The 72089-nt window shown below is 39.8% G+C and overlaps 1 protein-coding gene across 1 annotated transcript; it reads right to left on the bottom strand.

Moving 5' to 3' along the window:
• Positions 1-9409: 9409 nt before the first annotated feature.
• On the bottom strand, positions 9410-54438 carry ITGB1 (integrin subunit beta 1). Its single transcript, XM_050311480.1, has 16 exons — positions 54318-54438; positions 34218-34287; positions 33895-33980; positions 32152-32374; positions 30163-30333; positions 29605-29843; positions 28122-28277; positions 27054-27149; positions 26160-26249; positions 25333-25473; positions 25008-25210; positions 22845-23083; positions 21159-21381; positions 20124-20356; positions 17918-18084; positions 9410-10624 (listed from the first exon to the last, which is right to left on the bottom strand). The coding sequence occupies exons 1-16, from the start codon at positions 54324-54326 to the stop codon at positions 10559-10561; spliced, it is 2412 nt and encodes an 803-aa protein (XP_050167437.1). The 5' UTR covers positions 54327-54438; the 3' UTR covers positions 9410-10558.
• Between the last annotated feature and the right edge of the window lie 17651 nt (positions 54439-72089).

Consider the following 72089-nt stretch of genomic DNA (forward strand, 5'->3'; position numbering starts at 1 on the left):
GTTAAAGCTGATAAAACCTTGAAGTTACATAATTTGAGAGAAGGACAGATGGAGAATATTGCTAGAACAATTAATGATGCTGAGCTTGATTTGTTAGTCATCAGCATGGAGATGATAACTGAAGATGTGTCAGCTGATGAAATTGCTTGGAGAGAGAACGTAATGTAAGATGAGCAAAAGGCTACAGACACTGCCCTGGGGAATAATGAGAGAGTGGGGAAAGAGCAAAAAGGCTCATCAAAAGATGAACTGAAAGAACAGTCTTGAAAAGAACTGGAGCTAAAAAACCACAATCTTCAAGTCTAGTGGGTGTAGAATGCCAGGAAGGCCAGAATGATCGATGGTATCAAAAATAGGAAGGAGGCAAAAGAGAGAGAAAAGATGGGAGATGAAGGACAGGGAGATTACGTGTGTCAAGGAGCAGCAGGAGTAGGCTTTTCCACAATGGAAGGACATCTGGGAGACGACAGTGGCAGCATGAAAGTCAAGGGCAGTGACTTCACTGGCAAGGACACAATCCCACAGTAGCTGGGCAAGGCAAGCAGAGCTGGTCAGGTTATGGTAATTAGGGTCATCAAACAGTCCAGATCACAAGGCAAGGCCAAAATGATGAGACATAATCTGAAGCCAAGTCAGCATGTCAGAGGTAGAATCAGGACTGGTGACAGCAATCAGGTTCAGCCAACAGCCCAGTGACTGTCAGGCAGAAATATAATGACAAGGCAACTCCAAAGTCAAGCCAGGAAAACAACTCAGCAGGTAAAGATCAGTGAGGCCAAAGCCCACAGCATAACCCAGGCAAGGGCCCCCATCCGAGGAGAAAAGACCCTCCTCTTACCACTGATTGTGGCACAGCTCTTTTCTCAGCAGCCTCCCCAGGCTGCAGAGCTGCACCATTCCAGAGCTGGCCGTGACCACAGGCAGCTCAGCCCCTGGGAGGGGCAACAGGCTGCACTCAGAGCCCACTGCATTTAATGACTCAGTTGCAGTTAATGAGAATGTTGTGATGGGCTTAATTAGGGTCAGGAACTCATCCCCAGGCCTGTGTCTGACCATAATTCCTTCTTGCTATTGCAATGTGTAAGATGAGAGAATAAGATGTTATGACCTAGAGGCTGGAATGAGAATCACAGCTACGTTGTGATACAAACGGGAAGATGCTCTGTGTTTTGAAAGGTTTAAATATAAAATACAACACATTCAAGAGGGAAGGGTTAGCAAGGTAATAGAAATGTTATTGTTTTCCATTCCCTGTGCACTTTTAAATTTTGGTATTTTTGAAACGTGAGCTTTCTTTTCAAGGCTTAGAAATTTCTTTTAAACATTACTCGCAGTATAGGCCGATAATTTATCATTGATGAAGTAAACTTTAAGCTCAAGATCCGTCTGCCAGGATTCAATTTTTAAAGGAAAATATAAACGTAGTTTTCTAACGAAAGGAGCTAAAAACCAGTGGAAGCTTCTTGCAGCTTTGGAATGAAATCTGAAAGACCTGCAGGAAATGCTGCTTCTGGCAGGCAGCCAAGCAGGCAGCACAAATGGTAACACACAGCTGCAGTCTGATGCCTTATTATTTATTCATGTTGTCCATAGAGTAGAATCATGGAAACATTCATATCTTCCAGGCGTAAGAGTACAGGACTGGCTTTTTATAAACATGGAAATTATTTTTAGCAAGTTTTAATGTTTAGAATTCCTTTGCTTGAGACGTGAACAGAATAAAGAAGTTGAAGGGAATATCTCTTTTCATGTAAAGGTCTGACATGGGGAATGATAGCTTAGCTTAACTGAGTGCTACTTGAGCATTTTTAAAGAAAATTCATTTTAAAATACTGATAACATAGGAGAATATTAGCTGAAGATGCATAAAAATATACTTCTGATCTATGTCTTCAGTACTAGATTGTCACTATAAATGTAAAATGTTATGAAAGGTGTACATTTCAGCAGGTATGAATTACTTGCTCTTATTCTTTAATCTGTACAGAGTGTGTTACAAACCTGCATTGTATCTTTGCATAGTACATAACGGTTTATAGATACTGTTTTATTCTTCAATTTAAACATTTTAAAACCATCTTTGAGTAATTACTGTGTCTAATGTTTAGTATACTGTATTTATTATGAGAATGCAAGGGCAACTTTTCAACAAATAAACATTCAGTCTTACATTACAAGAGCCTGTAAAACTTTGAATTGAATAATATATCTGTCATTTCCTATAGGGAAGAAAGGATATGAGCTGAAAAGAATTTTAGCTGCAAGTCTGGAAGCAAAATGGAAAGACCTGCAGCAAGGGGAGACTTCTGTAGCAGATTTGCTAAGTGTACATGGGCCAGAGGGTGAGACCCTGTATGTACATTTATCTATATGTACAGTCAGTAAAAATTCTGGCTTTGGTAGAGTCCTAGGATGGATGCTTAAAGTATCTTTTTTTTTTTAATTTTTTTTTTTTTCTTTTTAACTGAAAATACACATTTGTGTCTGATTTGGAATATGTTAGATGAAATGTGAACAAATACTCTAAACTGACCTGTGCCCTATAAAAGACATTTAGCCTATCAAGATAGGAAAACAACTCAGGGGATTGTAAATTCTTTTTTGATAGTTACCATTTTGGTATAAAGACAGGCTATAAATTATGAGAATCTATATGTGGAAATTATGTAAATTTTGATAGATTTTCCAAGAGCAGGAAAAACTTGGTTCAGAAAAGTTTTTTGTACTAATTCCTGTCAGATTTTTTGGTTTTATTAAACTGTAATGGAACTGATGGGATGTTTCAGAAAATGGGAGAGAAACATAAAACCAGTGCTATAGGAAACTGAATTCAGTGCAAAGGTCAGACCTTACCTGCTTTGGACCTTCAGATAGGATGTTTCATAAAAAATTGAGGTGCCCCAGTAAAAAAGAGCCAGCAGTTCAGCAAAAGTTGTATGTGCTAAATCACCTTGTTACAGAGTAACATGCCTTCCTGGCTCTCAACTGTCCAAAAGATTTCTGTTTCTGATTGCAAACAGTGATCAAGTTTCATCAAGGAATGGATGTCCAGTAAAACTCTGTTATTTATTGGTGTACTCCAACCACAAATGTATGATACTTGCCCACAGCCAGGGAGGGCTCAGTGCTCTGGACCTGTGTGGTTGAAGGTGCCAGTGAAAGGAAACAATTGACATAAAATTTCGTTTTTAATATTTCCTATTTGCTGACTGCAGATAATACTTAAATTTGACAGTGTTTTCTGTTTTGCCTTTCACTCTTTCTTCTAGTAATTCCTGGTTATTCAGTAAGTTTTATCGATTGTTACTGAGCATTAAACTGGTGGTTTGTATCTTATTTCCTGAGTAGGCAACAGATAGTTCAGAGACTGTCACTGAATATGTGCAGATAACGATTGATTTTTACCACTTCCCTTGGTTTAAATGTCTGAATCTGGCTTTCTAAGGGGACAGCAGTGGGTGTTATCTCCACTTTAGCGAGGTTTTTGACACTGTTTCCCATAACATCATTAGTAGACATGGTGATGAAGGGTATATTAGATAAGTGGACAGTGAGGTGCACTGAAAACTGACCGAATGTCTGGGCTGAGAGGCTGTGGCTGGAGGCACAACATCGAGCTGGAGGCCAGTCACTAGTGGTGCATCCCAGGTTTGACACTGGGCCCTTTACAAACATCCTCTATAATGTTGGGGTTTTTTCAATCTTCTATTTTTAAACAGCTATTTATTATTTTGAAGACTTTCTTCACATCCCCTGGAAGTTTCTGCAATGGTCCTTAATGGAAAGCATTGTTGAAAGGCTTTGGAAATCCAGTTGGATGAAGTGATCTCTTTGATGTCAGATTTGTGACATGTGACTTCCCTCTTTCATGTGCCCACTTATAATTTCTACCAGATAGTGGTGGAAACACCTGGGTAACTTTTTTATATATTTTTTTTTAACTCCTCAGAAAACCTCCTAAAAACTGTATGTTAGCCATTTTCCATTCATATGGCAATGAGATCTGGCACTCAGCCTTGAGTTCCTTAAGCCTTCTTAAATGATTAACATTGGCTTTTGGCAGTTTGCTGCTATTCCTTCGCTGATTCCTCTCCAGAATATTTTGTTGACACTTCATTTTGAATAATTTCTCTGGTATTTGCCCTCTGATGGAGAATATATAAGCAAAGAATGAGTTTACATATTCTGTTATTTCTTATTCCAACTGTCCTTCCTAATCTCAGTGTCAGGCTTCTTCTTCCAGTGTATTTATTAGTTTTTGTGCCTTCCATGAGGCACTAAATCCTTTTTAGCATACTTTTAATGTTTAAATTTCTGATCTTTTTTATATTCTTCATTTAAATGCAATTCAGCTATTTCAAGGACATCTTCTTACTTTGATCAGATGGTTTTGCTGTCTGATTAATCCATCCTTCTTCTGTCTGTGTGATCTTTCTAAAGTCATCTTAGAACAGGTTCTCTGGTGCCCAAGAATAATTTGGGGGCTTCATCCAAACATAGCTGTAGCTACCCCCTTGAGTCAATTTTTTTATATTTTCCCATTTTGCAATTTGGCATTAGTGTAGTAGATGATTTGACTTTTATCAGTATTGCAATGACAATATCCTATCATCATCTTTTTAGAGTTTCTCATATTTTTCTGATTTTCTTATTATTATACTGATATTAGGCTATGTCAGCACCCCCATTAAAAAATAACAGGAATTCTACCCCTTACCCCATCCTACTTCTCAGACTACCACTTGTTTAGAAGAATGAATGCATTTGATCAGAGTTACTGGTTTTTGATGCCTCTTTTTTTTACCTGGCACCCTGAAGTAGGCCTTGATTCTGAGCCTGTGCTGCTTATTTATCAAAAACCATGACTGTGTGAGTGATTCCTCTCAGGGCTGTGCTTTGGTTAGGAAATATTTCTAGAATAAAAAGTATGACACTTCAGGTACAGATTTATGTTTCATTTTATTTAACTTGTCTCTGCCCCATGCTAAAATAAAAGGTAAATAAAATCATAGATAAGGAAAAAGCAGTTCATTAATTTTATTTTTACATTAATTACTTCATTTAATGAAATGCAACAGTTTGATTCATCTACATTGACTGTTCTGTATTGTTGTATTGGTGTTTTTGAGGGAATACAAACATTTCTTTTCCATGTGCTGTACCTCAGTTTTCACTTTCTAGAGCTGTTCCGTTAATTTTTTCTGAGATATACAGCAAGACCATATTCTTTTTATAGAACTCATGATGAACTCATCAGGAAAGGAGAAATTTGATTGCTGAAACAGAAGAAAATGTGAAGAGCTTGCAAAGTTGAGAATGCGACAACAAGCCGTTTAATCACATATTCATTGTTAATTGCAAAGTAACCACCTTCGTAAAAGGATGTGAAAGCCAACACGTAGCTGGAGGAGGGCGGGGGACCCCAGGAAAGCAGCCGGGTTTCCCTTTCTTTCTCCTGTACTCTGGCTCCTCCCTCCCCTCTGCTCTGCTTCCCCCGCTCCAGGCACTCTCCTGGTCCCTCCAGTTCATTCAGTGCTCTGTACATTTTGCTTCTCGACATTCACCCCGTTACCAACACTGGCCAACACACCCAGCTCCAGCCTCTCCTTTGCTGTACCACGTCCTTAAGAAGCAAAGGAAAAAAAGCAGGCTGTGGTCAACAGATAAATTAGAGGCTGACCCACAACACTTGTGTATGTGAGGGATAACCCACACTTCCATCTGCAGGCTCACTCTTCTTTAGCTGGTGATTAATATCTTGAGAAGATGCAGCTTGGAACTTTTAAATAGCAAGAAAAAGTATCACATGTGTAAAGGAATATTCAGTAGTTTGCAGTGCAAGACATTGATAACAGAAGTCTTGCTCTTTAAATAATTTAAAGGTGAGATCATATTTTAAGTGTATGTTGATGCTTCAGCAATCCAGACCATGTGTGTAAAATGAGGCACAGAACCAAGAGCTGGAAAATCCACAAAGCAAAGAGTCTACAATACAGGACTTTTAAACCTCTTATGGACAAAAATACTTATGTTTTGTGTAATGCACTATTAAAGCAAGGTGAGACAGTTCATATTGCTGTCCCATGAAGAACAGAAAAACACAATTATTTCTGATCATTTTCCACTGACAGCATACTCAACTTATTTTTCCTGTATTTTAGAAGATATTTCGTACGCTGATCTGTATGAAACTCATCAGTTTACTTCTAATATGTTCTCTTTAGAACATTACCTTAAAAATTTGTCTAAAATTAATGTTCAATCCAAATATTCTCAAGTTATTTAAAATTACACACTACAGTGTGTTTTTTCCTAGCTGCAATTTATCCATTTTATTGAGATTGAGTTAATATATTTATTATCATTAATGAACATTCATTAATGAATGCTGGAATTACTTTACAGCAATCTGTGTTCCGGTACTTGTATTCACAGTTGCTTATAAATATTTTCTTTCTACTAGATAAATGCTCTGGCAGCAAGTCTGATTTTTCAGGAAGAAAACCAGAAGTGCTTGGAAAACATCCTCTAAATATTAGAATTTTTTATCTAGGCCACACTCTTTCATGATTTCTACTTGATCAATATTTTACTTAGATAAAAGCTTCCCCTTTATTTCCTATTCACATTCTGTGCTTCTCTGAGAATTAATTTGTACTTGTTATGGAAAAGAAAACATGGTCATATTGTAAACCAGTGCAATTATGCAGAAAAGGAAAAAAATCATCATCCCAAGGAGATCATATATTTATCAGTTGAGACTTCCTCATATGTAGGTGCTCAAGACTCAAGGATTAGTTTTCAAGCAGCCAAGAGATAGTTTAAGGAGGAGGCTCAACACACTGTGGTAAAGTTGGTTCAGGGATGTTACTTAATAAACTACGTGATTACAGAGAGTTATTTTCTTTGGCTGACTTGTATTTTTGTCATTATAGTTTCAATTCAGGATAAGAAACCTTGTTTATTAATAACTGCCATAAAGCAATTCTAGCTTAGCTCTTCAATTACTAGACAGGAGTTGGAAAAATGGATGGATTAAGGATAGTTAGACTATGGTTACCTTAACTGTAATTCTGGGATCTTATATCTGCCTTGCCTGGGATCAGAGTCTCTTGAGTTGATGCACTGTTGATATTTACTGTAAGAGTTCACTGTTTCACCAACTGGCAGAATTCAGGATAAGTAGCTGAGGTCAGTATTTACAAGCCAAGAAGGATTCACAACTACTTCTGGCTTCCAGCACTTAAAATTTATCATATTTGAACTGCACCTTCTCTCTTAGCTGGAACGTTTAATCTCGCTTTAATGCAAATCCTACAATCTGTGACACAGTATCTTGAATCTGATCCTGTAGGATGGCAGCTGTTCTTTCTCATTTAATCAACTGTTCACTTGGAGACATTAAGCAGCTCCCATCTGGCTAGAAGAGGCTACTGGAAACCCAGTTCAAACAAGGGTTTAAAAAAGTTCTCCTTAATGGGCCACTTAAATTCAAAGCCTTCAGCATCGCTGTGAAAAAGCCATCTACCAATCTACACAAGCACTTTGAAACCAGATTAGTTAAGGAAACTGCAGAACATGTAACATAAGAGTGGACACAACCAGGTTAATGTGCACGTAATTAAATATTTGCTTAATTTAGGAGGACTGGTAATGCTGTATAGGGGTCAATGTTCCTAAAGGTCAGCTTCTTGTGGGACTTGAATTCTGGATAGTTCAGGATTCCAGTGTTCTCTGCAGTCTGGGAAAGGTGGAAAGGCAAAAAGACAGATCTGAAGGGGACTTTGATACAGTCCAATCCAGAAATTTGAGATTAATATTTGTAGAATGTTGACAAAGCCACAGCCATAAAGGTCAGAAATTACCTTTTCTATTCAAGCTGCTTTGCCTCAGTTTTCATGGCTAAAAATAAAAAATGTGTTTAGAAGAAATTTATGCATATTTTCTTATGGAGCTACTGAAAATCCTCAGTATTGTTGGGGAAGTGACTGAAGCACCAAGAAGGAAGGTTAGTATTCATATGTCCAAAATAAAATTTCATCCGTTGTGGAGACAGTCAAGTTGCAGTTCTGTAAAGTCAGCGTGAAGAGGAACAGACAACGTGAGCTGTACGTACAGCTGCAGCTCCCACTGGTACCTAATCTTGTGCCAGGTTAGATGGCATTCTCAGGTTGCTTTGGTTCCCTGAGGTGGAAAGGCAATACAGGAAAGGGCATTTATGATGTAAGAACCAACCCAGAGGAACACATGGCACAGCTCCTTCCCATCTGTGAGTTTGCTCTCATTTGCACCACCCATCAGAAAATGTTGCCAAACGCAGTAGGCCAAAGCACGGACTGCAGCAGCTCCGTGTCCCCAGGTCCATCCTGCAGTGAGCTGAAGGGTGTATTCCCAGTGAGCCTGTGCAGGCAGGTGCAGCCTCACGTACTCAGAACATCCATGCACACACAGAGCACCACAGACAGCACAGTGCTCGGGGAAACAGGGACAGGACCAAGGGCCTCCTCCCTGTCGCCCTTCCCACTGCCCAGGAGCAAGGCCCGTCAGTGGGAAGTGCAGACATCCCTGCAGTGCCCATCCCTCCTGTGGCTGGGTTGGCACACTCAGCCTGTCCAGCAGCTGCCCCTGAGTCTTTGCTCTCCCCCACTGCTCCCAGCTGTGCCTGCCCTGCTCCAGTGGCTGCTGCAAACCTGCCCCTCGCACACCCCACTGTGTGGGGTCTACCTTGTATCAAACCCTTGGATCCTCTTATCTCCAGCTGCTTCCCTCATAGAGACATGGGGACAGACAGATGGACACACACATGGAGCCCAACCTCTCCCTCGATCCCCGCTCCCACTTCATGGAAACCACTCGTGCCCTCACATGGGTGTTAACAGGGATGTTCAGAACAGATCCCCATAGTGTCTCAGGATAAACCGAAGTACCAACAGTGAAAAAGGCCCCAAGGAATCATAGAGATTCCAGGAATATACTTTAGGAATATATTTAATTACAAAGTTGCTTTGATAATCTACCTAGAACATTATACTCTTAGAAAAAAAACAAACCAGAAGACTTTATTTTCCTACAAAATGCATCGATTTTTCTCGTTTGTCACGTGTTGTGAAAGAGTATTAACCGAAGAGCCCATTTGCTGGAGCAGTTATTAAACTACAAAACTTCTTCAGCACACACACAAATGAACACCAAGGGCTTTACATCCACAGCCCTTGCACGTAACACAGCGCTGACCCGGCCTTTGGGCATTTATACAACTGCTCATGTTTGTTACCCAAGATCCTTTCAACCTAACTCCTCTCAGGACACATTTGGCATTATTACAATGTCTGTTACCTCTTGTGAAGACAAAATTCTCAGGTTTTTTGAGTAGTATCAACTTCTACAGGATAAAGAGACGAGATCCAAGTATTTTAAGGTACTTTTATTTAATAAATAACTTCAGTAATAGCACTGTAAAAAGTGAACATCTGTTAACAGAAAAAGGCACTTAAAACAAGAATATGACTATGATGCAGTTTGAATGGTCAGAGGCAAATGTACATGGCACATGTCAAGAATGATGTGTGACTCGTCACATGACAAACTATGCAATCTTAGCTACAAGGTAAAGGCAAATTTACAGCTAAGACTGCTAAAAAAAAGGAAAATAAGCTTGTGTCGATACAAAAATATTACAAAAAGAATCGCAACCAAATACATTAAAAATGTTAGAAGGGTGACAAAGCACCAGGCTTTCAAAGAAAACATTACAGAATAAAGACACAGCATCACGTAAGGCCCTTAGGTGATCTGAGGATGTCTCGGTAAGGTACTTCATGATACTGCCACCCAGGGCTTGAATTTACAAAATAAAACTAAGCAAGTTACCAGTCAGCAACTTTTTCAGTAATGGCACGTGTTTTAAAGCTATTTTTTTCCCCTTAACGTTCTTCTCAAACACTTTCACTTTAACCATAACCTGGCAATAAGCAACTTCAGAAACAAAGATAAGTAGCACACACTTTTCAGTCTTTTACACTGCCCACTTCCAGCTTACTCAACCTACCATATACTTAATCACACATCTAGCAATTCAAAGACCAATTACCCACCAGCTCCATGCTACATGAGTTTAATTACATCTGCAAACTCAAGCCCTGATTTCCCTGTAAAGCTAAAAAATTTAATACTAAATGGCTAGGCAGAGCCCTCATGCTGATTGCTTTAATCCCTTCCCTCCCTGTCATTTCGTGTAGTATCGTGCCCTGCAGAAGATCTGGATTCACAGCACGGGAATGGGAAAGGTCAGAAAGGCACCATGTGACCTGGGCTGTCTAGGCTACACAGTCTCAAGTTTTTTTTTTTTGTCCAACCTCTGGCACCAATTACTTTTACTTGCAAAAAAAATAAAATAAAATTAAAAGTAAAAAATTACATATGGTACATTTTCACACAGGAAAACAAACCTATATGTAATGAATTAGTAAAATCACCGCAGTTTGCCCTAAATCTATCTTACTGTGACTACAAAAATTGCTATGCTGCATACAGTGTTGTGAAGTCATACAAGCAGTGTTCATTTTCCCTCATACTTAGGATTGACCACAGTTGTCACTGCACTCTTGTAAATAGGATTTTCACCCTAGAAAAGGAAAAAAAATACTCATATTAACATTTAAAGAGATGAAAAAAGCAACGTGTTTGCAAGAGGCGTAACAATTAGCTTAAGAAATTCCCCAAAATTAATGTTTCATTTGTACACACAAACAGCTCAAGTCAAACTAGTTTTCCCTCCAACAACTTGAGCCAGGGCATGCGCAGCTGATCAATAAAGCAAAGGGTTAGAACGGTTCTGTTTTGTTTGCAGCACACACTTCCCTGGAGGCAGCTGAACCTCAGTGCTCATCCCAGGGCTGAGCCATCACCCAGGGCTCTGCAGCCCAGGGCATTGTTTTTTAAGGAAGCATAGAATTGTAAACAACATTGTTTGACACCGAGACTGACCACAGACCACACTCTGCTACAATAAGCATTTAAATAACTTATATTGCATTGTAATTTAATTCCAGAAACAAAGCAGAAAGACTTCTGGTGTTTTCCTAATACACAGTCATTATTTATATTGAACATTCAGTACTTGTCATTCTCATTTTATTCCTACAGGTCCCCCCCCCATCCCCATACGGGCAAAATGCACAGATAAAACAAAGAAACTTCTGTACTGGTGCAGATGCTGTAATAAAAACATTACTTCTACTGACACGAGACAAGCCTACAGAACAACTGCTTACATCTCTCTTGCTGTGATTTAAAAACCTCTAAATTAAGCTTATTTTAAGCTTCCTTTGTTCCCAGGTTTCCTTCTATCTCCGTAAATCTTACTCCATTTATGACATCCTTGTATACCTCAGACGAACAGACTGAACAGAAAATTAACAGATAAATCTTTGCAGGAGAAAGGGCTACTGTGAGGTACAGCCTGGAGCTGCAGCGCTGAGCTCTTATCACAGCCTCAATGTCAGCCTAAATGAATGCTGTTTGCCAGCATGAAGCTCTTCTGTGCAAACACAAATAATTCCTGAGAAAATTCAGCACAGTGCAGTTGTCAGCTGGAGTGCTGTTGTGGTCAGGGCTGTATCTGGCCTTCCTCAGCAGTAAGGGAATCTCTCTCCCTTTAAGGTTCCACCTCAGTCTGAGCCAGCCTATATAATCATATTAATTCAACTCTACAAAGTTACATACCATTCAAAATATTTCAGGTTAAACCAATTTTTCCTACAGTCAATTAAAGGACACACAAACACCAGGTGTCTACTTTCCATGGTCATAAACCTGGAAAATCAACTAGGAATACCACAGAATGTGCCAGAAATGACAAGGCAAGCAAGTCACTAACTTGGTGTGAAATTTTCATATCACAGTTCCTGGGAAATTTGTTGCCTTCTATTTGCAAGACCTGGTCAAGTTAACTGGGCTACCCCAGCAACCATAGCTGCTGCTGAGGAGGACCATGTAGCTGGTGGTGTGTTCTTTTCACAGGAAAAGGGTATTTCTCTTCAAAGCCAGCTTCTCTGACATGCAAACACCAAGGAGGTATATCCAATCCTGCTTAGACCCCAGAGACTCGTCCAGCCAGAACCTGGAGTGCTGGACAATGGAAGTCAAGGTTCTCTATTCAATCTTCTCGAGATCTGAGTCAATGCCATCCGGACAGAGATGAAGGAGGAACTGGGTGTCTAGTGCTGGCTGTACTTCACAAATACAGTGTAACAGCAAAAGACCCTTCTTCCTTCATGCAGTTCACAGGGAAATGCTGCCTTGATTAAAAGTACATCAGCTACTGGTCTGGAAACAGATGGGGAGTTATGTTTGGTTGATTTTTTTAAATTATAAATAATGAAAATAGTGTGATGTGATTAGTTCTCAGATAGACTAATTAATCTACGCAAAATTACGACCTACCCCAATATTTTCAGTAAAAAGATTTGCAATAGTAAGATGTAAATTAAACTGGAAAAACATACAGGGATGAGGGATTTAATCTGTAACTGAAGTATCTCATTATGTCTCAAAGTTCTTGGCAATGTAGGTTGTTTATTTCCTTGACAAGCTTTAATGGAGAATTCTTAAAAATATAAATATAAATCAATAAAGTTTATGATGCAGAGCAAGTCTTTGAGCTTAATAGGCTGTGTCATATGCAGACTAGAAGTTATTGTACAGCTCTTCCATGGCAAAGCATTATGTAATACTTGCTATACTGTGCTATTAACCTTCAACATTTTACAAAACAGACTACACCCAGCACAAAAAGAAAGGTATATGCTTACACTTTCTAGTTTGTAAAAGAGAGATAACTTCTATCAGATAGTGCAGGAATGGGTCTAAAGGTCAGGACTAAAACTTAGAAATTTGCTAAGTGCTATTCACACAACTAATTTGAACATGGAGTCAGGCTGAAAATACAATTTGCATAATAAGATTGTATATTTTTTACTATAATATTTTTAAATTGAAGTTAGAATTTGAAATTTACTTGCTCTTTATTTAGCATAAGGCCTATTTACAAGAATATTGAAACACTGTCCTGCCTTCCCTTGTACTTGTGCTTCTCAGAAGCACACAGTAGGATTTAGGTCACTAAATAAAGCACTTGACTAAGTGTCTCCTTATGTCAGGTGAGTGTCTCGGTTCCCATTACAAATAATGGAGATTTAGTCAATATTCACAACTATTCAGCCTGACACTTGATCAGCTAAATGGCTCTTGAGGCTCTACTGCCTTTAACCACAACACAGGCACCTGATGGATCTGCAATTCCTTCCCTGCTCTCTTCTGTTAGACAGCAACAGCCCTGGCTGTTCCAGCCATACTCCATCACCCTGCCTTGGGCCTGGCTTGGCAGGGTCTTCTGCAGACACTTCATCGTTAAGATAAATGTCCACTAATCCAGCACGACGCTCACCTCGCTTAGGGCCCCTCACAGTTGGCACAGGGTATAAACTGTCAAAGATTAGCAGCATTCCAGTTTTTTAACTGGCCACTAAAACAAACTTGCTGTCTTAGACAAATACTACTGGTTTTAAATAAACCCCTTTTCTTTATGCCACAGCAGAGAACACACTGGTTGAAGCATGCAAAGTTAGGGAAAACACATTTACCACGTGCCCCTGTAACTGAGAACTCCATGCACACTTAAACCAAAATTAAAATCAACAAACAATAACTATATACAAGATTGAGTGACATATACTAAAATAAAGATGGAGGTACTTTTAAAAAGTACTTTCAGTCAAGAATAAAGAGCTATGTTCTTGCAACAGCATTCACTTTCAAATAGAATGGGCTGCTCAGAGGACAACAGTTCAGTTCAGTGCTGCATAAAGACGAGCCCATTATGTAGGATGTTTGAGTCATCCTCTTTTTCCTTTTTCTCCAGGGACTTATTGTTTCAACACCCGCTCAGATCACCTTCACAGTGGGTTTAAGACCTAAGTCACTGCAAGAAGCTGGACTCTGGAGCATTTAAACTCATCCACACGCATTGTTTAGGAGCTGGTTCTGACCATTTCCAGCTCCCACTGAGAGCCAGCGCTATTTGGCTGGAATACAGGGCCGGTCCGCCCGGACACGGGGCGGCTCCAGGGAAAGAGGCGAGGCCCAGGGCCGGGGCCGGGAGGCCGCCAGAGGGCGCCACGGCCCGCTCCGGCCCTTCCCGGGATGGAGCCGGGCGGGAACAGCGGGAAAAACCCGAGGGCACCGCCCCCGTTACTCCGTCCACACCCCCTCTTTGCGCTGGATTACCAAATAGCCCACCAGCTGTCATTACAGCTACATCTCTAGTGGTCCTGAGTTGTAAAAAAAGGAAAAGAATAAATAAAGGCAACAATAAATGGTTTAATATAGTTTCTATCTATCTTTGGTGCCACAAATCAGGATCAATTGAATATAATAATTGATACGAAAGCAATTGAAAACATGGCATCTCTGTTCCCACACTCAGCATATGTTCATCACTGAACAGCAAGGTAAGTTACAGACATATGATCTAAATTAGGAGAACACATCCCTCTGATTTTCAGGGCCTTGAATTGTTTGTGGGTTTTTATTCTTATCAGTAGCTGCTAAAATTACTAGCCAAATTACGACAGATTTAGTGTCTCATATAAATGAATTTATCACCTGTGAAGTGCAAGATGACTGAATGCGGAGTCCGTCTGAAGATGCTTAGCAATGCACAAGCTATCCCCAAGCAAGAGTGGTAATGGCATTCACTACAAATAGCAGATTTGGGTTTTAAATTTGTTATGTGATTTTTCAGTCCAGTTTTCCAAGCACGACTGCACCAAAGCTTTCATGGCTGCTTGGCGTAGAACACAGGCAAACGTGGTTTGAACCAACTGCCTCAAGCATCAGCCCCAAGGATGCCGTGGTGACCTTCGCAACATCAGGGACCAGCACCAGGGAAGTATTTGGGTACCTGGCCCATGACAAGCTCCACAGTGCTGGAGTTCCCCAGAGCCCCAGCCCTTTAGTGTGTGTGACTGCTGTGGGAGCAGTGAAGGGTCACACAACCTGCATAGGGCTAATTTAATTGTATACACACACACAGCAGGGAACCTACTGCGGTGTAATTTTCTTGTAACGGAATTTCAGGTGACTTTTTGTCATGGTGATACAAGGCAACTCTTCAACTAAATGAAAAGCTATGGCAATAATCTAAAACCACTAGAAAATCTTAGCTATAGGGAAAAGAAGACTTCCTTTTACATCCTGTGGGTCACCTGTTCTGCCAATATTGACCTCCTCCTTTCTGGGGTCGATAAATCTAAACCCACCTCCCTCTCTCCCCAGAGTTCTGATATTTCTATTATACCAAAAATGATATAGTCATGTTTAAAAAACCCCACACTCTTTCATACTTTTCATCCTCATATCCGAGTGAAACAAAAAGGCAGAAGTCCACCTCTCCATTTGCACAAGAGGAAAGCTTTCTGCAGGAAATACATTTTGAGGAGAACTGGCAGCACTAAGAACGTTACATCCTGAGGAGTCACAGAGTAGAGAATGAGAGCATGGAAATTACACACCACATGGTTTGTTAGATGCTTGTCCTGCATGCAACAGGAAGTACACAGTTAAGTGAACAGCAGAAGAGCAGGTAACAGAGACTTAACCAGGTGGAGTATGTGAAGTGTTAGAAAGGACCAACAACTCAATTTCCTCCCCAGAAAAATGGACTCTGAGAAGAAAAATGAAAAGGAGTGAATGTGGTCGATGTAGCAAATAAAATGAACATTTTTACAATCCATTTTGGACACACTGGAAAGTGAAACAAATGCAAAGAGGAAAGGAAAGTATATTTCATCAGGAAGGGCTCAGAATGCTACACTAAGTACTTTTTGTCACAGTGAGAACAAGTAAAAACTTAAATTCTCTCAATTCCTGCTTTCTCCCCTCATTTTTTCCTTTACAAAATCTTTTGAGTGCAAAGGGAGACAGCAGACAGTATAAATTTAGAGACAGAGATCACCCTTTCCACTGGCTTCCGAAGAAAATCTATGGATATTTAAGGGATGTGCTGCCTTTCTACCTTCTTCATTCCCCTTCCTCTAAACTGATCTCTGTATTACTTATCCCTCAGTATTCTTCTGACACCCCTTCCCTAGCTCATCCTCCCTTTCTCACTCCTTCCCGAGCAGCTGGGGATCCCAGGGAAGGAGGAGAACACCTAGAGCACTCAAGGAAGTGAAACCTTGAAGTCTACAGAAGGTACCTACTCATTGCTTCTGCTTTACTGACTTGCTCTCCTGGATCCTGCTGTTTCTCCTGCTGTGTTGGGTGTGAAGAGAACTGAACTCAGCATTTCCAAACAGGAATGAGGTGCTCAGGTGGAGTTTAGGAGGGACTTAAGAAAACAAGTGGAAAATGAATCTAGAGGAGACGAGAACATTTCCTCCTCTCCTATCAATGTTTTTTCCTGTGGACACCCTCAAGCTGGCTGGAGGGCAATATCACAAGGACTGTGATATTGCCTGTTTCAATAGAAATAAGGACCAAAAAAGTAAGATGCATATTTAATTATAAAATTAGTAGAGTATATGCATTTCATGATTAATAAGACGAAGCAGTTTACAAAAAAGGAAAAATCTGTAAGGCTACTCTGAATGTTCCCATAGTTATTCTAATAAAAACAGTGATATTTATAGGTTGGGATATTTTAGGAATATCTAATCTATCTTAGCAATTATATCAAATTAAAGCAAACTGACTGTTGATTTGAGGAAATAGAAGACAATGCCTGCCCCTCTGTCTCTCCACAATCTAAGATGTGTTCACACATTTAGCAAAAAAATAAAATAAAAATAATCACTTGTAAAATAGTTTAAGCCAGTACTGGTAACATTAGTAAGTAAGTAATCTAGCTGTCAAAGCCAGTTAAAAAATTTCAAGCTGCATTCTTGAAAACCCCACACTCAAAGCAGCAGCAGATAAACTGAGCAAGACAAACTGTGATTAACTGACTGTGACACACAGTGAGTTTGAAGTGACATGCAAAGGGGAAAAAAAGGAAAGAAAATGAAAGGAGATACAAACTGAGATTTAGAGACCAGCTTTACGTCCATAGTTTGGATTCTTGAAATTGTTAATAGGGCTCTTGTATATTGGATTTTCTTGCTGAAGTAAAAGAAATGGTCAATATCGAATAATTCAACAAGAGAAAAAAAAAGTAACATTCTCAACTATTACTGAAAAAATCATGCTATATATATATATACAGAAAGGTGTTAGTAATTTTGTTTTACCCAGAACAGAATTAATTAATTTTCTTAAATAAAACCAAAAGGCCTCCTTGGACATTTTTTTAAGTATTCTCTTATCAAGCACACGTGGGTGTTGCCTTCTACAGAACTGTAGTGAAGGGGTTTTTGATTAGAAGATTCCTAACATTTCCCAGAGACAGGAACCTGTAGCCTGTGAAAACCTACAGACCATAGGCTTGCTTTTCTTGCACACTTCTCTGCTGACAAAGCATTGGGAAGATTTCAACAAATCAGTACCAGCCACAATTTTGTGACTTTTATTGAAGCCTCCCAATAAGTATTTACTCATTCAACCCTGTATAAGTATTTTCAAGATCTCCTCAATGAGCGCAAAAGTTTCTTCTTTGTTTTATACAGAATTGACTCATCTTTCTAATAAACATTTTAAAAATACATTGTTATGTGTGGTAGAACTGTGAAGCTGAACTATGCTGTCACATTTTCTCTCTGAAATGTTATTTAAACCCAAGTTACTACTCCCTTTTCTAGCTCAAGAAGTCCTTCTCTAAAAGGGTTGGTTATAATCTGAAACACTTACGCCACATGAACAAAAACCTTTTATTCTTCTCTGCTATTGCAGCTTTTATACACAGAGAAGCCTCTTGACTTACCGTATCCCATTTGGCATTCATCTTCTCCTTCTCAAATTTAGCAAATTCTCTTCTGTCATGAATGATCATTAGTAGTTTCCAAATCAATAATAATGCAAGTCCAATAAGAACAATTCCAGCAACTACACCAGCTACAATGGGAATGATGTCAGGACCGCTGGGGCACTCTAGGGAACAAGGCAAGGGAAACATGGTTTTACAAAATGGTAAAGGTAGTGCATATCCAGATGCTTTTAACATTTGATTTTGTACTGAAGCCAGTTATTTTGAATATCAGGTATGCCAATACTACTTTTCTTTCAAGTAACAGAATTTCTGGAATATGTACATGCTGTAACATTCCAGCTTATTTTTATCCTTCTAATCTGTGTTTGAGCAATAGAGCAACTCCTGTCCTGATGATAAAGTCAATATACTGCTAACCCCTTAAGCTATTGATTTACAATATTAAGAGCAAAATAACTGGCAATGGTATTTTAAACATACAAGTCAAAGGTGGTGCAGGAGGGATAAACCAGCTGGAGTACAAACACAGACTGGCAAAACAGGACCCATGTACTCTGCCACAGCGTTACAGAGAAAGGGGGCTCCCCATTTTACCTCAGATGGCTGTAAGTGGTTAATATATAGAGATAAGCAATAACTTTGCTTCTGAGACAGATTTTCATTTTTTAAGGGTATTTCCACATCTAGGGAACTGACCTCTGCTGAAATCAAGTTTTACAAAAAGGCACATGTTCTTTGGATAAAAATATCACTTACTTCCAAAAAAAGTGAATAGTGTGCTTGAAAAGACAGATGCAAAGTGATTTACAGTGACTGACACAGAAATAATAATCCTCCAAATAAAAACCCAACTCTACTATTAATGTAAAATTCTCAATAATCACAAATCGAAGAAAGACTTTTGCAGAGATCAATGCACAGAGTGAAGGAGCCAGAAGCAAATAAAAGCAACTCCTGTGCAGTCAATAGAACAAAGCTTCCTCCCCCACTGCAGACTCCTTATCTTTGTAGCTGCCCTCTGCAAGGGTGAGGGAAGGGGGAAGGGTCATGACAGGAATTCCTTGGGAACCAGTAAGGCACAAGTGTCTGCTTTGCTGAATACAGCTCTACTGACCAGAGCTGGTTCCTTCAGCACTTGTATGGCACAGAATTAAGGTGCCTCCTTTTTGCATGATGGGTTTTATTCACCTCTGAGCTCAGGCAACAGAAGTTTATACATGAAGAAAAGGTCAGGTCCCAGAAGTGCAGGACGTGTCTGACTTGCCCTTGGAGACAGGGCTCAAGGTTCTCCTCTAGACTGTGGACTACATACATGTAGAAAATTTTACAACATTCTGAACTGAAGCGTATTTATGTCTAAGAGCCACTGGTCTGTATTAAGTGATGATCACCCAAATGATCAATTCTGAAAATTCCTTGAGTGGAATACAGCACTAAACCTTTAAGGTGTGCATTTTACATTAGGCTTATAAAAATCAGGACACCACACACTGCTAATGTACAAACCCAGAAATTTTGCACTATTAGATGCAACATCCAGTAATTCAGACTAACAATGGTCTCAGTAAATAAATGGTAAATTACTGATTGAGCTACAAAATTGTTCTCGCTTTTTTGTATCAGAAGATGGAACTATTAAGGATTAACTGAGCAAGAGGCTTTTGGGATCTATTATTGAAGGTACCTCAGTTAAGTAAAAGCAAAGGCTGCCAGCACAGAATAATTCAAGCAGTTTGCAGCATAGTACACAACTTCATGTACAGTGGTCCCAAATTATTAAGAAAAAGAAAAGAAAAAAAGCAACAAAACCTCAAAGACACAACTGTTTATAACCTGTAGCACAGACCTGGTAAAAGAATTTGTGAAAATTTATTTAACTAGGAGTTGCTACAGGACAGGTGAAGTAAGCCTGCAAAGCACACCAAGTGGAAACAGGCAATGTTTTAACAAATATACATATCTGATTGACTTTTTGATTTTAAAAAACAGAACCTGTTTCTGCCAGCTCAAAGGTTTGAAAAACCTAGATCTAGGGAGACTTACGTTTTTCTAAAGCACTTCAAACATCCACAGCTGCCATTCAGGGAACAGGAACCTATTTCTGAATGCACCAACTCACCCACATCAACCAAAGCTACTTCATAAGGCACAACCGAGCCAATTAACAACAAAGGGAGAACAGGCAATGTCCTGTTCATACCTGGGGTCTCCACCACGTGGACATTGGCTTCACCATTCGAGTTGACAGAATATGTGAAGTAGAACCAGCAGTCATCAACATCCTTCTCTTTGCAGTGAGACAACGGATCGGGCTGTCCGGGCTGCGGCAACTTGTCCCGGCTTTCTACCAGCGTCATATTGAAGTGCATACATTCCTGGGAACAGGTGTCCTTCTTTTCCCCCTTTTCAAAAGCTCTGCACTGAACGCAGTCCCTGTGGAGGTACAAACCAGAAACAATGCTTTTTAATGTGCTCAGGAGAGATTTCCAGCATTTAATTTAAAGAAATGTAAAGGAGAAAACATGGAGAAAAAAAACCAAGAGAAAAAACCACCCTTTTGCCATAAAGGTCAGGAAAAAGTAAAGTAAGATACTCCTTTTTAGCAGTCAGAACACTTATGTACCTTGGACTTAACAAAAGCCCTTTAATAAATTCCTCTTTCCCTGGATGACCCACAAACTTCAAAGGCAGAAAAAACCCCGAACTTTTTCAACACTTCTACCTGGAAAATGAATACTCTCAGAGAAGGCAGTGTAGGAACAGGATATTGACAGTGAAACAGTATCTGAGACTGTTTTGCAGGTTAAAAAGAACAAACTGAATGACAAGCTTTACAGTGGGGTATCACTCTGAATAACTCATTGAAAAAAGCAGAGTGAACAGGATTTTTATATTAAAAAGACTAAGTTTTTTTCTCAGCACAAATTTAGCTGCACAGGAATCAGCTCAGCCACTAAACCCAAACTTACTTCAAAGTTTTCATGCAGAAAATGTTTGGTTTCTAAAAATCTGGATTTCCGAAAGGAGGGATGCAAATTTCACTGGCCCACACAGGTCTAGGTTCAGTTTTGGACTGTCAGGTTAATCTGTTCCAACAGTATTTCAGAATAGAAGTTTCAAGCAAAAAGGTCAGCTGAAGTTTTAACTATCAAAGGGTTTGTTTTAAAAATCCTCACATATAAGTATCATAAACTCAAATGCAGAGAAGCTGGGACTTGGTGTTCTAGGTACGTACTTGTGCTCTGCACAGACACCGAGGCAAGTCTGACACATTTCACATGTGGGGCCTTGGAATTTGGGATCTGTACAATTGCAGGTGCCACATTCACAGGTTCCTCTTCCATTGCAAATCTGCCCATTAGATGCCATACATGGTGTAGTATCCAAGGAACAATCGCAGGCACTGCCAGTGAAGTTGGGGAAACACTCGCACACTCTGCATTTGCAGATACCATTTCCTGTGCATTGGAAAGATATTTTAGTGAAATCAAGTCTAATATAAAACATAAAATTTGTGACAGTAAGAAATAAATCTCAGGGTAGATAAAAGGAAAAGAAACCCTGGTGGAGAGAAAATGAAAACTCTAAAAAATTAAGAGGTACAAAATAAATTTTAGCTCCTTGAAAAACTACTTACATGCAGGCATTTCTCCTCTTTTCCCATTCTCCTACATTTATATTTCCTTTCATGAACAAAATAACAAGGCTAGGGAAATTTGATCAACAACAGTATGGTGTGATGACCATATCCCCTGGGTGGAGAGCACTGCAGCACTGCTTCAGTTCACAACTTTGTGTGTGTACAGATAGACTGATCACTCCTGTCTTTGTATCTATCACTAAACAAACATATAAAGCAAGACCTAAAAAGATGGCGAATGCACTGAGACTTCAGAACACAGAAAAATGAACCACCTTTGGCTCCACAGGACACCACCACTCAGCTGCTGTACTTCTGACCTCACACATCTAACCCAACTTCATGCTCCTTACACTCCCTACACAGGAAACAAGATGCCTGTGTCTCCAGAAAGAGGATCTGGATGATGAGAAAAGTTTTATGGCCACACTCCTCCTTCTCCATTGAGATATGAAGTATTTCAGTCAATACTTACCTGCCACCGTATATTTTGGAACACCACTGCTCCCATCCTTTGTGAAGCTGGTAAGCAGTAGTGTATTCTGAGCAAAATTAGGTATCTCATTACTCAGATAAACTTAGTGGCTTCACTGTTCTATTTTTGTATCACAAACAAAACTGAGGTAGTAGTTATAGTCCTACCAGATCCTTCCACGTGCAAAGAAACCTAAGGAAGTTATAGGACAAAGATATACGCAGCAAAATAACTTAGATACTGGCTGCTGAATGATTTTTTTTTTCAATTGCCTTTGATTTCAGGAATTACTTGACATCAAAGTCTTGCTTCAAGTGCTTAAGGTGTTTTTCTGAATCTTGCACATTCTAATCTTCACATACCTTTCAGAATAGTCTCAAGCATCTCACTGGTGTCCTGTCAAGCACCGAAGTCAAGCACTCACTATTACAAGTAAGCTGAGATCATTCTCTCTTTCTATCGACACAGTGGTTATACTGAGCCAGAATAACATAATCTCAGAACAGTTGCCTCAGCTTTCTTTACTACAATACCTGAAGGTAATTCTGTAATAAACAGCAGAAGTGAAGTTCACTTCATATACTTCTTGGAGCTGTGATTCAAGAAAGGTGAAATGTGTATTAAAATGCTGTATGTTCAGAGGGCTGTTTTATTTATAGATGTTTGCCATCACTAAACCTGTGGATACTCTCATGTCTGTTATCAAGTGGCTATGATCTTTAAGCTAATTACTCTGCTGGGTAGAGATGACAGACTTGTATACTGTTGACCAGCTTTGCCTGCAGAAAACTGAAGGGTTTTCTCACCTCCACAAATTAAACCATTGGATCGATCACAGTTGAAGTTGTCACATTCACAGTATTTGCCAGAATACACTTCATTGGTGTTTTCTCTCTTCTTGCATACGCATTGTCCACAAATGCATTCCCCATTGTTACTGCATATTTCTGTACTGTTCTCTCTCCTGCAGTAAGCATCCATATCCTCACTATTTACTTCATCTGTACTACATTCACATAGTCTTCCAATACGTCCTTCATTACATCTGCAAGGTAAAAAGATGACTGAAATTTTAACCTCAATTAAAAGTCCACAAAAATTGCACAGAGAACAGGAGTAAAAGTGAATCCTCTCCAGGGATGTTCCAAATTAAATTTCAAATGAGACTTCCAACTGACATCTATGTACCCATTCTTGAAGGAGCAAACTGGACTAAGTTGCTCTTATGCTGATTATCTCATCTGATATTCCAGGTGAGAAAGTACCTTTAACTAAATTATCACATAAGTCACTACTAATGCCTCTCATGTGACAGAATAGTAATTATTTTTTAGGTGACAGCGACTGTTCGCTGTAGCTGCTGTCATATTTCAGTGAAAAGATCTCCTATGAGCAGCAATTAAACAGATGATCTTCAGAGCTGCTGAACCGAGATCCTCATGGAGCAGCACTTCTCATTATCAAGGTTAAAATGTCGATGAACAAATGGAAGTTGCTCTCCTTCCCATCAGTGACTGCCAGACTGTTATAGGGTGTCCATCAGAGTCAACAGTTCATTGGGAAACTGCTACTGTTACAAAAGCAAAAGGCTGTGCTTACCCAAAGGTCTCTTCTCACCCATGCGAAACCACGGGGACACCAGAGCCAGTGACACCAAGTATAAGAAGTCTTTCTACACAAAGATGGGAAAATCTGTTCTCCTTACTTAAAAGGAACATCAAAAACTGACTGCAAAATGAGGCAATGGACCATAATACTGGATACAAAATGGCTTTTTCCTCAACTTACAGAACACTAAGCAGTTAGGGGGCCATACCTTGGTCTTTCAAAAACCCTCTTAACTACCAATGCTTCACCAGGCAGATTTGAGTCCATCTCACAGCAAAAATCCTCTAAGAGTGAAGGCAGTACCTTCTGCTTTGTTTTGATTAAGTCATATATTAAACCCTGAGGAATGACAATTCTTTCATTTCAATCACAGTTCACTGAGCAGGAATCAAAACTGTCTTCCAAAGTCCTAGATTTTATTCTCCCAGAGAAGATCTTAATTCCATTCTTCTTTTACCATTCTCATCTCAAGGGTTTCCAAGAACCAGTTTTCATTTTTGTTGTAATTTTCTTGGGGGAGAAAATAAGGATCAAACCTTTTTGACTTCCTAGGTTGATCATCAACCAGTCTCCACTGAAACTCTAAGATGTTGCACCACTTTCTTTTGTGTGTTAACTCCAGAAAGTTAAACAGAACTTTACTTAATTTTCAAATATGTAATAAGGAATACATTTTTAATCCAATCTCTGTGATGAGCAATAATGGACCTTTCAGAGGCATAAGTACACAAAAAATTATTTGTATTCTGAAAGTTTTATAGATATATGCAATTAGAAGAAACATTGAAACAAGAATCCAAAAGGTTAGAAATAAAGCAGGGAGAAGAGACAAAACAAAAGGTTTTTTTTTATGAGGTGTTGCTCTTTCCTGCTATGAAACAACTGGTGTTAATCTTGGTAGGAGCTCCTACCAAAAAACTAGAAAGCCTTTGAATTTCTCAAAATTAAGAGACATCACACTGGAAGCATATAATTACATCAGTATGAATACTTGCAAAACCATCACATTTTTGTTCCATAAATCCATAATGCTGCCCTATTACATGGACTTAAAAACTAAATAAAGAAACAGAAAAAGCAATAAGACCTATACCCTTTAAAGTACTGACTCAAGGCCAAATTTGAATTGTGACTTGTACAATATTGGTGATCTAATGATCAATACTATGAATTTCAGCATAAGGATTATTTGCAGAGATACAGCAGTATTTCAAAATACCCTAAAAGAAATAGGCCTGTAATGGTAATTCTTATCCTTTCATTATAAAAAACAGTAAACCCAAGTAAACCCTAGTTAAGGAAACAAAGATCTTGCTCATATTTCTCTTTTGCAAAAATAAACAAAATGTCTATTTATTTACCTGCATGCACCACATTCAAACGTTCCATTTCCTTCGTGGCAGGCTGGACTATTAGGTTCTCCTTCACTTTGACACTGACACTCACAGATGAACTGGAGATTAATTTCCACTTCTTCAGTGAATCCCAGTGGTTTAATTTTAATTGTTTCATTTTGTTCTTTCTTTGGACATTCGGTAGCTGTTACATTAATCTCGAATCTAACCTGCAAATAAATGGAGAGGTACATTACTAAAAGGAGTTTTGTCTGTACTGTTAAAAAGAAACCCTGTGCTGGACACTAAATGAATTTTGTATTTGAGTAGCAGCACATATACTGTATGTTACCTCGTCTCCAATTGAAATGTTAGAACATTTCCTTCCATCTTCTTGTGTATCATTCACTCCGTTCTTGCAGAAAGACTTATAACTGATTGTCACTCCTTTTGGTAGCTTAGTGTTTTCCAGGATAACCTCTGAAGAAAGGGACTAAAACAACAGTTATGAGTTAACTTCAAACTGAGTTGCATAAGCATTTTACTGAAGAAAAGACATTATACAACTAGGCATGGTCAGGCACCAATCCCACGGGCACACTGGAATTATGCAAGTTCCAAGAAATGTGCCAAGAAACACCAGCCCAAGGCTGCCCAAAGTCACTCTGTGGTGACTCCTTCTCATGTCTGAACCCTGTTACACAGGGTCAGAGCAGGTTTCCACAGACACTGGAGGCACTTGTTTGCTCTGTGTATTCCAAAGGAGAAATGAGGCTCATTTACACAACACAGCAATGAAGACAATACTTTGGGATCCATCCCAAGAGCCCCTGAGGCTGATGGAGACATTTCCTTTGGGATCAAGACGTCGCAAAGTGGTATTTTTTGCTTCCACTTGGAAGTGGAAGGAAGGCAAGATGTAGAGATGCTGAAGGAACAGTGTGGGTTTTGGTTGTGGATTTTATGTTTTGAAAGGGAAAATGTGGATGTTAACTTTTCTTTCTAGTGTCATCTAAGCTCTTATTGTCATAGTGTCTGAATATCTAATGTGGTTTTACAGCAATGGGGCATATTTATAGTGTAGTACACTAACTAATCCACTCTGGAGTCTGCTTGAAAAACTCATAATAATTTAGAAGCAAGAAAAATTAATACATCCCAAATAAAATCTGAACTTACGTTGTATGCATCAATGATCAGCTGAATCACATTGCTGGAGTTTGAAGACAATGTTCCCACTGCTGATTTTGGTATCAGATTTTTCAGTTCCTTTCAACATTTGCAAAAGCAGATGGAAAATTAGAGTCTTACTAGCAAACAAAGACAATTTGTAGTGTAAATGGTGATATAATGTGTTATTGGATTAACTAGTCAAGATCAAGTATTTAAAAAAACAAAGCTACAGTGTTGCCAGAGATCATCATGATTTTTCAGGTTATACACAGCACTATTAGCATAAACAATTATCTAGCCCTTTCTTCTCCTTTGAGTTTTCATGCTAAATTTGGTAACATACAACATGTCTTCAACCACACTTGGAGTACATTAAAGATAGGCAGGTATCTCTTTCCAATGGAAAAAAAAACCTTACAATTTGAATACACTTTAAACAAAACACCCAAACCCAAAAAACCACCTTGTTAGGTAAAAACAAGGAAAAATATGCATCTCCTTTACACAGTCATTTCCTGTTGCACAATCACATCCAGCCGTTTAGTTAAACATCAGGAATATAAATAGACCACAAGGGACAAAATATGTTATTTCATAAGAGTGTCTCTTGGTTCAGTGTCCAGACCCCCCTCAGCTATTTTGCTGTAAAAATGTTAACAAAAATTAACACTGCAAATGTGCTTTCCACTCCCTCCTACCTGTAAAGAATGAAGAGTGGCAAGGAGAAAGGGCACTTTTTCCCTGGATATTACACACACAGTCAGTTTTGATTTGAATAAGTAAAAAAGGCTCAATAATAAAAACATGAATAGCAAAATATTACTTACATTATCACTTACTTCCAAAATTATTTTAATTTGAAATAAAGCAATTTCAATGACTTCAGAGCAATTTCTTTACCTTATAGACTGCCTGAAACTCTTCAGTAACAGCAAAGATTGTCTGAATATTGTTCTCACTAAGTTTCTGTACCAGATGAGCAATAGAGGGATAATCCTATAAAAATCAAGCACAAAATGCAATTTAAATTTGGGACACACTGCTGGAAAATAATCAGAAATACTCTGACATCATAAATACAAATAATCTTTAGAAATATATGCAAGACTCTTAACTAGCCAGCTTATGTCACAGTCCTAAAGCAAAACAACCTCTGAAAACAAACAGGCACTGATTCCATATATGCCTCATGAAGATAGGTGTTTCTTGACAGTGGCATTATCCTATTCCCTGCCATATAAAGTCCCCAAATTAAATCCTTAATCTCAATGTTCTCAGAAAATTACCTTCACTGGTTTTCCATATGACTTATCTCCCTGAAAACCACTACCTTCTGGACTGCTTCATTAAGAAAAGATGAAATAAAATTGAAGTAATTTCAGGGTTTTATTGAACAATATTAATTGTTCAATAAAAAGTTAGGAATATACAAACACACAAACTTTGTAAAGTTTATTGTGTTTACTCCATCCAGTAAATGTTTCTCTTTCCACCTTTTGTCTGATCTACCTATCAATAAATGCAATGCTAACCATACTTTTACCATAAACCTTGCATCATAAAATTTCAAGCAGTCTTAAAAAAACATCCAAAATGCTGTTTTAGAGTAGTAAAATATTCTGAACACAGAAACTAGTAAAATGGTAAAATAATGGGACATAGCCATCACAGTAGTCCTACAGTGGACATGGAGGATTATTAGTTATCAAAAAGGTTAAAATCCAGCAGCACAAATCATAGTGTGAAAGTTGCCATCTCTTGAAAGTTTCCAATCAAGATTGGATTAATTCTTGTACATTTGCTTTAGTTAAGCTAAAGCAATTACATAAAGCTTTATGTAATATAGAGGTAAATGTGTGAAGTTCATAAGATGTAGTGGTCTGACACTATACCAGATGACCTAATGAGGTTTTTGAGCTTAAGCATCACAAAATATTAATTTCCCTAGAAGATGAGGTTAAGACTTACGTAATAGTGGCTCATTGTGTACACATTATTTTCCAGATGACATTTCCCATCATTTGGTAAAACAATTCCACCAAGTTTACCATCTCCTGCAAAGTGAAATCCAGCATCCGTGGAAAACACTAGTAGCCTTGTAACATTCCTCCAGCCAATTTGTTCCTTGGGAAAAAAACACAAATGGATTTTCAGTATTTTGTAACAATTTATTTTATATGACTGGAGACCAACACTTGAGCCATAAAACCATGAAAAAGTAGACAGACTTAGGAGAAGCCCCACAGCAAAGGTATCGCCCTGGAAAACATTTTTTCACGCGAATCTTGAGAGCACTTGCATTTAATTAAATGTCTGCTCTGAAACATCTGCCGCAGCTTTTTCATCAAAGGCAAGAAACACTCTTTTTGTGATATACTTTGATCCGTTCAGTTCTCACCAGAGCATCTGAAGAGCAACAGGGTGTTTGAAATCAGGCACATCAGTCCAGCTCTTTGATGCCAAGTCCACTCCTGTGCCACAGCCCGAGCACAGGGAGTGCTGGTGAGCAGCACTGCTGCAGGCTGTACTGCTGCAGGCTGTACTGCCCAGCATTAGGCTCTGAGGAATCACCAGGCTTTGCCAATCTAATGCAGATTTGTACCCACCACAGGGCTTGCCATGGCACTGTCCCATGAGCATCCTGGCCCACAGCTGCAGGGCCTAATTCTGTAACCTGCCCTTCCCTATTTTTTTTAAATTATTCCATTTAAATGGAATTTTGCTGCTTCAGCTAGGAGCTGAAGCCCTAGCTAATTGAAGGAGAGAAGACCATGTAAAAGTGTAATATAATACCAGTTACCACCAAAAAAATCTAGAACGCTTATGATTAACACTGCACTTTAAGATTCCAGATTGTTTCAGGAGGTCCCCAGTCCATTGCTCAACAGCAAAAATAATACGTTAACAAAGCAATAAACTTGGATATTGATATTTTGGGAGTCCATTTTGTACAGGAGCACAGAATAGTCTGTCAAGGCTACACAAACATCAAAGAATCTTCAGATCTTCAAAAGAAATTATAAAGCTTTCCATCTACTTCTGAGAAACCAGCAGAAGTTATAATACACCACATTTCTGCAACCACAACTACAAGAAGCTTAGAGACCTCTGAAACAATCTGAGAATAGTTGCTTACTCAGGATTTCACACACTTTTAAGCATAACTTGACTTTTCTTCTACAGCAAACTTTAAAAAAAAATTGTCTTGGGAACATATCTGTCTGCTGTGAACATGACTTCTGTTTGGCACTCTCACATTTCCCAGTTTCATTCATTCACTAGAGCTCTCCACAAAAGCCAAACACAGGTATCCATGCAGCCTGTCTCATCTATCCTGTCTTGTTCAAGTGAGGCAACATGTTCAAACATTAGCCACCACAAAACGCTAAGGCTGTATTCATCTAACAATTTCATTTAACAGAGTAGTAAAAAAAAGTTAATACACACTTACCCCACAAACTGCAACCTGCATTATTGCATCGAATCCACCTTCAGGAGAATCCAAATTCCCAGAAATGTGCTGTTTGCTTACAAGTTCATTGAATTTGTTTCCTTCACTGGTAAGGCTGAGCACATTTTTATAGCTAAATGGACTTGTACAGTTCTGGTCACCTGTACAGGGATTTCTGAGTTTGGCTGGTGTTGTACTGATATAAGGCATCACAGTTTTCTCCACAAAAGAGCCAAATCCTAAGAAAGAACAATAAAATCCCTGTAAGTTGAAGAATGGAAGTCTCATTTATATTATGACACGACAGAATTCAAACACGTTATAGCTGAGCTGGCATCAGAAATAGCTCTCATACTTGTTTATGTTCCGCTCTCTCTACCAAAACCAGGTACTCTTTAAGTTGTTCTATATATAGATTCTATATATAACAACATCTCATGTAATACTGCTAAGTTGGAAAAAAAATTTACTCCTCATACACAATCATGTGAAAAAAATCAGGAAGGACACTTTGGATTTTTAATTATTATTTTTTCAGACTAGGCAAATCTTTCTTACCAATTCGAAAATCTGAAGTTATTTTTTCCATTTCGAACATCAGAGCTGTTCCGAGACTTTTCACATTCTCTAAATCATCCTTCATAGAATAGGAGAGGTCCATCAGATAATAAAGGTCAATGGGGTAGTCTTCAGCTCTCTTAAATTTTAATGAAAATGTCTGGGGTTCCCCTGTTTCAGAGATTAAACAACAAATAGAAACCATTAAAAATTTCACAACTTCACTGACAAGAAAAATCCTTTCTAAGAAAAAACTTGGAAGCACTTACGAAGTTTGAATTTTCTCTGATTAATTAAAATGCTTAACATCAAATTATGATGAAGAAAATGTGTTTCTTTCTCATGTTCAACTTCACATTTCCAAGATACTTTATCTCCCTATAGAAAATACTAGCCTGCCAAAAATCAAGCCTCTGGTAGTTGCTGCAATTTCGAATCTTCACACTTGAAATCATTTTAACAAAGCTCCTGTAAGATCTAATAGCACAAATTTTCAACATCTATTTTCATCTACAATGACTCCGAAAGTTCTCAGTTAAAAAACACAGTTTAAATAGGTTTACACACAAAAAATCAGTTCTGGATGGAACACTGCAAATTACTTTGCACCACCAGGCTGAGAGCACAGAAATGTGACTGAGAGAATGGCAAATTACTCTTTGTTGTGATTGTAAGCCCAGATCCTGCATTTTACTGACAGAAGCGTGTAGTCCCATTTTGATGTTCAAAGATAGTGCAGAAGAATGGCACACACACACACACACACCACATACCCCCTTCCCTGGAAAATGGAAAAGCATTCCATATGAAGTAAGGAATAAAACTACAAGTTTTTTCCCCCTGCTCCCCTCAGTCACTGAACTTAAATGGTGATATTATTGCTGCTTAAGTTCACTTAATAATTAGGAAACATTTGCTTAACAAAAAAATCAGCCACCAAAACCTATTTAGATTTTCATTTAAAAGAGCCTGCACAGAAAGCAAGTATCCCCCTCTGCCAGTAAACAGGCCCTCACCAGAGAACTTATACCAAAAGAAGTGCTTATAAACAGAGTAATAATCTTTTGGGTAATTATACTCTGGTTGCTCAGGTCTCTGATGAAGAAAATTCTGTGTCAACAGAGAAACAATAATTTGGTTTGAAGTGAAAAAGTTCACATTAGGAATAAACAGGGGCAATACCAAAACTGCAAAATAACTTTCATTGCTTTCCTCTCCACATCACGCTCAGCTGCTTCACATCACCTTCCACTTAGTAATGCAATCACCACCAAGTAGCTGACCCCAAGCACAGGCTCTTACTCCAGGGAAATACAAGGCAGCTATTCGAGGTGTCTAAAGTACCTAAGAACTCTCCTTAAGGACAATCTCCATTGTGTTCAGGAACTGAGAGCCACTAGCCCTGGTCCTCCCCACCCCCGCCATTTGAATGAAAGTTCTCTTTAGGGGATGGAAATGGTACACATCTACTTTATTTTCATGACTGTAGTCCTGTGTCCACATCTTTAGCCTCTGGAAAGTATTATACGTAGCAATCCAAAAATCTTGCTGCATAACTACACAACCATTCCGTTCAGACACACAGACTTCAGACAGCAGCAGTACTTCAAGCAAAAGGAAATGCTCTCATAACTTCTCTAAGTTTTTGCTCACTGCTCTACTTTCATGCTAAGAAACCACATTGAAGAAAACCAACTACAGAATACTAAAAGCAAAACAATTTTACCTCTCTGATCCATGTATCAACCCATGCTGTACCAGTTTTCTCCTAAGTACTATCTGGAATGAGTTAAGAGTATCTTTCATAAAAATCAAACAGTACTTGGAGTACCTAAACACCCGGGGCTGACCTGAATAGCTCTGCCATCAATTCAGGTTATCTGAGCAACAGTAATTTCTGTAACAAAATGGTTACACACTCAAATCAAAAAATGCAGATGTGGTGGTGGCTGAAAAATCATAATGAGACTAGAACGAAACTGTCCTTACCAACTCTTAGTTGCAGTACTAATTTTTGTGGCTGGATCTGTGTAATGGCTTCTGGTCTCAGCTTCTCTGCAGCACCTTTCTTACGATTCGTTACTTCTCTGTTTTCGAGCACCTGTTTGCTACCTCTGGGATTTTCTATATCTTCCAGAGGGCAGCCTTTACTCTTTAGCGCTGCCAAGTCATCACACCGTGCAGATGTTGGCTCTCCTTCTTGCAAAAAGTCCTAGAAAACACAGGCAAAAGAGTATCAGGTTTACAGCTACGTGCAATTTGTTGTACTCTACCCACAGTAACTCTTTCTACAATGACTCCAATTTTTTTTTCAAAGTTTAGTAATAAAACATACAGTCCTGAAATGTATTAAAGGATACATCAGTGACTCCTATTTAGTCCTGGAGTTTGATTCTACTTAAATACTTATCTGTGTGTAAGATGTAAGTAAGATGAAAGAAAAAAATAAAGCCCAACGTCACCTCCATCACAAACAGGACATTCATTTAAATGGCTGCTCTAAAAGTGACAGTAGGTGGAAAATGCTTTCATCTTCACATAGTTACCAATAACATGAACCCACCTGTACAGCCTGCTTGGCAACTACCCTCTCTTTTAACTCTTTTTCTTTTTTAATTTAAGAGTAGCTTGGTACTGCACAACAAAATAATGGCCGTATGCTGACAGAGCAGGGCAACGACAGACAACTCTTATTTTGGGGAAATTCAATCAAAAAGTAAGATTCATAAGAAAAACTAACTGACATCTTTGTTCTGAACAACAAATTACCTCAAACCTAAAAAAAAGCTCTTAAACTCAAAGATAAATACATAAGGCTTCTAATTAAGAAACCTGGCAATTCTGATTCTGCCCCCTCCCAAATCTGCATATAAATAAATGTATCTTAGTGCTTGATAGTTCTTGATGAAAAAGACCTACTAGGAATCTGACAGCTCAAGACCAAATTTTAAAGTTAGTCAGTTTAATTAAATGTTGAAAGTTTACGAGCTGGTTTGGGGGATAGTAAGGAGGTACCATAAGGAAATAAATATGCATTATTATCTCCTAACAAGAAATAGTAAAATTTCTCAGTTTTCAATAACAAACCAGAGAAAAACTAAAGAAAGCATTTTCTTCTGTTTCTAACCTGAAGAAGATACTTTAGCATATCCTGGTTCAGTCACACAAATTTTGTATCACCTTATATTTTGTAATTTCCTGAACTTAATTTTTACTAACATAAGAAAGTTCTCTCTTTGTTTCATACTGAAACAAACCACCCACACACACAAACCAATCTCCTACCCCTCAAGTCTACCAATAACAGAAAACTAAAATTTGAACATTTTCTTATATAAAAAAAAAACCTTCCATCTCTTCCCCTACTACACCCACATCTGTCTAAAATTACCTCTTACTCTAATGTTTCTGGAAGAATATAATTAAGCATACCCAGACAGATTCCATGTAGGAATCATTTTAAGTAACTATGAAGATGGCCTGTAGGGTCTGTATACACTGAAGATTTGAAAAATGAGAAGTAAACACATTGTGAAAAGCATTTATACTCAAATCAGGACATCAGGAAAATCACAGTATCTGATTTTTAAGTACAAATAAGTATCAAATTGAGTAGCTAGGGGGAACTATTAGTAAAGAAAACAGACATTTCTATACAGTTAAATTAGTTACTAAAATTTGAAACCAAGGGGAAAAAACCCCAAACCATAAAAGGAATTTTGCAACACTTACTGTTTTTTTACACCAACCACAGTTTGGTCCTGCTTGTATACATTCCCCACATGATTTTGCATTAGCTTTTATGCAGTCGCTTCCACCTGGCAAGGAACACAAATCGGTCACCTCATTTACAAAAAGGTGTTAACCCTGGAATTTTATTTTGTTTCATTCTGGCTTTGTAATCTAAGTACAAACAGGTTAGTAACATGAGATATGACTGACCTACTGCCATTAGCATTTGTGTAACGAGGATATATCTATTTATACAAATAACTGCTAATCAGATACAGTTTTAAGGCAGCATTAAACTACTGCAGTGTAATCAAGTGACTCACCTTGCTGAGCAAACCCATTCCATATCAAGCAACAGAGGACCCCAGCATATGTGAGCAATTTTAAAGTAGTCTGAAACACAAAAGCAGAGAACCAAATTGCATGATTTATTGTCATGACTAAGCACCGAGAAGAAAATAAAAAATTGCACGAAACTGCAGACATGTAACTGTGTTTCAGAGGAGACAAGGAACAGGGAGCAGATGCAAATCAAACTATCTTAGACTTACCAGCTGGACATGTTTGTGGGCTACACTGTATTCAGAAAACATGAAACAGGGTAGCTTCTCAAATTACTTTAAAATACTTTGAAAAACTCTAATGCTAGGTAACTCAGCAAGCTATGAGAATTTGGGAAATGCTATTCAGTTTGGGGGGAAGAACCCAGACCAGTTTTTAACATCTTACAAAAAATATTTATGCTCTGAACATTATCAGAGAACTACTTCTAAATAAAGACACCACAGAAATACAAGATGTAAAAACAGAGCTTCTATATTAAAATCTCTGTTTTAAGATAAACACCAAGGACCTTTCCAAAGCATTTTCCTCAGAATTCAAAGGGCATTTTACAGCTTAACTTTGCACTTTATACTCCAACTAGAAATTTCCTCTCACAATATGCACCATAAAGCATCCTTGATATAAACTCTTTTTTTTCTTCTTTAGACAACAGAAAATTAATGGATACCATCCATATCAAAGCAAAAACACTCTACCCTTTGTTCAGCACTATAAATATTAATGAAAGCCTGGCAGAAAAAATACCTACACCCAAACTATATAATCTACATGCTTTATGAGACACAATTTGAATACTTATAAACTATTGACTTGTCATTTTCCCTAAATAGTTGAAAGACTTCACTTAGTACTGCAGAGGATTAAGTTCTATAATAGGTTTCAAGTAGACCTTTCTTTTTTGAAATTTTCTTCTACCCTAATAGCAGGTAGTCAGCCAGGGTCAGTTGTCACATCTTTTAAATTTTGGTACTATTTTAAATTCTACTTCTCTTTTACTCATCATAAGAATTCTGAGAACTTGGACAGTAGCTGCCAGTTTCTTCAGTCATCCTAAAATGTTATTGCTAATTAAAGCCTTTCCAATCATCCTGAAAACAATATTCTTAATAACATTTTGTTCTAAAAAATATCTTGCAACATAGCCAAGGAAAAGTGAATTTGGCAGAGCCTTCTAAAACTAACATGTCATTTTTCTAGAAGATGTACTATTTTTCATATAACTTAGCAACAAAGTGAGCAATGCTTAAATTAGTGCAGCAGTTGAGCTTTGGTTTTCCCACACGGATTTAGTGCCGTAACACAGTTGTTATTTTGCACATCCAGCCAGACCCAACCAAGAAAGGATGGCTGCTGATAAAGTTTCAAACAGAAGCCAACCCTTTGCTAACAACTTGTATCCAACAACAGTCTTAGACGGTTCATATTTTTCTGATAAATCATTTTGGCCCACTCTTCAGTGGATGCTGCAGTGAGAGGACGGGCAGTGGTGTTTAGACTCAGGAGAATTAAGAGAATATGCTGTGGAATGGCTTTGCTGGATGTTATGCATACGCACATAAGAAATTACTGATAATAAAATTCCCAACATTTGAACTGTGAACATATTATATTCTACTTAACTTTTGAGCATTACTTATTGCACATACGTAACTCCAGTTTTTCCCTCTGCCCATTGCTGCAGAGGTGATCACTCATTTGCAAAAGCTCTGTTCCAGGAACACTCTTTCATTAAGCCTCCTCTATAAATGATCACCTAAATTCAACTTGCACAACCACGAACGTCGATCAGAGGGGAACTGTGACCAAACAAACGCGAATAGGTGGAACACAGATGAAGGGACTGAATCAAAGCTTGGGAAAGACAGTGGTTACATAGTGTAGGAGCTCACCTACTGGACCAGGAGTCTGGAGGGCAAGGCCTTACCAGGCTGATCAACCTTCAGGTTCCTTCTTTCCTGCTTTTATGGTAGCTATGTTCTCTGTTCAAACCTTACTCCCCTCAAGTGAAAGGATATTTTGTTATTTGAGAAGCAGTTTTTCTTTCAGTACAGCCCAGAACAGGGTGGGCTTTTCAGAGAAAAAGAAACCCAAAGCTGCTGGCACCAGTTTAGTACCGTCCTTTCTGTTAGCCAAAATGAGAAAATTATAAACAGTTCACCTTTTTAGGGCAGACTAACAGCGGATGCACAGCAAGTCCACACAGACTATATAAATAAGTCAGCAAAGATGTGACACAGTGCTAAAACTATGATTAAGACCATTTGGAAGAGAAACGTTCCAGTGGAAATGCATCCGCATGATGAACGTAGTTCTGGGCACAGATTCCCTGTAAAGTTAACAAGGAAAATGTCCTTTTCCATATATGGCTAAGCCAATGCCTCTCCCAGAGCGAGCGCCTGCCCTCCGACGCACGCGAGCTCTTTTGCTTCCTTCGCCTCCGCGGCTTAACAGCTTATCCAGCTGCTGAGTTTCGGAAAAACTCAGGCAGAGATTTGCTAATTTGGATTCAGTTCTGATTGTTCTTCAATGCAAGCAAAGCGATGCCCATCCCCAGCCTGCAAACCTCCCCCGGCCTCTGCAGCAGCCCGGTCCCAGAGGTGTCAAATGCATTCCCTGCAAGTCACCAGACAGCACCACGAACTGCTCTGTTGGAGATTTTTCCATTAAGGGAATGAACCCAAACAAATAACTCCTAACTACACTAGACGGCTAAAGGAAGCCTTTGGAAAACCTTGGAACTCAGCTTTGTGTCAGTATTCAACCACAGATGAGACACACAGAAAAATAACCCCATTGTTAAAAGAAAAAAATTAATGTTTTTTTGAAACTTTTAACTATTTTTTATTATACTTGTTCTCCCCCTTTAAATCATTGACAAATATTCCAGAATTCTTGAAAAAGTAATTTTTTTTCCTTCCTGAAAAAAGAAGCCCAAAGCTTATAAAAAGTAAGCTTGCCAAGAACTGAAATCTCTTTTAACAACTATATCACCAGTTGGATTCTTTTTAAAAGGCTGCAAATGGTGTGCTGTTGAAAAACTGATCTTAAAATTATTTCTGCACATTTGTGAACCATACTACATATTTGTTAAATATTTTAGGAAAACAAACATGGACATAACCTTGAATACTTGGACTCATTGCTTTCCAAGTTGCTTTTTTTTTTTTTTTACTGTCTCGACAAACAGTAATGCTTAAAGAAAATTTTTTATTTATAAAACTGGCTTTGATGGAAATCTCTGGAGCTTTTAATTTGAAATGAAAGACTCATTAAGTGACAACAGGAAAAAGGAAGGATTATTCCTCTATGGAATTTTGAATTTGCAAATCAAACATTTAGAACCTTTGTATTCTGCTAATCATCAAGATATTTAGAAATTAAGTTTACTACTCCATAGCACAAAAGCCTTTTGCAGCTTTTAAAATTTATTTATTAGAACTGCAATAGCATCTCTGCTATTGAAAATAACCTGGGCAAATGGGATCAAGAAAAAAAGATAAGAGTTACAGACACATTTATTCCCTTGAAATTAAATACTGACGGCTATACTGCCCTCCTCTCATCACCCTCCACCTCGGCACTTCACTCTACCTGACACAGGCCCCAATTTACACCGATAATGAAGGCCATGTTAAGAACAACACCTTAGGTTGCTGCAGTATTATTCCCCTCAGCCGAGCCGTTCCTCATCTGACCCAGCATCCACCAAGCCAACGGCAAGCAGAGGAAAACACTACAATCTGCCCCTACTGCATACTCAATCATGCCTTACTGCAAAGTTTTCTACTGAACCACACAACCACGCTTCAGACCACGGGGGAGACATCGAAGTGTGCAGTAAGAGCTGAGCTGCTGAGCAGACGCCACCTTTCTGAGGCCATAACCAGCCAGCCAGCTTACTCACATCCCCACACACCACTCTAATTACACTTACAAACCTAGAAATGAATATACAACTCACACTTCTGGACTAGCATTTGTGCTTCCTGCAGACTGACACCTCTTTGCATCAGCTGTTTTCACGGATTTAAATCTTGATTCAGAAACGCCGTACGGAATGGGTTCCTCCTAGAGCTGAGATTATATTTACAGCCACTTTCATGTAGTGTAAGGATGGAAAGTCACTTAAGAGAGCTGCCCCATCTTCCTTGTTGATTATTCGCCCTCGTGAATCAACATCCTGGTTTATTATTCTTATTGCTTTCCTTTCTGACCAATGCCAGCATTAGTGTGGCCATCAAGGAGTGCTGGAGCGAGGAAAAGATCTGGCCAAAACATTAATCCAACAAAGAAAATGTCTTGCTTCTGCCCCCTGGGTTCAAAAACACTTGTCCTGGCATGGCTGAGGTGGTGAGATGACGATGGAGAAAAAGAGAACTTGGGGGGATGGGGAAGCAAAAGATCCTGCTCCTCATCCACAGCCTGTGGTTGTGTGCTGGACTACACTGGTCACACAGCCAAGCCCCCACCCCCAGGCATGAAGGCTCTGGTTAAAAAAAGAGCAGGAAGAGACATGTTTCTAAAATAAGCAGAATTAAATAGTCTCTGGAGATGCCTGCTTCAGGACTCAATGCTGCCCTGCTAAAAAAGGTCCCTCTTCCCTCACTCCAGAAGGTTTCCTGGTGGTAGCTGAGGGCCATGCTTTTCAGCATGAATTTAATGGACTGGCAAGATGAATCCCATTCACATTTCAGAAAAAAATGGGAAAAAAAAACAGACTGGAGAAACCAAACAACCCTAGTGACACTGGACAGCAATTACACAGATACTACAAACCTCTAGCAATGACCAGTAAGTACCCTTGACAGCAGAACTCTCAAAACAGACATCATTAATTACAATCCCGAATTTGCCTGGACATGCAACAACTCCAGACATATCTGCTTGTACAACTGTTCATTGCAAAGAAGCAATTCACTGAAAGAGAAAGTGGTAAAGTGGTATCTTGCTGCTGCTCTGTCTTGAGAGAAGTATATTGCTCAGAAAGGCATGGTATAAAAAATTAAAGTGTTTTACACCAAGGAGTTACTTTTGTTTAAAATTTCCAAGTTTGTGGTGCAGACTTTCCAACAAATTTTAAACTGGTAATTCTCCATTGGTGGCCTTCACAGCTATCTTACTTAATTAATCAATGTTACTGTAATATTGAATTATAGTTGGAATACACTGTTTGCACAGCAAATTCCAGGACCACCATTAAGAAATTACGTGCTGCATTCTTCATTATGCAAATGGAGATCTGGGACAAACACTGATGGTTGAATCACCAGAAATTTTAATCAAAGAACCAAAACCTTAACTTAGCCTGCAAAACTATTTGTTCCCTGGATGCGGACCAGCCCTGTGATGGCTGCCCTTCACAGAGGCCCAGCTTCTACCCTGCATCATCAGAGATGAGCTAGCAGTGTAACCCCTTGTAGGAGAAATGAACTTCAGGAGAACAGTCAAGATGGAAACTAAAGTCCAGTCTCAAGAGTCAGACTTTGCAGCATCCCAATCCAAATGGGAACGCTACAAGTAAGCCTTCCTTCAACAGACTATCTACCAGCCTACTGACAGCAAGGCTCATCAAAACCACGATGTTCTTTCTCGTCCTGTCAACTTCACAGACGTTAATGCAGAAGGTTTTGAACTGCTTGCAATAATATGGAAAGAACGGGATGTTAACCCAGATTAAAGTGCAAAATAAAAAATTCTTTAGCACTGAAATAGCTTTTACACAAAAAGTGCAGCACATCAAGACTGCTTACTCAAAATGTTTCCTGAGAAAGCTTCAGCTACCGTGACACTACAGCTTAAAAGAAACAACAGTATTTCACACTGGACCTAATTTCTCTGTCAGTTATTACCTTTAAATTAATGGAATAAAACAAGAATAGTCTCCAAATATTCATGAAAAGTGCTTCCATAACCACTCTGTTTTAGAGGGGCATCATATATCAAAATAATATTTAATAAAGCAGTTAGGGCTTAAGTTTTAATTACAAGAGAGTTAAAATCCACAGAAAACTGTCTATCTGCTTAGGTTAGGGAGACCAGATCCGCCATTCCAGTACGGTTATCTGCTGCAATTAGTGCATCCTGCAATTAGTGCATGCAGTGAACTAACACTGGTTAGTTCAGAAGATTCTTCTGCAGGTTGGGAGCCCAAAAAGAAATGAGAATACACATTTCTGCATGCCTAATCCATGAGAAAACATCTCACAATTCTTCAGGTTTGGCATGGAAACTACTGTGCCCTACTTCCGTGCTTAGTAAAGTGGGTGAACATACAGAATAACACAACTGGTTTGCTAATACTCTCAGTTATACTACATTATTACACACAGCTTATTCATACAGCTCTAAAAAATTTACCAAGAAAAAAAGTAGCTTAAAATTCACAAAAAAAAGACTGGATTCAGTGGGAAAAATCAGTAAGTGTTAGGTTCTAAAATAGACTTGTGGATCATGCTGACATCCCAGCATGGGCACCTGCATCACACAGCCTCTTCAGCTGAATACATGAAAATATTCATGTAAAAGTACGAGGCCACAGCTCATGAGAACATATCTGGAAGGCTGTTCATGGTATTAGCTTGTGTCCCCAGAGTATGGGGGGTTTGTTAGTTTATATAGGACACAGCTGCTTCCAGACTGAACTAATAACTTCACAGGCACTCACACCGTTTGACCATACTACTGCTTTTATAGAGAATTTACTGGTATTTTTTCCTGGATTTCACAGGAGACCTCAACTTACTGACAGTTCTAAATAGTGGAATGAAAAGCAATTGGGTATTTTTATGAAAAGTATTTTTTGGTCTTGATTTAAATTACTGAGTGGAAACAAATCTGCCCAAGATAGGTGCCTGGCTGCAGGGAATGGGGGTGGGGAAGGAGATTTTTCTTGATGGAAGGCATAAATTTCCTCTATAATCAGAAAAAACAAGAGGTACTGATTTCAGAACAACAGCAGATGATAAAGTTTTCTGGTATTTGACATCTCTCCACATTAAGATAAAAAGTGGTAGATCCAGTTGGGACACAGTTCGCATGACAGAAGGTGGTAATGGATCCCAGATATTTTACAGTACTGAGGCACACACAGGAAGTAAGATAACTGGGCTAAAGTCCCTCCTCAGCCCCAAAGGGTTTGCATTCATATTTCCTGGGAATGCTCTATCCTACAGGACATACTAGAAAGAGCAATCTCCACTGCTTTTATTAAACCAAAGCTGCTACAAAGAATGAAAGGCACAGAGACAGAAAACGAGTTGATAGCTTTGTCTCTTGTTTATCTACAGAAGCACTCATATGGTGGGAGGTAGAAGAAAGATATAAGTGGGGATCCAGATACTGTTCCCTGTAATATATACAAATTTACAGTATATTGTCCATGCATAAAAACAAAGAGAGTCTCGGGATCATGATTTGGAGCATGAATTTTCTTTCTTTCTCACCAAATGCCCTAACCTGTAGGAAAGTGAAGGGAAACAGATGTACGTTCACACTCAGACACAGAAGAGAGCCTCTACTGCAAACCTCCTGTATCATGGATGACTACCCTGACTAGTGCACACTGAGCTGAAATCCCTCTCTACACAGACCCGACCAATCTGAACCATATGGACTTCTCTAGGGACTTAAAGTGAATGCCTACCCTCCAACAAGGAACTAAAGGCAGCCTGGTAGCTTATGGAAAATCAGGAGAAACCGACAGAATGTAGATTTTAGGACAGATTACAAACCATGTTTTATTTCAATGTACTTCCATGTGCGTTTCACTGCATTTCTGTAACTGTTTTCATTAGCAAAATCCATTGATAATTTCACTTAGTGACAAACTCCTGCAAACCTAAATAATATTCATCACAAGTGAAAACAAGCTCCACAGCAGATTGTAAAGAACACTAGTACTGCTGAAGCCCACTGCACTTATTCACAGTTGGAAGGGACCCACAGGGATCACTGAAGTCCAGCTCCTGGACCTTCACAGGACAGCCCTAAGAGTAACACCGTGATCTGTCTTTTTGTAACATATTTCTATTTCAGAAGCCACACATGTCCAGACGTGCTGACAGTGGTGACAGAAGGTAAAAGAACAAGAAAAAGATGCACAGAGATGACATGAAGATACTGCTACTGACAAAGCTGTCTAGTCAGCAAACCCCAAGTGCAACCTTGATCTCTTCCCTTTGTTCTTGTGACTTTTGGAGAACACTGTGGTGCAGGCAGAACCAACATTGGTTAGTCAGCACCACTTTTGAAGGAGGGACCTCATTTCAAAAGTGTATTTACACACATCACCCTGCACAGATGGTTCGTAATTCATGACTAGACCTCCTTAGCACTACCATATCCCAAGTAATTATTAATTTAAGAGCATCACTTTGCTGTATTATCCATCCTTGTCCCTGGCTTGGTCCTAATGCAAAGAGACTATTCATATAACATTCACTTGCCCTGTTGAATCGTAATTTGAAGCTTAGATTCCACAGTTTGGGAGTTGCTTTGAAAAGCATCTTGATGCTTGAAAAGTAGTACTTAGACACAGCTCATGTGAACAAACAACCTGTGTATGATTACCACATATAGGAAACTGTTTAGAAGCCAAGTGAGGTGCTCCTTTTCATGAGAAAATGTTCTTTTTCCACCAAGGCTTATGTAAGTATTTTTCCCAGGCAGTAATCCACAGATTGCAATTTATAGCTTAAACTCTGGCAATTCTATTTTGGAAAACTAGACCAACAAACAGGTGTATTGTGTTTAATGTTACACATTAAATTAGGAGAGAAATACAACTCCATATTCTCCAGCAGAGCACTCAGAGGCCTGCAGCTACATCTAATTAAAACACCAGCGATGTGCTTTAACTCTTGGTTACCTATGGCTTATAACCAGCTTAATTAAAACATTTATATCTTTTTTCCTGAAAATCCAGTTTGTAGCTACTTGCTACTCTACACTTTGCAAACTGCTGTGCTTATGAAATCCCATGCGGGTGCACCCTGCCCACATCCCAGCCCAGAAAGCTGGGATTCCTACAAGGACATTATGAAGCTCTGTGAATTTTAAGCAAGGACAAAATAATCAAACCTGTTCATATGCTGCTTGTGCTGGTGTGCAAGCACCTTGCAAAAGCAGCACCTCTCCAAGACTAAACCACTAACACGCCAAGCCCATGGGTACCGACCGATACTGTGGTTGAAAGTGTTTTCTGCATCTATAGCACCTTTGTACATGCAGACCTAAACAGCTTCCTCTTTAAGGATAAATATATGATGAGTATGTGTCAATAACAAAAACATGTCATGTTTTTTCCCCTTAATGCTGTCAAAAATATCCACTTTTCATACTCTTTCCAATGGAAGTTTCCAATAGTTCGAGTACTTCACAGCTTTACTGCCTCAAACCATGTTGTCTCCACAAATTTGTAAGAATTATCATTGTACCCAACCTCACTGTAATCAGTAGGCATTTTTCTGTAACAAATACTTCAGGATGATCATTATTACAAGCACCTTCTTACACAACTGTGATTAAAACAGAGAAAAAATCAAACCCCTTTTCTCATTATTTTTAAAAAGTTTTCAGAACCATCAGCCGTTTTTGCCATACTAATTTAATTTCTTCTCTTGCTTAAATGTGGCACCTTTTTTTTGGCGAGAAAAGGTGTGATTTGAATATTTAGCTTGTTTACATAGGTCCTGCCAGTCTACAAGACTTCTTGGCTAAGTTTAGCATTTCCATCACAAACAGATTACAATTAGGAATGCCACATAATGATTTTAGCCATTCTAGTAGAAAACACGGGTATCTGTTCCTTGTGGTGGTATTAAATTCCCACACACTCTGCACCACTTACTGCTCCCATAAAGAGACTATTTAATCTTGTGCAACTTAAACCTCACGTTTATCCACACAGGGGGAAATGAAAAGTTTAGTTAAGCATATAAATATAGCTCTTACACAGCTGACTGTAACTGATGCTTCCGAGGCTGTACTGCCTCCATGACTGTCACAACATCTGGCTAAACTTACTTTAATCCAAGCTTTTTTTTTTAAAGGAAAAGCAGAACAGAGGCTTGTATGTTCTTAAGTAAAAAGCTAGAGAATGTCAGTTAATACAATGTCTTGTTCACCTATTTCTTTAAAAGAAAACAGTTGCAAATGTCTCGCTGGCTATTGGTGCAGGTACTGCAGGAAGCCAGAAACTGGCACACCACAAAGAGCAAACTCGTCTGTCGTTGCAGGGCAGTGTTCACCCACCAGGAACTATCATTAACACTCAGTGTATAGTTTCAGCAACCAAAACCAAGATGAAAGTCAACTGCTGCTGAAAGGAACAGCAGTGCTACAGCATCTCCCAAAAAGCAACCTCTGACCCTGCACTCCCACTCATGGACGTCTCCCACTACTATCCCAAGTCAGGTCAGCTTGGACCTTGACTCATCCCATTTCCCTCCACGTCAAAAGCCACTTTCTGTAAGTGTCTGCAAAAACCAGACCTCCACATGGACTGAGTGCTGAGGAAACAGCTCCTATGAAGGGGCAGGCGGCTGTTGGACTCACTAGTTTTCAAAATAACACCAGGCTCTTCGCTGCTAAATCAGCCTAAATTCAGGTTGTCTCAGGCCAATCTTCCTTCTCTGCTGATCTTGGATGAATTGCTTATGAACTCTCTGTAACACAGCCAGCCAGTCTGGGGAACTATGATGATTTTATTTTTACAGGTTATTAGAATAAATTCGCTGGCAAAAAAAATTAAGACAAGCAAAGAATAAAATACTGATGGTTTTTATTTTGTTGTTGTTTGTTCATATTTTAATTCGGGATTTGAATGGCAAGTACACAGACTGATGTTTACAGATGGGACCCAAATATTTAACTGCAGGTTTTTATAAAGATTCACTGTATATTCACTCTCCACAATATATTCACTATTCAAACACAATTTAGAATGTGTCTTGTACTGAAACAACTCTTATCCTCAATGTTCTTTTAATGTCAGGTAAATGTCCAGAAAAAGGAACATGTAGAAATAATAAAAGACTGATAAACTCAGAGAACTATATAAAGCCTTCTAAATCTGTATCTGTGAGATTTTTAATATATATTTTATTCTGTCTATATTTAATTTTCCATACGTATGTTATATATTTTTATATATATAACTAACGATGATTACTAATTCAATGGCAGTGATAACTGGCTAGGCACAAGTACACAATGAAACAGAGTGAACTTCATACAGATTTTAATTCTGAAGTTTGAGCACTTGTAAAAACTCACCAATCTCAGGGAAAAAATAAATTCAACCTTAAAGGACTTAAAAAAAAAAAATCCAGACATATCACAAAGTACTTTATAAAACACAGTCCTGGCCTGAACAATCTTCCTATTCATACACTTCTGCTGCTTTCCAGAGCAGGATTTTAAGCCTGGAGTCCACAGGCTGCTTCTAAGATCACTGCACAAGATAATAAAAGATAAGGTTTCTCAAAGTAGCCAAGTAGATGTGCACAGAGGAGACAGCTCAACTTCTCCAGGCCCTAAAATTCCCCACTTCGCACCTTTCATCTATCTCGTGCCAACTGTGGTCGATACTTTCACCTCTAAACTGAGGCAGTGGAACGAGCTGAGCAGTAACTGCTTGCTGAGTTATTTCTCACCTGATCTAGCAAGCTAGGATGGATTACTCAAGCCAAGAGCACTAAAACTGGCACGAGCAGATGCTGTGAGCAGTTTATGACAACTGATCTCTGGACTGCCACAGTGCCACACTCTTGCTGTGAGCTGCACATTTTCCCGTTCCTCGTAATGCACATGGGTCACACTGATGAAACAGCTGATCTAGATGAAAATTAAGTTTTTGCCAAGCTATTTTTCAACCAGAACAGCTATTTCCATGACTTAATGAACATTCTTATGACTTCCACTGCTGGTGCAAGGAGGATGGTAAAACTGCACAGCTACATGCAGGAGGGATAATTAAGACGTACATTTAAATTGCTGCAGAGCCATATTCCTACAAAACCAAAACACATATTTAGTAGAATTCATGGCTCAAAGGTCACTGGAACATTTCACGAAATATGAAATTCAGGTATATTTGCAAACCACTTGTCTACTGTGGAGTTCTGAGTTATCACTAATGAGTGAGCTCTTTTTTTTTTTTTAAACTCTGCAGAGACATAGTATCAAAATTGCTTCCAGCTACAAGTAAATCTTAATCATATTAAATATGGACATTATTCATTTAGAAAGTGAAACTGCATAGGGAATTATGCACCAAAAAGAAGCAGTATCTGTGCAAGCTCTTTTATTACTATCTAAACACTCTCCAGATTGGTCAGCTGGCAATGGTAAAAATGCTGACAGGAATCTTACACGGTATAATTTCTCCTTAATGCTGAAGTTGAGTTTTTCACTGAAACTGGAGATATCTGCAACATGGCTATGTAACACGAAAAGTTATGTGAACGACATCTGTAGTGGAGGGAGATAACACATATATAGAAAAAAATGTTTATCGATGTTTATTGATTTTCTTACTTATTTTAAACAACCTATAGCCGATATGTACAGTATGTTCTTCCAAAAAAGGAAATTTGCTGTTTCCTTTTTTATGCTCAAGTCCACACCCAGGAAAAATTACACTGAAATTCTTGAACACTAATTTCCCACGCAGAATTGTATTTGCATAGAAGTGACAAAAACAACACCAAAAAAATATTCTATGCTTTTGAACTGCACAGTAAAAGCAAAGAACAAATGTTATCTTCTAAAACGTTACACTTCCAGATGTTTTGAAAATGCACATAGGTTATATTCACATCCAAGCTGGAAGACAGATCTTTCATCCATTCTGACACAAAACCAGCAAACTTGTATTTTGTGCAGGTGGGTTATAGTGTGCCTTCCAGCACTGGGACAATCTTTAGCTAGCACCAGAAAGCGAGCACAGTAACATACACTAAATACAACCTTGCAAAAGCACAAAAGGAACCTATGAGAAGGTAATTCCTGACATTATCCTATGCCCACTAAAACCAATTTCCTAATGCACAAGAAAATAAAATATCAGTGTAATAAAGAAAAAAATCCAGCCAGAGTACACTGGCAGCACATCAACCTTCCTTATCCTAGCCAATCTTGTGGATGGTGCTAGCAAAGACTTCCCCATTTCTCCTTTTCATTATCAGAAGAGGGAGCATTTCACTTGCTGACTGGACAAGCATAAAGTCTTCAGCCACTCCACTATCAAAGATATGGTATAAGAAGTCATTCTGATGCAAAATTTAATCCAAATGTAATGAAAACCAACTACTAAAATGTATCACCTTTCAATATGCAGGAGAGTGGTTTTTTATTTAACACCAAAAAGATTACGTTCTTTTGTATTTATCTCTACTTCAAAAATAGGCTTTCCTTTTAGCTGTACTTATTATCTTCATACAAACCCCCTTTCACCCAAGATCTGGAAAACCAGACAGCTGAGGGTCCAGACAGAACTTGGATGTTGCCCAATTTGGTACTTAAGCAACTGAATTTGCAGAGGATGTTGGACAAGCTACTAGAACACCAGGTCCTTCAGATGACCTCCTACAGTCCCCAATACGCTCCTGACACTGGTTATCCCACTACTCATCAGGAGAGCATCCTCTTATCTTCTGCTTCACAGCAGATCACTCCCAGCAGGTCCTGCCAGCCTGCAAAGACCTGGAGCAGGTGAGGACAGATCACATGGCTTTGCAGAGCAGCTGCACAAGAGACAGATATGACTCTCGCTGCCAACGCCCAAGGGTAGCACCACATTGGGGCACACTAAACTACAGTTCCACCAAAGAAAATTAAGAAACCCTAGAATGACAGCTTATCTTCCTTTTCCCTTTGCAGAATGGCCTCCTCAACCTTACTTGAATACTTACTTCAATGTCAAGATTATGCCAAACTGAATGTCCTAGTCTCAGGTTTGTTTTTCAAACAGGGATGAAGTACACATTAATATTCAAGATACCACATCTGAATCATATTAGCACCACTTCCTAAGTGAAATACTGACTCCTCCTAAATTAATCTAATACAATTATTTTTCTTCTCATTTAAATAACCACAAATCAGTCATCTTTGAATGGGGGTTAAGTTCAGTGTTTCAGTTCAGCCCAATAAATAATTACTGTTTTTCATTCTACCACAAAGGATGAGAAAAGAAGAAAGCTTTCTCTTTTTCCGTTCAGCTTCCACATCAAAAGTGCTTTTACTTGCACATCTATAAAGGTAAAAGAATTATTTGTTAATAGCTACAATAGAAAATTAACTACATGTAAGTACTTTTATGTAGTACAAATGCTACACAGACATTTATAGTTTAAACCAACAAGAATTCACATAAACAACAGCCCTCCTTCCTGATTATGTACTAGAATGTACCAATAACAGAACTTAAAAAACTGAGTCAAAACTAGGACTAAGATAAGCATAAGTAAGTTATCTCATACAAAACACAAATCAGAATTAAGTGAACTACAAATACGAAGCCAATCATTTGAGGGAGAAAATAATAATGGCCAGTCTTCACTAGTGAAGATCCGGGGAAGGTCTTTACACCTTCCAGCCTGCGCATTGGATTTTTTAGGTGAGACACAGTGTGCGCGGAACTGAGCCCACCCTTTAATCCTAAGGTTCATCTGCCGGGGCCAAGCGAGCTTGGACGGTGGCAGCGAGGTCCTCAGGACGTAGGTGGGTTGCCTTTAAGGGCTAACGAGCTCCACCTGCCCGGGAGTGGCCCTGACCGGGAATCGAACCCGGGTCTCCGCGGTGACAGCGCCGCGCCTTTACCACTAGACCACCAGGGGCTCCTGGGAGAAAATACTGACATCAGATATTGTATATGTTACAGTTTATGAGCATTTTAAGAAGAAGCTGCGCTTAAACATGGTTTTACAGATTAGAATTTTAAAGAAATCAACTATAAATGGAAAACTAATGATTTATTGGCAGAACATGAGAACGGCATTAATTTATCAGATATACAAAATGTTTTCCTGTGGTAAAAAGGAATTAAAAGAATAGTGATAAAACATCAGTATCTTTTAAGCTCTAACTAACAATAACAAACTTAAGATTCTAGCCTCAACTTTGTTACTCAAAACCTCCCCGTCCAATAAAGACCACAAGAATACTCATGGTATTTTGCTGCTGCTGTTGGAAAAGACAAAAAAAGCACATGAAACTGCTTTTAAGACAGAAAGCATGTTTCATAACCCATTTTGCAGCAGACTCTATAGAGAAATGAGAAAGATACAGCCCAAAACAATATTTACTAATACATTAAAGAGCCTTTGCTCAGTGACATCCCAAAGAGGATTACAGGTCAGGTAGGAATTTTATCACCTTTCCCAGAAGAAAACATTAATATTATAGTCTCATCATGCTAATGCCCCGACCATATGCTTGGTTATGTGCAAATTTTGTACTAGATTAGTGATTTTACCATCTCTCTGAACATCTTCAATCTGTGAATGGCAGAACATGATGGCCTAGGAAGCCCACTAACCACTCTGATTTCTAAGAATAGAAAAGTAAGGGAAAGTGGTTATTACAAAAATACAGGATGTTTAATAACAACATTCTGCTAAAGAGAGCACCCTTAGTACTGAAAAAGACAACCAGCTACTTAGTGATGTATAGCAAGATGCCCAGTGTCTCATTTTTCATTCACAGAAGTCAGAACTTTCTGTGTGGCATTCCCAACAGAAGCTACTCAGCAAGTCTACATACATCTTAAATTGGGCCAGAAACTCACACAGCTAAAGCACGTGACAATTTCTTACACTGAAGATGTATGCACTTTTCACTGGTACTTACACTAATCCAAGGGGTAGGAGAGAAGAAAGTTTAGAGAACAGCCATAAATTTATTCTGATTTACAGTTTTGGAAGTTTAGGTTACTGGACCACACCTAGGCAGGACAAATTAGAAAAGGGAAAAAAAAAAACCAAAGTAGTAAAATTTTTCTTCCTATTTGTGGGTAAACACAAAAATGGCTTTGTAGCTACCCCAGAAACTCCATAACCACAACAACTGACAGATACTGGTCAATATTGTGGTCTAACTGTGGTTACCCCATGACAAGTAACATCATCTTTCTCAGAAAGCTGGCAGAGCAACACAGAGCAAGGAGGAACTATACAGAAAAAAAAGAGATGGTTTCATAAATGACAGTATTCTTCAGCATTAGAACTAACCAAAAAATTTCAATCTTCTGACACAATAGGATTAAATCAGACTCAGATATCGCCAATATCCGTCCAGGAGAGAGCTGCAGAATTTGTTCATGAATCTCTGACACTCCCTCCTGAAAAGCAAAGAAACATCCTCCTCAGAAACAACAGCTAACTCTCCCCAACACTAAAACCTTGTTTTCTTGTAAGACTTTGAGATGCACGTGTTTGTCAAAAAAAACCATCTGTGCACACATAAAGCACAGCAGCAGCCTAAAAAATCTTGAGTCCTCTAACCAGTAATGTTAAAACTGCCAGTGAAAATGCTGCTACTGGTACGTGACTTCAAAGCAAGGCGAGTAGAGCGAGTGGGAACAATTTGTAGAATCAGCAATACAAAAACAGACGGGAGATGAGAGGTAGGAAAACACAGACTTAACTCTGAGTTTTCTGCTGCTGGGAGACAGGCAATTTTCTACAAGGCACAGAATACAGCAGATGACTAAAAAATCTAGTCACAGGGGAATAGTACACATACTGGCAAGTACTTTTTAATAACACTTCCAAAATAAATCTAACTACATATTGCCTTAATTACATTTTTAAGATTTATTTAATTTATGTAATTGCTTTGTGATTTCTACCAATAGAGAAGCTTAAAAGGACAAGGAAAAAAAAGAAAAAAAAGGCGCTCCCAACAAGGATTCCCTCTCAGAGGGCTGACTGTAGCTACTAATAATCAAAAGGATGCCAGCGGGATTGGCCATTCTAAAAAAAAGATGGAAAAAATAAATCACTTGAAGTTCTAGAAGAGCAAGTAAGGCAGAATAAGATCTGCTACTGTGCAGTCTGCATTGCGATTTTTCTGGATCTGTTTAATCAGTATCTCTTCAAAACTGCCAAGTGAGGTGCCGTGAGACATCTTAAAGCTAGCGATTTACACTTACAGGAAAATTAGGAAAATCCCTGCCTGTTTTAACTTCATTTTTGCAATGTCTCAGTGATTATACTATCCTCTATTAAATGGAAGGGGTAAAAAATGCATTTGGAAAGGAGTGAGGAAGAAGAGGAGGGTCAGGTATACCAACAGCCAGCAAAGTTCCATCCAGATCCCCCCTTCCCCCTCAAAACCCACTCCCCTGCGCCATGCAATGGGTGCAACTACCAGAGAACAGAAGGTAGCACAACTCAGCACCCTCTCCCTGCATGAGCAGAGGCTGTACCAGGATCACGGGCAGGTCTGCACTGAAGAAGCCCAGGCATCTGGACCATGTGCAGGAGAGTAACGGCAGGAACTCAGCATATTTGTCCACTAGAATGAAAGAGAGCGGGGATGGAATCTTTTCCAGAACTACAGCCTTCCCTGATGGCTTGCAAAAAGGGTCTCATCAGGAGGAGGTACTTAACAGCCTGTTTAGCTGCAGCCCTGCTGCAGTACCTTGTTTCCGAGGGCCACGTAACCAAGAGCCAGAGCCAGCCAGGAAGCCTGCAGCAGGCTGATGAGAGGCTGGGAGAACCACAAGCTAAGTGTGCATCACATCACTCAACTAAATCAAGACTGGGTGGAAAGGTAGGCATGACAACTATTTACAAACTAAAGAGCACTCATACCAGTGGCAGCGAGGGAATTATAATCAGGGCAAGGGAGACCATAGCACGTGTCCACCCCATGTGTGCTTGGCTCTCCCCAAGTTTGCCTTTCTGCTACCCAAGTCATCTACTTCCTGAGCTGCTGCAATAGCAAACAAGCTTTTTTCAAATCCCTAAGAGAGGTATAGAGAGGATGGTTAAGAGCAGAGAAATGAAGAAAGGAAGAAAGAACAGCAGGAAAAGTTTCCGGACAGTTTGTTTTCAGCTTTGGGAATCACTTCCCAAAGGAAGTGGTAGAAGACTAACCACTTGAGTCACTTAAAACTCAAGACAACACACTAGCATTCTGCACTTTAATCAGAAATTCATGCATATTCTAGAGAAATGAGCATCCCTCCAATCCAGTCCTTAACAAGGGTGGGCATCACTTGGGAATATGGCATGGCACAGATCAGACGACCAAACGTACAGAGCTCTCTGGCTGCACACACAAAGAACACCAGAGTTTTAACTGTTGACATTTAATTTTGAAATAAATCTGGTCCATTTATCATAAGAGTGGCAAACAGATACAGCACTTACCAGATCCAACTTTGATTAAGGTTAAGATTTAATTCTGCATTCCTGTCAGCTTTGCACCTTTCAGCTGAAAGATCTTTGAAAAGGACAAAAGTTGAAGGTGTTCACATCCCAAACTTGTCTCGTCTTGCCAACCTATTGCCAACGGCTCACTGTTTTTGCAACCCTTATAAATATAGCCTTAGGCAGGCTTGCAAAATGCTACTTAATCATTTGCCAGAGGCAAGTTATACTTTTTGTGACAGGAGAATGAATCATCAGTTTCATCCCTGGCATGGATGTGGACAATGAATGTCTTCACTACTTTTAAAGTCTTGTTTAATTTAGTCTGATTTACATCTTTCTAGTAGCACAATACTTCCTAATTTTTCCTCATGCTGCCACCATCACCTACCAAATGATTAATGTGCCAGGAGTACACATTATCTAAGTCTGTTTTCACATCTGTGAAGTCCTGCTCCATTTCAACACTTCAGCACACAAGCAGCATTAGCCATGATTGGTTCTACTAATCTGAATGCAGACAATCCTTACTCCTGAAGGTTTGTGTGTCTTGGCATGAACAGGACTGCAGCACCAATGGCAAGTCTACCAGAAAAATCAACATTTTCACCCAACAGGTATGTGCACATGTGTTGGCACGAATGGACTGTTGTATTATGTCAAGGACAAATGCAGAAGGAACCATGAGCTGTTCAACTTTTTTTCATAAATAGTCACAAACACTACCTGATGAATCTAACAAACAGACACTTATTCCATAAGATAAAGACATCTGACATGGGCTAAACAGTGAGTCAGAAAAAAATTCCTATCACTTCATGTTTCCTTCCAACCACTGGTTTATGAAGCTGATAATAGGAGAAAAAACACTGTGCTACTACTGCTGTAATGTCAGAAATCTCCACGTTAAACATGGCATACAGAGGCCTCACATTCCCACTTCCAGCCCGACACAAACTTACACCAAGCTATAGAGGTTCACAGCCATCCTCAAGAAGAAAACACACAAACTTGACCACACTGAGCGGTCAAAACGCTGCACTGCGATCATGCCGTCATTCACACCGCACACACCCCGCTCTCAGTGGTCACTTTCCACTGACATGTGCAGGTCAAACCCCTGGGTGTTCAAGTTCCTGCGCTGCCTCACTCCTTACGCTCCCATTCCTGTAACTCCAGCGCCCGCTTCCCGCGGAAGGCACCGTCCCCCCCCGGCTCTGCCGCCGCCGGACCGGGCGCTGAGGGAGGGGACGAAGCCCTCCCTCACCCGCACTCCCGGGAAACCCGCACCAAACTTTCCCAGCCGAGCGCGGCACGGGCTCGGTCCCTCTCGGAGAGGAGAGGTCGGGGCGCTATCCTGGCAGGGCCGCCCCGAGCGGACAAAGGCCCGGCCGGCCCCCCCGGCCCGGGAGGCCCGAGCCCGCCGTCCCGCCGCCACAGGAAGCCGCGGGCCGGGCCCGGCACCTTCCCGCCCACCGCGCCGGGCGGGCACGGCGGGAGGCGCGGCGCCCCCTCCTCCGCCCGGGACGGGCGCCGGGGGACCCGCGGCACGGCTCCCGGCATGGCACGGCTCCCGGCACGGCCGGCGGGGAGAGGCGCTCGCCTCCCCTCGACCCCCGCCGGAGCCCGCCCGGGCGGGCACGGGCACCGCTCATCCCGCTCCCGGCCGGCTCCGACCCCCGCCCGTCCTCCCGCTACCTCGGCCATGGCTCCGGGCAGCGGGCGTGCTCCGGCCCGCCCGGCTCGCTGCGGCTCCCTCTGCCCCGGCGTCCTGGGCTGGGCTGGGCTGGGCTGGGCTGGGCGCGGCGGGACGCCCGGGCTCGCTGCTCGCTGTCTGCCCGCCGCCGCCTCGCCCCGAGCTGCTGCGGGAGCCCGGCCCGCGGGGGGGGAAGGGGAGGGCCGCGCTCCGCCGCTCTGCCCGCCCCGGAAACACATTCCTCCCCGCTGCCGTCAAGCCGGGCCGGGGCGGTGTCTGCGGGCAGGGAAGGCGGGCAGGGAAGGGAAAGCTCTGCCTGAGGCGGAGCTGCCGCTTGTTCTCCGCTTCTGCCGGTGCCGCCCGCCCGCCCCTTATTTGAGGGTTACCGGCGCGCCAGCCCCCGCCTCGCAGCCCCCGGGACGGGATGGGACGGGACGGGACGGGATGGGACAGGACGGGGCTGTCCCGTCCCGCGGCGGGAGGTTTTTGCCTCGCCCGCCCCGCTCCCCACCGGTGTCGAAGGAATGCTCGACTCCAGCCTATTTTCAGGGCTGCGCCTTCTCCTGCTTTTCTCCCTGCCTGATTCCACACGCGGGATCGGGGCACGCGTGGGGACAGCGGGGGCACTGGGGGGAGGAATCGCCGCCCCTCTTGCTGGGAACTGTTTCCAAAAGCGGTGGGGGTCAGTGATTGATGGATGTTGCAGTCAACAGGCGATGGATGAGCTTGTGATGCTAACACGCGGTCCAAGCTAAAAAGAGGCTCTCCCAAAGTGTCTCGGAGCACGCTGTTCACATTTTAAAGTGCTCCTTAAAGTCGGTTCTTGGAGAATATACTGACTACAAAAAATTTAATATGTGCCATTCGACACTTTTTTGGAGGTAAGGTGTTGGGAAACACAAGCTCTGCGCTCACAGCACTGTGCTATTATGTGGCCGCTGGAGCTGGTGTCAGTTCTTGTTCTGGCATGGTTAACTAAACAAACAGAGCTGTAACTTGTTAATAATTTTAATCACTTTTCCCCTGCTTGCTTTCTAGCTGCATTTTGAAATTAAAAAATGAATGATGTTTCTCTCTTACCCAAGCATGGCTTGTGTTTCAACCCCATGTTCCATTTGGGCAGTGCAGTTGTTTAGGGTGCAGTCTAATAACATAGTTGTGATAGCAGAAGCTTTTAAGCTGGTACAGCTATAATTGTGAAACTGGTTTAGTGGTGTTGGAAAACAAGATTGAAGTGATCAGACTGCTGCTCCAAGCAGCTTCATCAAAAGCAGACTCTGGACAGATGAAATGGTAGATAAATAATTTTGACAATCACAGATAAGGAAGCCAGAGACCGTATGTTTCAACTGGTAAATCAGTATATAATATTAATACTGCTAGGGAAAAAGAAAGCTGCCATAAAGCCAACATTTTTAAAATGGTAGAAATTAATGCCATGCAAAATAAAAGCAAATGCTGGAGGGATAGTGATCTGCCAAAAATGTAAGAAATGTGAGTATTGGGAGAGAAAAATTACTTTTAGTTGAGGTATTCTCTGCTTATTTATTGAAGTGGGAAAAAGAACACATTTGCTGGTAATAACACCAAGGTCGCAGGTTTGATCACTGTACAGGCCATTCAATTAAGAGTTGGACTCAGTGGTCCCTGTGAGTCCCTTCCAACTCAGAATATTCTGTGATTTTGCCAGAATATGCAAATGGTAAGCTGCAGCAGTCCACTATAACGATGGAGTGATGGCAAAAACGTGCCTGAGACTGCTGGGGCTATGAGGAGTAAATAAAAATACTCAACACCCTGATACTTCAAGTACTACCCAATGTTCTACTCAGACATTTGTGTATCAAGTAGCCGGTAGCTGGCTGTACTGTGCAATAGGAAATTGGCAGGGAAAAAAAAATCTCCCAAATGGCTGGAAAAAAAAATCACTGAATTGTTTGGCTGCTTTCTGGACTCCTTTGGAGAGCACAGATGGGTATGAAAACCATTTGTTATTTTCCAACACTTCTGAAGTACTACAGATGTCAGAAAAAAGTGCTGGAGGTGTCTGAGCCAGCAGACACAATTGCAGATGATGTCAAAATGTTTAATGTAACATCTCCATACTGCAGTGTACATGACACTGGGAGAGTGAGTGAACAGTTTTGCATGGAAGAGCTCAAGAAAAGAGAGGTTTTCGTGGATTGAGCGGACACCTAGGAAATTTTTGCATCACTGTTAGCTTTCTTTGCAGATGCAAATGTTATAACTTTTAAAGGGAGATACTTTGCAACTTGAGCCATGGTGATATCAAACACAGTGAGGAGTACCGTGGTTTGCAAATTAGCTCCCAAATGCAAACGTCTCCCATCAGTGCACCCCTAGGCAACTTCATAATCTCACCAACCACTAACACAAGTTTTTTCCACCTTTACTTCTTCATACTGTACTCGATATCTCACCCACCTCTGCTCTGGGGAGTGTTAATTTTTATCTGCACTGCTTCACTTTCCCAACAAACCTTGTTCAACTTAGAGCAGAGTACTTTCTCTTTCAACCCCTCTTCTGTTCCTTCACTACCTCTTCAAAATGCTCCTACCCTACCTATTTTTTCTTTCCAAACTAAAGAAAACCAAATTATAAACCTGAGGTGAAAAATCATAGTCTAAACACAGAAGACAGATAAAGGGTGGGAGAGAAAACAGAAAGTCAAAGTAAATTTTCCCAAGGACAGCAATGGAGCCAGGAAAAGAAGGCCAGTCTCCTGGGACCAGACCAGGCTGCAGCCACCTGGGCTGTGCTGGCTGCAGGAGCACCCGGTTTTCCTGGCCTGACCTTGGAGCAGAACAACAGCAACTGCAGCCACTGTTTTATTCCAGCAGCAGCTGTGCAGCTGCCAAGGGGCACAGCGAGCACTGAGACCTCACTGGCAGCTGGTCAGCTCTGCCTTCCAGACTAGAGGATGAAGGAAATGTTAGGCATGGACACAAGATTCATCCAGAAAGTATTATTAGAAGACAGGGTCACTTAGTCCAGGAAGTGATGGTGCAAAATGGTTGTGGTAATTGCTTTTGATAACAGCCTCTATTTGTCTCCTTTTCTCATGAGCAATGAGCAACATTTCTCTGGAGGCAGGCAGTGAACAAACCCGGCAGCTTGTCAGCCGTGTACAATGTGCCCAAGATATGGAGTGGTATGTTTACACTGGAGCCAGGTTCTCCTGCCCCATACGAGGGCTGGAGGGAAGTGAGTCACAGAAATGTTCAGCTGGAAGGTTGGGGTAGATTGTATCCTGTGGGCAAAGGTTTACTCTGCACGATTGTCTACCTGCTAGAGTTGCTTTCTGTTCACGGGAGCAACGTTCAGCACTTAGCTGCAATAAACCTCATATATTAACACCTGGTTTATAATCAACACTTAGATCTCTACTTTGTTCAATCAACAGTCCTGTGTCTAACGTGAGCCTAACAAGGTCAGAGTCCACCAAGCCTTTACTTCAGCTCCCCAGCTTTTAAAAAGCAACTTGTCCTCTTTTAGCTGTCAGGCCAGGAGAAAGGAGAGTTCAGCCGGAGCACATGGCCATTCTGGTGGGACTGCACGGGCACAGAGCAGGCTGTTGGGGTAGAGGGGCTGAAGGGCAGCTTTTGTTAGAGCTGCACTGTGCTTTGTGGCACTTCTTTTCTGTACTTACTTCACCTGAAAAGCTGCTCTCTCCTCTATTTGTGCATATGTTTGAGTAGGCTGAGCTGTTGCTGTTACAGTCCCTGCTGCCATTAGCATGCACATTCCTTCTTGTTTGTCACATGGATTTGTATCTTCCGAAGGAGTTTTGTGGGACACCTGTGTCATTGTGAAGATAATTCATTTTATACAGATAGTCTCTTAGATATTTTAACTCTCAGTAAGCAAGGCCAGAATCCTATTTCATCCTTAGGCATGGAGCACAGGTTCCCTCTGTGTTCCAAAGTAAGGAAGTGAGCAGGAATTAAGTGAAGAAAATAAAGAATTTGAGATTTATGTCTGAACACTGGTGATCATGGTAACACAGGGCAGAGAACTTCTGCACCAGACTCCTTATGTTGCTTGAAATGAAGTGTTTTTTCTAGAGAACTAGTTTTAAAAGCTTCAGGCTTGAAGATATTTTAGTGTTTAATTACCCACGAAAAGATGCCTAAGGGAGATTAGAAATATCCCCAAAGGATGATAATTCTGAATGCACAATAACTTTCTGAGGTTCAACAGTTAGTTAATTCTTATCATGTGCTGCTTTTACTCAGTGAGTCTCTGAGATCACGTGTCTACATATTCCATTCCCTCCTTCTCAGGGGATTCCCACCGCTTAGACAAGCAGCCCATGCTCATTCTGGGGCAAAATGAACTCCAAAGAAGTGTGCAAGGAAGGTTGTTAGAGCTTTCCTTGCAGAATTCTTCTGCTTTGGTTTTGCCCTGAGGAACATCCTGCAACATTTTAAGCTCAATGCAGTAGTTATTAGTGCATAAAGTTACTGAAATTTATAGTTTTGTAGAGGATAGGAAGGAAGGAATGAGAAAATGAGAACCTTGATTTCATCTGCTGCAGAATATGTAGGAGATGGGAACAACCTCCTAGCAGTGAGTCTGTGTCATGAGAGCAGGACTAAGGACAAATTTCATGTTCATTGGTGTATATAGAGGAAAGAGGAGTTATGTGGAAAACAGCATATTTTAAACAAGACTAGTAGGCAAGAAACAGGACAAATATAGTCTGAAGGAAATAAAGAGTAATGGTACCACTATGAAAGGAGATTTGGGCAAATAGAATCACTATTATATAAGCTGATTGGCTGTTCTACTAAAAAACAATGGCAACAAAAGGCAGGACAGAATATTTTTATAATACTACTTCTGTCAGGTAGAAGAGTCCTATACTGAGACAGTTTTGAAACCCCCATATATCCTTCCCATTACACCTGAACTTATTTTCATGATTGTGTTTCTTCAAATAATTTGTTTCATTTGCTCTTTTATTTTTTTTTTTAATTTTTTTTAAGTTTCCTAGTCTTGTATCTAAAATGCTTTGGCAGTAATGATGTTTAGATGAAATTGCCAGAGATTTACAGCCAAAGTCTCTGACTTGCACACTCTCAGTGATCCCTGCATGTTGTCATCTTTCTAGCACAAATGTCATCATTTTTTGTAAGAGGTTACGTCTGGACGTTAATAACAGTTTTGCATGAATATTGATTCATCCCACTACCTTGTCATCTAATACAAAGCAATTCTGACTTTCTGTTGTCTATTCACCCAGCTTTTCCTTCCCTTCTTTATGACTGACATCAGTTGCCATTGTTTTGCAATGGTAAACCGTGTAATTCACAGGACTCATCAAGCAAAGGGTTCGGTTTCTCAGTCTGCAGATGCAGGCTCTTAAATGAAATTCATCATTAAGTAGGAAGTACTGTAGTTTGCTAGTATTCTTGGCAGTAGTATATTCTGACCACAGCTGACATTATAATAACAAACACAAAGTTCTGATTTTAGCTGGGTGTAATGAACTAATAAGAAATGAAAGTGAAAAGGCAGTTGTCGATGAACAACTATAATGGAGGGATTCACAAGCAATTTTGAGAAAAGATCAAAACGAGCAAGGTAGAACGTTGCAAGGAGGTGAATTTATTAGTCTAGTTCATGTTTAAGAAGTATTTTAGAGTTACTATGATTCTAATGCACATGCAGGCCATGCTGGCCACTCAGGTGGTGGAAAGACATTTGGCTTTCAGCCTTTTACCTCATGGCTTACTCAGCATCTGTGGTACTTTCTGTAACCACATACTTAAATACGTGGCATTGCCTTTCTGCTGTAGCTGAGGTTTAGCTAAAATTAAACTGACTTCGAACTCGTAAATATGAATTTTAATTCTCTTTGCTTGGCTAGTACCTGTATCACAAAAAAACTCGTACCATATATGATCCATCCTCCATCTTACCCTGTCCTTCTTTTTTTTGTCATCCTCGTTTTCATCTGTGATCCTCCAGGTTTCCTCACCTGCTTTGAACAGTCCTCTTTTTCTGGTCTGCAGTGTGGATTCTGGGCTCTGCCTTTCACTGGTGGCACCTACACCCTCGTGCTTACACGTTCTAGCTGCACTGATCTGTCCCTTACACATTGGTTTTGTAGGTTTATAGGGATGTTGCTGTAGTCATATTAATAATTTTCTTAGAACTGAGATTTGTAAAACACTATAAAATTAAAAGAAGTTGCTGTTCAATTTACATATTTGTCTCAGGTGCCATAGCCCTGAGACAACATGTAAATTCTAAATTAAACTTAGTCCTCGCTGTGTCATGTTATCATCTAAGCAGAGCTGACAGAATAAGTGTAAAAGCCATGATTTACAGTAAATATTAAACTAGCTTTGAAACATATCCATTTTGATAGTTTAACATCTTTTGACAGCACAGGTCTTTAAAAATATTGTAACATTTTTGTCACTACCCCCTCCTTTTAATCTTTTCTTTATGAAAATATTGTAAAAGACTAACACTTTATTTTAGATTCACTTTCTTCTATTACTTTTTCAAATATCAAAGGAGAAATGTTTTACTGCTATAAATATTTATTTTTGCACTATAAGACTACTCTACAAGAAGTCCTCAGAAGCATATATGCTGTACTCAGGCCAGTGGGTGGTAAATGTGGCAAAAGACCTAGGAACATATCTTTGCCTCTACTGGGCCCGTAGCAATTGACAGTTTGACAAAGAACATCAGATGATGATCCTGCAAGCAGACAGCACCAAACTTTCATTGAAATCTATCTCAGCCAGAGGCAGGTAATTGGTTTCTAGACTGATACCGGTCAGTGGACAAGAGTGATTCATGCTGCCTGAAGAGTCTTGTGTCTCTCTCCGTGACTGTAATAACCAGTTTGTACTTGGCAGTTAACTGTTCATTGGCAAAGTGAAGTGTGGAGAACGTTCCCTACCTTTAATGTCCCACAATTCTGAACACTGGATCCCTTCTGAGGACTGGGAGAAGTGTGTGCATGCCCAGTGTAAGCAGTCACAGGAAGTTGTGAGCTCTGCTGAGTAGACCAGAGACTGTTGCCCTGAAATTTTATAAACTTCTTACTCAGTTCTCTTTGGCAGTGCTCTCTGTGAAACATTTCCACTTAGTCACTGGGTATTCAGCACGAATGATTGATCAGAAACATTCCTGTAAATATAAATCAGTCTTATCATGTTTAAACACAAATATAACTTCTACCAGCCAGGATGTTATGCATACTGGGAGTGGGAGGGACACAAACAGCTGGAGGCACTCCATGGTTACTGAATCTGTATTGCCATAGTGCTGCTTTACTCAGTCAGAGAATTACTGTGCAGAAGGAATTAAGAGTTTCAAATTGTTGGGCCTTAAGAGCACGTGATTTGCCTTTTGTTTTATGCTTTGATTTCAGTCCCCTGTTTGGGCTAAAAATAAAGAGACAGAACTGTTAAATATGCTGCCATTTTGTTTATTCCACTAATTTCATTGCCATCCTGTAGTAGCTAATGCCTTTTTACCAAATACTTGTTCCTTATTTCAGAGGTTTCTTTCATGCTGCCGGGAGATGTATTTTCTGACTTTGAAAGTACCATAAAAGTACAGTGAACTGACTCAAGCTGACTCATGGTTGGGGCAGATGATGTGTACAGCTCAGCTGATTCTGGATAGCATCACAGGTTATTTATACAACGTGTTTAAGGCTTTCAAGTGACCTGTTTATTCTTCCTTATTTAAAATTTAATTTTATACCTGGCAGATCTTGGATATTTCTGTAACTATTTAGTCTGATACACCTTGTCTTTTTTAGCAGATATAAACTGAATATGAGTGGTGTAATGTTTGTGTGGAGGCTTTTTTATTTTTTGTTGGGAAAGGATGGGACTGAAGTAAAAATGAAGGTTGTCATTCTTGTCATCTGGACATTTTTGTTTCAATCATACTTTCAGCCTTGACTTCCAAGTACAGACAGGAACTTGAGTCACTTATGGGAAAAGGTGCAGACTTGTTTGTGACAGTTTACCTGCAATGGAAGGTTTGTCCTTTGCTCTGATTCAGTTGTTTAAGTAAAACCAAATGACACAGCACTGATAAATCCATATACTGAGCTGCTTGTATCACCTTACTCTCTTTTTCTTACTGAACTTACTACCTTAAGAGCACTGTGGTATTTCTGGAAAAACATTTTTTCCTGGACTACATAAAAGTGAACTAATTTAAAAGATTTTTTTTCACTAGATCATTTTTATAATTTTATCTTTTCACAGAAAGTATTGAATCATCTAGTCAAAGAAATGCTCAGTTATGAGATCATTTGTGTTCAAAAGGACATCCCAGGATGGTTGTATTAAATATCTTGCCATATGACAGAGGAGATCTCATCCAGCTACACAATATGCAGTTAATTTCATGTAGGAGTCCACTGATTGGCTTCTCACATGGTATTCTCATATGGTATTTAGAGCTTAATGTCCTTAAGCTTATATCCAGTGATAGAGTGTCTCCTCAATGGCTTTCCACAGAGTGCTTTCCTGGCTAAGGGAAGGATTGGGAATTCCTGTGTCTTGCTCTTTAAGTTTTAGATGTCACTGCTTGTCATCTTCCTTTCTTTCCTGTACTGGTAAACAAAAGATGAAATTTTATATCATTACATTTCTTTAAGTGAGGGAAAAGAGGTGGATTAATTATCATTGAATGGAATCCAAATCTTGATCTGTTTATGTCTGTACTTATAATACATGCACATAGATACACATACATATGTGTGTGTGTATGTGATTTGTGAAGCTTTCCAAGTTTTCTGCTCTCATCCTCTTCTAGGAAGCAACCAATTTCTCTTTTGTGCTAAAAACCCTTCTTTTTTAGAACTGTATCAGGGAAGTAACTGTCTATATTACATGGTTTTAATACTGTTTCAGAACATTTAAGCAACTCCTCTAAATGTAGTAACTATTTAAGGATTTCTCAAGACTTTGTAGGCTAAACTCTATGGGATAAGTTCAGGACAAAAGTAGTTCTGCTTTTAATTTCTTTAGCAGTGTTTTTACAATATTTTCTCAGAAGAGTGACAAGTTTCATATCAGCGCTTAAGTTTCTGTGTTTCATAACCCACTGGTGTTCCTATTTGTTCTACAAATAAGTAAGATTTATCACACAGGATTTTGGATGGATAATTGCTCTAAATTGCTCTAACTGATGCCACCAGATGACCCTTACATGCCACTGCTACTCATGATTTTTCGAAGGAAAACATGAACCTTAGTGTGCACATGAGTTCATGAGAAACTAGTGAAGCCTCTTCTGCTAAGTGTTTGTACCTATATTGTTACTTTGCTGTTTAAATGAGCTATAGTAACATTTCAATTTGATATCCAGATTTATTGTGCAGATAAATTGTTCTTCCCTTCTTCTGTGTAGTGGTTGGGCAGCAATGTGCAGGCTGCAGTACTTATGATTGCTGCACCCTATTTCTGACAGCATGAAGGATGATGCTGTGCTGCTGGCATAGCACAGCAGTCCTGTGCTTATGCCATTTTCCCTATATTAGTCCCCTGGCTGGAGTTATCTCAGTGAGGAAATGTCCCGTGATAACTGCCAAAGCTTTTTATTTCACAGCCCTTTTTCTGCTAATGCCCCATGTCTCCACCCCAGGTCAGCCTCCCCACAAACCCTCATCCCAGGCAGCTGCCATCAGCCTTGGTGCTGCTCTAAGCATTGTGCCTGTGCATGAGAGCTTTCCCAGCCCTTCAGCTGCTGTGATACTTTTGGCTACTGATGCTGCTGGCCAACTCTTGCATCTCCCTGACATGCCCTCTCGTTCTCCCCCATCCTCTGTCCCACCTTTTGCTTCAGACAAGGCTTTCAGAGCACCTGACAGAAGCAGCCAGAAATAAAGCTCCATCTGAGTAGATCTGAGGACAGAGAAGGAAGAAAGGCATCCCTTGGAAACAAACAAACAAAAAAACCCCAACAACCATTAATAGTTCAAAATAAATTCTTCTGTTAAAAATATTCCTCAGGCAACCAAAAATATTCATGTCTCATCTCTTTCCGCATTTGCTGGAAATCCACTAATGGGTCCAAATGCCACAGGGCACACATAAATGCAACTGTTTGTAGTGATGTGATGGAAGATCTCTCATGTTTCCATATTAAACTGGGCTAAAAAATGAGCAAATAATGTAGAAATATAATTTGGCCATATGAAGTTGAAATATGACATGTATACTACATTCTCATATACTACTGTCAGCTTGAAATTATTATTAAAACACACAAATTGGGTAACACAAAAGAAAAGCCTAGCCACCTGTTCTCTGTCGCCTGCTTATTCTGTTGTTCCACCATCCTTTGAAAATTATTTTATTGAAAACACTTTTGCAGGCTGCCTGGCTATTTTCCTGGAAAATAACTTCTGAATAAATAATAGGACTTGGTGGAAACTCCATGGAAACTGAGGGGTTGTCAGCTCAGTTTCCAGCTGTTGTCCTCATCCACATCTCTATTGTAACCACCCGATCTATTAAAGTGTAAGTCCAGCTTTTTCCTCCCTGACAGACTTCCAAGTCTTTCCCTTCACATTTCTAATTTGCAGAAGATTTTGATTAGGTCCTTTACATGTCCATGAACTTGACCCAGAAGGGATGACTGTCAGAAATTACCAGTTTGGTTGTAATAGTTTGGTAAACCTGTTTAGTCTGAAGCCTATTGGCCTCATAGACTCACTTAAATTGCAATGCTGAAAAGGGAAATTAGTAAAAATCAAGGATGTTTTTTATTTTTGCACGATATCCTGTGCAGCTGTTTTTGCAAATGCTGGGCTCGTGTTCCTCTGAGCTCCTAAATCTAGAGTTCCCTGCAAGGTTTGGTGTCTTAGCCAGAGTATATATTTAATATAATAGTGGTATAAAGAACAAAAGGACAATGTAGGGACTATAGTAAAATCACATTTCATGTGAAAAACCAGATTTTTTTCTAGTACCTTAAAGACACTATTTTGAGTTATATTTTAAGTTTCTATTTTTCATAAAACAAAACTATTTTCTCATTTTTTATGTTACTCACTTGTAAACACAGTGAAAGAAAATAACACCCTGAAGGTCCTGGCAGAGGCTTCTGAAGATAGAAACTGTACAATAGGTGTGGTGTGCTTTCCTCTGGGTAATAACTCTGCAAGGCAGGGCAGTGTTGCTTCATGTGGTATTGTCTCATTTTAACACTGCTAAATGAGTGGTTACATTATGATTTCTTTTCCCACTAAATATTGCCAAAATCTTTTTTAAACTGGTTTTCATTAAAACAGGTCAGAATTTGTAATACACAAATAACTAGAAAAAAAGAGGCAGTGACTTTCTAAAGAGAATTAAAAATTTAGTGCATTTAGTGTACAGAGACACTAATCCTCCACTGGAGAGTAGGGAAAAGGCATGGCTGGCAGTGGGCTGTCCTCCTGTCTTTTGGGCAGGAAGAAGGGAAAATTGGTCCTCCCATAGTTTTCTGAAAAATGAAATAGTGCCAGCAGACCTGGAACTCTAGTATTCTTCTTCCTCTCTGCACTAAATTGAGTCCAGTAGTGGAGAGATGTACATCAGGACTGAGATAGTGCCAACAGAGTTTACTGCAACTTATTAAAAATAAGACTTTCCATTTGCAGTGCATCTGTGTTAAAAGAAAAACAAAACAAAAAAACCCACCCCAACCAATTTCTTTTTCAGCTTAGTCTGAAAACATTTTGGTGAGCCAGAAGTTGCTGGGCTTGCCTGTCTCTCAGCTCAGAGCTGTACCTGATCACAGGGCTGTAAAGCTCTGCTGCCTCCGGTGCTGTCCAGCCCACATCTGCTGGGCTTCCTCAGAAAATTCAGCTTTGGTGAAGGTCTGCCAAGTAAGAAATATTCCAGAGACCATTTTACATTCAACAATGCAGATTTTTTTTGGACAAAACTTGGTTGCAGAAGTAATCTTATAAATAGCTCGAGCTTAAATTCCTTTGTTTTTGCTATGGCTCCAAAGACAGAGAAAAAAGATACTATCTTTTAGGGTGACCTTGGACTAATTCTAGCTTAAATAATAATTGTAATAGTGCTTGTAAGCAGAGTTTTGCTTTTCAGTCTCTTCATAAAATTTGTGATGCAGGCCTGCTGGAGCTGACCAGCAACCTTTCCCAGTCATCAGTAGGAACAGGAACTGTGATCCTGTGCCACATGGCTCTGGAGCAAGACTGGGGGAAGTGACAGAGCCTGCTGGCTCTGGTTCTTCCTAAGACTATTGATCATTGCTGGAGACATAAAATAGATTAAGTAGCTGTGGTATAATCATTCTTACCTTTGTGGTGTACAAGGTGTACAAGCCTTCCTGAAGCCTCTTCTGATATCAAGCAATAAAATATTCCCTCTTGATTTGCTTCCAAATATGTTTTCTGCTGCTTACTGGGACATCAGTGGATTTTGCAGCCTATGCCTCTGTGAGGAAAGTTGACAGATTTCTCTCCTCTGCCTGTTTTTGTTTAATTTGTAGGCACTCAATTGTCTAAAGAGATTTCTGTCTCTCTGCTGAGTTCTTGTTACAATCTGTGTAAAAAAATTATACAATCTAAATATGCAGGATTTGGCTGGCCAGTGGAGGAAGGAGGATTAATGTCTACAAGAATTCAAAGGACCCTGACATCAAGGAAGGAGAATAATTCTCTAGGAGTATCCAAGAGCTTGTATTAGACCCAAGAATAACTAAACAGAGCAAAAATGTATTTTTGGACAAATACAAGGAAAAAGATTCCCAGGTTTACTGCTCTGTGGAAGAGACTCCAGAAATAAAACTCTTATGCCTCATCATTTACAGAGTTTCCTGGAATTCTGCGGATGGAAGCATGCAGTCGAAGGATGGAAAAGATAACCCCAGAGTCATGATTGAAGTTGTCTCAGAGGAAATAAATTTGTTATGGGGCTCATTTATGTGATGGCAGTATACAAACAGAAAACAAGACTGTTTTCTGAAGGCATCACCCATGCCCTGATAGCACTTAAGCCTAAAGCTCTGATCTGCCTGCAACTGTATCTGTAGAGATGAACCCTGGAGACACGGCATGATGGAATTCCAGTGCCTGGAAGGCTCTGCAGAATGGCATTATCTGGCTGCAGAATAAGAGACCCAGCTTCAGCTTGTATCCACTAAGTGTGCAGATAGCACAGTCCTGGGTGTTCGGGTGTTTTATCTGGAGCTCTGGGACACTTAATTGCTGATGGAAAACACCCATCTGCTTCAACTCTCCCATTCAATGCCTTTGTCTCGTTCTAAAAAGTGGCAGAGATACCACTCTCCTTAAATACTGGTGAAAGAAAGAGTCCTGGCAGTTTTGAGGAGTACTCACTGGCCCAGGATCAGGTACACAGGGTACTGGTACATGTTCAGACATCCATACATGGTACAAGAATGGACTTGTCTGCCTGACTAACTTGATCTGGGAGGAGAGGAGAAACTGCCCTTCCCCTTAATTTTTTAGAGTAACTTGTCTGAAAACAGTTGACTGTTGGAAGTGTTTGTGGCTTGGCCTCCTAGTCCCTTTCTAGGAAAATGAGAAGTCTTTGCAAACCGGATGATTACAGGACAACTCAAAACAAACCCCAAACCTATGTTTGCTGTCTTGTTATGGGACTTATGTACAGAAGCTGTACAGAAAACTGCTTGGGGGCACATTATTTTAGTTTCGGGCATTTACTTTCTCAAGTATGGAACGTCTAAGTTTTCTATTTTTAAAAAACGTAACTGGAATATCTCCACCCCACAACTTATTCAGGGAACATATTTGAAGTTATATGAAGTCTGCACTGTTGAGATGAAGATGTGAGAACAGTAACAATCTCGGTATCACTTCTTGAGACAGTCTTACTTGAATTTTAGTACAGGCAATCTTTCAATTTTTTCACTGAAGGATCAGAAACGCTCACTGTGTTGGGATGCAGCCACACCATAAAGTTATCTGTTTTTAAGACATGAAACTGTACAATATGAGGCTTTCTTAAGATCTGCATTCACAGTTGTCCTCCTTAGTTTCTCCTTAAACCCACCTTAGAAACTGCGTGCAGAGGGACAGTTTTTCTTCCCTGTTTCCATACCTTCTCATCTCTTTCTTTTTTACTTCCTATTTTTCTTCCACATCATCTCCCCCATCACTTGTTCAGTTCAGTGCATTCTACCAGCCTGAGTGGAAAAATATTTTAAAAATCCTGAAGGACGCTTACAGGATGGAAGCAGCAGGAAATGAGGGTGCAGAAACAAAGAGGAAGCTCTGCCTCATGAAATGGTGTGGCAGTATCAGTAAGATGGGAAAAAATATGGTGAAGAGGGAAAGAATGTGCATGTTTAAAATCCAGCCTGCACTGGGGCCATTCCTCTTCTGCTGCTTTCTAGCATTTGCCTTGCTGAACTAAAGACTTTGTCCTTTATCCCCGCTGTTAATGAACAGGAGAATCATAAAAGCCCATGAAGCTAACCTACACCAAAAAGGAAGGGTATAGTATGCTTGTTTTTGAAAGACATCAAGAAGTAACCTTTGAACTGAAGTTTACTCCAGTAAACAAGACAGGAACTGGAGTTTTGAGAGTGGATTGTGAGAGTAAATATTTCTGTTTGAAATATTTTTTGCATTCCAGAAATAACTGGTGATTTATATGAGCTGTAGATATGTAACCTATTCTAAATCACTGTACTTTTCCTAACAAAATGTGGTGTTTATTCCTCTTCTAAATCTTCAACAAATATTTTAAATAAGACTTATAACAAGTTTCCTGTTGGATGTGTACTGTTTTCTCTTCAAGATCACAATTATTTTGTTCAGAATTAATTTGTTTTTCATTACCAGATGCTCTGAGTATGTCTCTCTTTTGCTTACAGCTGTAACTAGTGTTAAATGAAAAATGATCTGAACTGGCTTCCAGTTGAAATTAGCCTGATTACTGATACCTCTACAGCAATGGCCAAATACATAGAAAGGTTTTCAGTACATGCCTAGGAAGGTTCTGTGGTTAACTGGAGCTGAGCTCTGTGGTGTCATGGTTATGTTCCTTGTAATATCTGAAGCAGATAGGGAAGAGCTAGTTTATGCATATCTGCACATCAGCCCAAATTACTGCAGAAGCTACAGCCAAGCCATACCTGGGTTTTCTTGAAGCCATTAAAGAACTGCATTTAAGATATCACAGCTACTGTTTCAAATGCTTCAGAAAATCAAATTGTTGCAGATTACATCTATGGAATTGTTTTCATTTTTTATAAGAAGAAACAAAGTGTCTTTGCTTATCAGTTGTGATCTCCTTTTATAATCCAGCTCTTCCATTGTCTAGACACTATTACTGATAGCTTGTATTAGTGGAGCAAACTTTCTCTAATTTGGAATTCAGATTAGACAACCTGTCAGTATTTCTCTTTTACCCTTTTTAAACAAATCACTTTTCTGATTGGTTTTTGAGTCTGAAGGATTCTCTCGAAAACTAACTTCAATTCCGTTCTGAATTCCCTTTTTTCCTTCCAAACAGTAACGACCACATGAAATGGCAACACAGAAGACCTATATACCTCTCACCAATCTTTGAAGATTTCATGTTTGTGCAGCCATAATATCACATTTAATGGGTCCGTGGATATACCAGTGAAAGAGAGGCATAATGTGAGAATAGAACTAAGATACTGTAATTCTTTATTCAGCATGGCTTTGTGCTCAAACAACTGACCTGATGGGGCACTGAAAGGACTTCTTTCACACACTTGTCCCCCATTGTGTTCTGCAGGGGCCTTCACAGCATTAGAAGTATCTGACACAATTCCTGCTTTGTAGCAGTCCTGCTTACACCACGTTGGGTCCAAAGTAGCTGAAATACTGAGTCTGTTACGGTGAAAGAGGCTCTTTATTCATGGACTGTAAAGCCATAAGGGGATCCTTGAGATCATCTAGTTTATCTCCTACATAACACAAGCCTTGCATAAATGCCTGTTTGAATAAAGCATATATTTCAGAGAGTTTTTCACTCTTTGCTTGAAAGCCTCAGCTGATGGGAAATCCACCACAGCCAGCCTTTGCATGTTCTTTTAGTGTTTGCAATTTACAGCCTGAAGTCTGTTGCCAATGTACAGCCTAGATCACACTGCTCCTGTTTCCAATCTGCTCTTGTTTCCTCTGGACTGGGACCAACTCACATTTTTTACTTTGTCTTGTACAGTACATAGAACAAAATATAGAGTAGAATAATACAATATATTTAGAGAAAATATTAGTAAAATTATTAATATTTAATTTCTGTATAGTTTTATGAAAATACATGCTACTAACCTTTTAATATCAATTTTCAAGATTTACCATAGAATGTTAGTGAGAAGTACTTAGGTGTGCATATGTTACAAATGCAGGTAAACCCCAAGGGCATTTTCAGACAGACTTGTAGGAATTTGACTCTGAGATCTCAGTGCCTTTGAAAAGGAATGGCTTTGTCATTTCACTCATTTCCCATCAATCCAGTACAATTGGAACAGGTCAACATCCCATGGAGGTACAAGTGTAGCTCTGAAAATGGTAGAGCTGGATCAACATTCAACTGATCCCAAGCACAGGATTTTGGTGCCTAAAGTTGATTCTCACTTCTGTCCTTGTGTATGAGACAGGTGTGTTCAAACATTCCCATGATATCAGTAAGTTTGCTGTCACTCTTCATTACTTTGATGATGTAAAGTTCCCCTGTGATGCTGTTAAAAATCCATTTCAAGCAACAAATACAAAATAAGCAACTACAGTTCCAAGTAACATAAAAAATTATGATTATTTACAAAAGATAAGGAGAGTTGTTTATCTATACTTCCATTAATTATACACAGCTGTTACAGCAAACTGTCAACACACACTCATAACTTTGCTGCAGTATTTTTGGAAGTGTATTTCCTGTAAGCCAGAATTGTGGATTTACATAATGCTAAAATTTTTTCATCAGTTTGCTTATCATGGCATCCTTGAAACAGATATTACATAACTCAAATTGACTGGAATGTTTGGTAGGACAGGAATTTAATTTGAAACTGAAAAATAAGATATCAGTAATTACTATTACATGTCCCTTAAAAAGCCTGTGAATTTATCTGTGCTTCCTCCCCTCTTTTTTACTTAAAGCCAAAGATTTTTCTAGGTTAATGATAATTGCAGGCATAAATTCTTCTCCCAAGGCATCTACTTTTCCATTTCAGACTGGTCCCTGCAACTATGTGGAAACATACTTTGTTAAGTGAGGCAAAGAGGAGAAACAGGGGAGAGATGTCCAAGACCCTTTTTTTTAGGATGGCCACCCCAGAGGACTGGAATACCTGTCTATTCTTGATACAAACATGGAGTTAATGAAAAACAAATAAAACTACTTATTTATGTAGTTGGAAAAAGGTAGCATGAAATGCAGAACATGCAAAAATACATGAAAGGAAATGAAAGTAAAAAAAAACCCCAACACTCATCTCAGCCAAGGGCTCTGGTTTAGCACTGAATGTCCTTTCTCCCTAGATGAGTCATCTCTCAACCTGGTGGGTGCTTTACACTGGTCTCGATTCTACAGCTTGAGGTTGCTTTCTCAGAAAAGTCACCTCCTAGGGGGCCCCTGGGTATCTTCCTAGCCCACTTCAGAGTCAAACCTCCCTTCCACACCGCTATGTCAGCTAGTTTTTAGTAATACAGGCAAGGAAGGATTTTCACCCTTCTGCCAGTAAACTGGCATTTACAGCATCTTGCTTAGGTGGGTTTAGGGTTG

Source organism: Myiozetetes cayanensis, unplaced genomic scaffold (assembly GCF_022539395.1).
Source record: "Myiozetetes cayanensis isolate MyiCay16 unplaced genomic scaffold, myiCay2020 scf1, whole genome shotgun sequence".
In the NCBI taxonomy this organism is placed as follows: Eukaryota; Metazoa; Chordata; class Aves; order Passeriformes; family Tyrannidae; genus Myiozetetes; species Myiozetetes cayanensis.

Excerpts from the sequence above, each read along its gene's own strand:
- ITGB1 (XM_050311480.1), bottom strand. Across the intron at positions 29,844-30,162 it reads AACTTCAGATTTTCGAATTG|GATTTGGCTCTTTTGTGGAG; the intron begins GTAAGAAAGATT and ends GTTCTTTCTTAG. Across the intron at positions 23,084-25,007 it reads TTTGAATGTGGTGCATGCAG|ATGTAATGAAGGACGTATTG; the intron begins GTAAATAAATAG and ends TTTACCTTGCAG.